We start from the raw sequence: 69,357 nt of genomic DNA, 5'->3' as shown, positions 1-69,357 counted from the left end.
TCATATAACAAATATTATATTATATTTGTTATAATATTGGTATCTTAATTAATTATCAATCATATCACAAATAGTATATTATACTTGTTATAATATTGGTTCAGATCTAATTAAATTCAATCTAAAATTTGAAATTTTTTTCATTTGATATATATACATAATATGTATAAAATAAAATTTTAAAATAAAAAAACTAATATAATATTTTATACATATGTACATTAAATAAAATAGCATGTATTTGTAATAGAAGATGAAATTGACACAGCCACAGCCACCACCCCCCTCACTCCATTTCCCACTAAGTGCACTTTCTCCACTCACAGTCACTCACCCCCTCAACTCCTTCCTCTCTCTCTATATAAGCGCAATCTATTTGTAACTTTCAACCTCCTCCAAAACCCTTGATGCTCTCCACTGTTCTCCCCGTTCACAGACCATGGATGCACTCTACTTTTTCTATGCATTCCTCTTCTTCCTTCTCCCTTCAATCCCATCCGTCTTCTCCGACTCCGGCACCGTCGGTGTAAACTACGGCCGCCTCGGGAACGACCTTCCATCACCGCCGCAAGTAGTGCAACTCCTTAAAGCGCAAGGTATCACCAAGGTGAAGCTTTACGACACTGATTCCACCGTTTTATCTGCCCTCTCGGGTTCCGGGATCTCCGTCGTCGTCGCGCTTCCTAACAATCAGCTCTCCTCCGCCGCCGCCAGCCAGTCATTTACTGACTCCTGGATCCAATCGAATATCCTTCCTTACCACCCCAACACCCTCGTCGAAGCCATCGCTGTTGGGAACGAAGTGTTTGTTGACCCCCAAAACACCACATCCTTCCTTGTTCCCGCCATGAAAAACGTTTACGCATCTCTGGTCAAATACGACGTCGCGTCCTCCATTAAAGTCACCTCCCCTGTAGCCCTCAGTGCTCTACAGACATCCTACCCTTCGTCCTCCGGTTCTTTCAAATCGGACCTCGTCGAACCGGTTATCACACCAATGCTGAATTTCCTCAAACAAACCGGATCGTACCTCATGGTGAATGCCTACCCCTTCTTCGCCTATTCTGCTAATACAGATAAGATTTCGTTAGACTACGCCTTGTTACGTAACAACTCCGGCAACGTCGATCCCAACAACGGGCTTGTTTACAAGAGCTTGTTCGATGCCCAAATCGACGCCGTATTTGCAGCAATGAATGCATTAGGATTCAACGACGTGAAAATTGTGGTTTCCGAAACTGGGTGGCCGTCGAAGGGCGACGAGAATGAGGTCGGGGCAAGTGAAGCGAATGCGGCGGCGTATAACGGAAACTTGGTCCGCCGAGTGCTTACCGGCGGTGGAACCCCTCTACGGCGCAACGAGCCTCTGAACGTCTATTTATTCGCTCTCTTCAACGAAAACGAAAAGCCCGGGCCCACTTCGGAGAGAAACTACGGGCTCTTCTACCCAAACGAGCAGAAAGTGTACAACATCCCACTCACGGCGGAGGGTCTCGCCGGTTCCCCCAGCATGATGAATGGAAGCAAGAGCCAGGTGGTGGCGCAGCCACCCAGCAGCGTGGGACAGACGTGGTGCGTGGCGAACGCGGGAGCCGGGGAGGAGAAACTGCAACAGGCGCTGGACTATGCTTGTGGAGAGGGAGGGGCGGACTGCGGTGCGATTCAGCCTGGAGCGACGTGCTACGATCCGAACACGGTGGAGGCCCACGCATCGTATGCGTTCAACAGCTACTACCAGAGAAATGCTCGGGGGAGTGGGACCTGCGACTTCGCCGGCGCTGCCTATGTCGTCACTCAATCTCCTAGTAAGTTTTTACCATTTACCTCAGACTAATTTTTTTAACAAATAATAATGAACAAATAAATATAATTACACTTATCACGTAACTATCAATTCAATCGATTTATATTAGATACTTTTTTTTATAATATTGAACAATATATTAATTCAACTTTAAATTGAGTGATATAATAATATATAATTATTGCTTGTTTGAAAAATAAGGATTACTTTGCGTAAATCATATGGTAATCTCAATAATCTTGATTATTAGGGTGTATTAATTATGAAAAAGCGTGTTTTGGTTGAGCTAATTTGATTAATCTTATAGAGTAAGCAAATGGTGGTTTTGATTTTGCAGAGTTTGGTAGCTGTGAATTCCCGACGTGGGGTAATTGAGGGTAGAGATTGTTTGGTGGGATTTGGCAGTTAAAGTTTGTTATTCCTGATTGTATATGTTAATTTATGTGGAGGAGGTGAGGTTCACCTCATATTGATTGGGTTTAGATAGTTTGAGTAACCATCCACCTCCTACTCTCATTTCACTTTCTATATATTACTATATACGTCTCCATCATTTCAATATTTAATTTATTAAATTAAAATAAAATGACTAATCCATCCAGATTGATAAACTAAATTAAGTTAAGAGGATGGTCATCTTACGAGCCAATATTGCAAAATCAATCCTACAATATAGGATCATAGGGAGTATTATGTTCATTTCAATATCACAGGAGGATAAATTACTATTCACCCTCTATATATATATATATATATTATGATAAGATTCACTTTGTTATTCAATACTTTAATATTTCCAAATCAATTAGTATGTTAGAAAAATTAAAAGAAGCAAGAAAATTATTATAAAATTAAATTATATACTCACATTCACATTTGGTGAACTTGAGAGCCACAATCGTATCATCGAGTAAGACTTCATTGGTTTTCCGAATTTTTTTTTTTTTTAATTGTATATTTTGTCAATCAAATATAATTATTATAATAAATGAATAGTATAGATAGATCATTGTTTCTTTCAAAAGATTGATAGGAATTTGAGGAAGAAGAGACTGACGTATTCCTGTTGGGGTTTTCTTCTCCTTGTCTCTTGCCTGTTTTTATAATTCGGTGTAATTTCATCCCAATTAATTTTTTCATTAAATAATTTTTCATTCTCTCATTAATTTTAGAAATGAGGTTAGTTTTGCAATTCAGTTAAAATTTGTATTTGTATAATTAATTATGAAATTTTATATATATATTTTTAAATAAAAATATATAATAATTCATTATTTTAGGGATAGTTACGTTCCACGCTCTCGAGATTTGATGTAATTACATGTACACTTCAGGTGTTTTGAAAAACTATTTCAGTATTCTTAAGATTTGCTTATGTCCAATAAATGTGTATCTTTGTTAATCAAAATTCATGAATTTGTTGATAATAATGAAAAAATAATTAATTAAAAATTAATATTTACTCTCAATTGACTTATTGCAAGTCGAATAATTTTTTTCAATAACGATAAAAATATACTTTCGTACATGCATTAACATGTGAAAATAATAAGAGTAATTTGATCAAAAAAATTTATTTGGCCTGCAATAAATCAGTAATAGGTCATGGGGTTAATATGGATTTCTAAGTTTTTTTCCCGTTAATATCAACAAATTTATTAAATTTTGACCAATTGAGGAATATATTTGTTAGAGAGAAATAAATTTCAAGGATACCAAATATAATTTTTTAAATTATATAATTTATGTGTAATTACATCAAAATTTAATAATAAAAGTGTAATTAGCCCATTTATTTATAATAAATTATAAAATCGACGAGTCAAATTTATATTAAATCTAATGCGGTAACAATCCAGCACTGATGATCCGACCCATCTAATTTTGGACATTATAGATGATCCATACCCAAATGTGATTTGTGGGTCTGGGAGAAAAAGGGTTTGGGTCAATGTGTCATTGCAGTTGAAAGTAGAACCCAGTGTTAGTTATCAAGCCCATTTTGAATATTCCTTTTGACTAGCCCTGATCGTGGGCTGCTCAAGGGGACGTTGAACCCGACCCAGGATCCAACACCGGGTGATTGAATCTGTTATACTCTTATTATATTATAATATGCAGGGATAATTACATCATATTGTTTTAAAATTTAATATAATTATATATAAATTTATTTTAATTTAAAAAATTACATTCAGTATCCCTAACCTTTTTTTCCATCTAATAAATTAATCTTCTGTTAGTCAAAATTTATCAAAGTTGTTAAAATTAGCAAAACGATTTTAAAAAAATTTATATTTATTTTGGTTAACTTAGTAATAACTTTTATCTTCACACGCTAATGCATATAAAGAGGTGCATGCTCACATAATAAGTAACCTATCATGCTTTTGAACTCCTCCCAATTATGGCTAGAAACGGAATCAAACTATTCGATATTTAATTGAGAACAATCGACAAATATCTTTTTGAATTTTCTTTGTTAAATATATCAAATTAAATTAGAACAAAACTTTTTGTTTGAGAATTTTTCAAGCTTGACTCGAGTTCAATTCAATTAGTGATAAAAATAATAAAATATACTTAAAAATATTAAATTATCTAAAATTGATTCATATTCGCACTAATTAAAACTCATTTCTGCTCAATTAAAATAATAACAAAAAATAAAATATAAACATAATTTTTTAAACTCGAACCCAACTGGATTAATCATTCCCAACCCTACTTCCAATCCACAAAATATATGAAGAATGTGAAAAGCTAAAGCGCGTTTATCTTAATTCTATAAACGTGCTACCTACCGATACAAAGTCTAATCGCATTTATCAATAGCGTGGTAGAGTGGGGCCAATCAGCATTAGACAGCTGGAATGCTCTTTGTTTTATGTGCTGTTTGGTTCGAGCATAATTTGTGGTGTTTGTTCAACATTCCCACCGCCGTGCCGGCGTGCCCAACTGCCGATTATGCGCGAACACCGGACGGCGGTTATACCAAAATCCGCTTCCACCCAAACATGCCCTCTCCCTCAAATAATAAGTTACTAGAGCATACTCAATGCATGTCCGTAGTTTAAGAGTTTGTTACTTTTATTCATTTAATTATATAAAAGAAAAGATAAAGTAAAATAATTATCTGATCATAATTCATATGTTTAAAATTAATAAAATTAATTTTAAATGTGCATGTGTAAAAAAAAGTGTATTGAGGGTATTTTGGTTAATTTTTGTCAACTAAATGTCTGTGAATAATGTAAAAATTGTTTAACAGAATAAAAAATTAATAACGGGTCAAAATCAATTAGATGAACTAATTTTAAACATATATAAATAAAAGGGTTATCTGCACTTAGATCCCCATAAATATATCTAATTACACTCTTCGTTTACAACTGAACCCATTTCGTTAGAGTTTGGATAGAAATGGTTACATCAGCAAAAAATTACATAAATTTTCATTTTACCCTTCAATTAATACTATCATGTAATAGTACTTAAAAGGGAAAGTATATAATGATGTTAACCTCACTCTAAATGTATATTTATTACGTTTCTCCCTTCACAAGTACAAAAATATACATTAAATGTTAAATGAAGGAAAAAATTAAAAATTTATGTAATTTTTTTTAGTTAACGTAAGAGTTTTCTGTCCAAACTCTAACGGAAGTGTTTTAACGAAGAGGGTGTAAGTGTAATTTCATATCTCCTTCGACGAAAAATATAATTTATATTTTTAAAGGGAATTTAATTGGAATTAATTTTAAATAAAAATGCTATTAATAAATGCAATTAGTTAAAGTTATTGATGGAGGAAAGAAATCAAGTTAAATAAGGTAAGAATGACATTTTCAAAAAGGAAAGTCCAAGTCAAACTTACCAAATTTATGTGGAACAACGAATTATTAGAATACCCCAGCCAATAAATTGTAGCCACGTAATAAGGAGTAGGTGAAGGTTAAAGTAGTATTTTACCCATACCTACTCTAAATAGCATACATTTGTATTAGTATAAATACCCCATCATTTTTTCAATTAAAGGGAAAGAAATCATTTGTAAGGATTCTAGTGTGAAGTGTGTTGAGTCGCACCCTAATAATACACATTTAATCGATATCGCTTTTTTAGGACATCAATAATAAATTTGTGGTAGAAACTCATACAGTTGTGGGCATTTTAAGGATTTCTCTCTTATTAAGTTATATAAATAAAAAATCATGAGTAATTTTCATTTCTTTTTGTTTTTTTTAAGACAACTGTAGAGTTAGGTAGACGATATCACAATGAAAATAATCCTTTAGCCAATGTATATATGTTGGTGGAAGAGTCATTTTCTGTCTGATGTGAATGTTATGTTGGTCAACACTTTGTCACTACTCTTACCACCAATTTATAGTCTCTAAAGCCCATTTTAATGATCAGCGTCAACACTAAAATTGAGGTCCTATGAATAAGTTTTAAAGTTATAAGTTCGATTTTCATCGGATGTTTGTGTATTTATTTCACTTTATGAGTCATTATAATTTATTTATCATTGTTAGTCATATTGAGTATTATTCGGTATATCAAGATGAATTATTGCAAATTATTGGGTAAATTACATTTTGCCATCCAAATTATGCTCGTTTTTTGCATTTTGTTATTCGAAAAAAATTTTCGTGTCAACTTACCATCTCAACTTTGCGAAATTTGCACTTTGCCGTATACGATCGGTATTTTGTTGATTTTTCTACTAGAAAAATAACACATGTTGTGCATATGTGAAAAATATCACATCACATAACCTTTAAATATCACATGTGCACTGCATTGTGATTTTTTTCCGACCAAACACTTGATTGAAAAACAATTATAAGTAGCAAATGCAAACTTTCATAATTAAAATCAAAATCGCTTAAATTTTATTATAATTGAAAAAGAAAATGATAAGTCTGAAATTCATAACAGTTTGAGGAATAATTCATATGAGATTTTTATACGAAAAATATCTTATAAGATCTAAAAATAAGATATTAGAAGTTTATAAATTTTTTAAAAAGAAGTACGGAATTGCAAATTTATTTATGAGATCTTAACAAATTCATTTAAAATTATAAATTTGTTATTACTAACATCTTATAACTCTACAACCGTATTCTATTCAAATTATTTAAAATATATAAAATATTTTTTTTATAGTATGTGATTCATTACACCATTCAATATATTTAAATTTAAAAATAGATTTAGTACATTAAAAATTAAAATCAACAAATGCATTCAAGCAAAAATAAAAATAATTATTGTAGAAATAGACGCACATCCACATTTACGGTACTAAAATTCACGCATTTTATGTATTTGGTTTCGTAGTAACTAAAAAAATAATATTTGGAAAAATATTGACATGGTATTTCTTTTAATTGATTTTATCAAAATATCTAAATAAAAGAGAACGGAGTTGCATATAAAAATAACAAAATTTAGTCCCGAATACGCAAATTGGTATTTACATTGCGAATTACACTAAAATTATAAGACGAGAAAATAATAATAAATATAGCCCCTTTTGTATGCTCTAAAAAAATAAATAATTAAATAAAGGGATAATTATACTCCCATTCTATGAGATTTGGTGTAATTACACGTAAATTTTATGTGATTTGGAAATTTACGTCTAACACCTCTGAGGTTTGCTTTATCTAAAAAAATAAATAAATATTGATATTATTCTCGATCGACTCATTACTGAGTTATTGTAGATCAAATAAAAATTTTTCTAACTAAACTGTATTTATAACTGGTGAAAATATACCTTCTTTCATGCATTAATGCGTGAAGACGTACGAGGTAATTTGATCATAAAAATATTTATTTAATCTATAATAAATCAGTAATAAGTTAATCAGAGGTAAAAATAGATTTATTTCCACTTTTTTTGTCAATATCACAAATTCCGTGAACTTTGACTAACGGAGGGACTTATTTGATATACTAAAACAAATTTCAGGAGTGCTAGATGTAATTTTTCAAACCACAATAAATTTACATGTAATTACAAACCTCGGGAGAGGGGTGTAATTATCCCATAAATAAATGGAAAAGAAATCCGTGATATGGTCTTAAAGGAATAACTGAGGGCATATTCCTTCAAAAGTAGAAAATTCGATTTATGGAAATATTTTATTCAGATTAGATCTGATCGAATTAAATTAATCACATAACAAGTATGATATACTTATCATATTATTGACCACTTTATTCAAATTTACACAAACATTTCGGCTCTTATATTATTATTTTTGAAACAAATCAAGATTCGAGCTTTTCACATTTCGGTGAATTGACTCGTCCTTACCTGAATCGAGTCTAAATATATCTGGACTTATAATGATCACTCAATTTATTTTTTAAGATGTTGTTCACGTGAAAATAAACTAACCTAATAATATTAGTCAATAATAAGTGTACGTATATTTGCTACTCGTATATTTTTATGCTGATTTTATATACATACTTTTAAATAATAAAATAAATAATATATGTACATATAATATAACGTTTACTATTCGTCTCGTATTTTTTTAATTATGATATTTATTATGTAATTGATGTATAATTAAAAAAAGAAAAAATTGAGCAAGAATTCAAAAATCCAGAGTCAGATAGCCCCCTTTTTTGGCATGTCGGCAGTACTTAGTATTTTCAAACTTATTAGTTTTATTTTAAAACAAAAAGTGGATTTCTATTAAACATATATTCTTATTTGAAATAATAATAATAAAATAATGATGATAATAATAGAATGCTTGATTAATTTATTTCAGAACTTATAAGAAGTTAAATAATATTTAAAAAGTAACATTCTGAATAAAAATGAATTAGTCCTGTTAAAATTTTACCCGTAAATCGCGACGTCTTAGTTTCTTTCATCAAAATTTATAAGCTCGTAACATCTTATATTTTGAACTTATAAGTTTTATGTCATAAAATATTTAGAAAATACTTTATAACATCTAATAAATTCTAAAAAAAAATTACAAAACAATGTATGGAACCTGAGAAAAAAAAATCGTTAGGCTTACTGGGTGGTCTCCATCTAAAACCCTCCGACACTTAAGATAAAATGTTTAGAACTGAAATTTTTAATGTTAGAGTATTGTAGTAAAAATATGCCTTATCATAAATGAGGCATCATCTCCAAATGCATCAACTTGTCTGGTCTACGTGGCATTATCTCCAAATTGGCGTGGTAAGATAATATACGATCTTGATTTTGAGATCTAATAACCCCACCAGAGACATGGGTGCCGATCCTATAGCACAGTCAGTATTTCTCCAAGAAAAGGAGGATATTTGTTTCCTTGTACGGATAAATTATATTATATCCGTATCAAAGTTAATATCCATACATAATGTGAGAGACTCGAGTCGATAACCTTCTGATTATAGGATCTCAATTTTACTAATTAAAATAATCCCAATTAACGTAAATTTAACAATATTTTGAACATAGAAAAAATTCCAAAACTTTAATGGTATTTCAAAGACGTGAAATTTAAATTCTGACAGAGTATGTATTGGTATTGGCATTGCATTAACTGCCCCTAACGGCAAATTATCTACCGGCGTGTACAGAGTTGTTGCTGCGGTTGCCGTTTCACGTAAATAATGAAGCACCGAAAACGACACATCCAAACAGTCCTCTGACCCAAAATACCACCACCATTAATACCAAAGAATCCGAGGATGTTTCAGTCTTTTTACATGCACTGACAAATCAAAATAGACCAAAATCCTTCAATCCAAGGACTCCACCCGGTTGGCTTGTGGGGGCATGTCACGTGAGAATATCAATAAACCAATCACCCCCCTCCCCCCACAATTTATAAGATAAAACATTTATAAAATTTGCATAATTATGATACTCATCGTTGTTTAGAAAATTAAAAATACTCATTTTAAATTAAAAATAATTATATAATCCTTCGACGATGAAGTTGACGTTATTATTTTACTCTTACTAATTTTTTTTAAAAAAAAGAAATATTTTGGAAAATATAGAAAAAATTGAGGATGGGGGAAATGAATAATGGGTAAAGCATATTAGTATATAAAAATATCTCTGAAAATTCTAAAATATATAGAATTATAATTCATAATTTAAAAGGGTATTTTTGTCAGTTTGGGATAAAAATCGAATGAAAATCTAACGGAGGCTAACGAAATGTGCTCGTTGTTAGACGAATGTTAAAATCAGGGGGTTATCTGTAATTTTTCAAAAAATGATAAGATGTTTATAATTATGATAAACTTTAGGGAATGTGATTGTAATTCATTCATAATATTAAATGATTATCCTTTCTAACGTGTTAAAATTTTAAATTAAGATAAAAGTTGTAAATAACTTTATACCCACTTGCATTATTGATAAAAATATGAATATTAAAATAATTTTTCTCAAACATTCCAATTATTTTATTTTTTCCGCACTTAAGTCTTATTTTTAAATGCTTCTAATTTTCACTATTGTTTAACTTACAATATTTCTACAAATGATTCCCTCTATAAAATAAAAGTTATTACAAACAACTCGTAAGTTGTAAGTAAGATTTAGGAGATGTTTATATCGATATTCTATGAAGTTTAGTATAATTACATATAGTGATATAAATTTTTTATAGTTTGAAAAAATACATATAATAATTATTATATTTATTTTTGTCTGACAAATAGATCTTCCCGTTTATGTTTATCCAGAATACCTTTGTACTAATTCTCAAAATCAAATGTGATTTACGTGAAATTTCACCAAACTTCGAGGGACGACGGTATGATAATCCCAAGATTTAAACTTAGGAAATGGAGGGTCGGGATTATTTATAAGATGGATCCAATAGAGCCACGGTTCATATAAGAGATGATGCAATGTTGATCAATCTGAAGAAAAACACGCGAATTCTTGGATATTTTGGCAGTTTCAACGAGGTTTAGGGACTTTCTGGTCTTTTCAAGTTGTTTAATGGTGGACCTCTGCATCAATTACTTATAAAAAAAAAAAAGAAAATGGAAAAATAGGAAAAAAGAAATAACGCTCGCCTCCCAACCTCTCTCTTTATTTTTTTTTTTTCCTCACACACAACACACAGTAGAGGAAAAAAGGAAAAATAGATAATCTCATCTCTCTGTGGCGTTGTTTGTTCCTTTGTACATATGTCTTCTCACCCATTTCAGATTTCTCTTTCTTCTTTTTTCTCTCTCTAAATCATTTCTTCTCCGGGGGAGTAAAGTAGAGTAATTCATCGTTTTCAATTTTTGGTTTTTTTATTTTTCTTTGATTTTTGGTGGTTCATCTTTTAATTTGGACCATGCGGAGAGGCAGAGCAGCGGCCAGGCAGGTGGCGGCGGCGGTTCACGGCGGGGAAGGTAATGGATCTGGGGAATCGAAGGAGATCAGATTCCGGGGTGTGAGGAAGAGGCCGTGGGGAAGGTATGCGGCGGAGATCAGGGACCCTTGGAAGAAGACTCGTGTCTGGCTCGGCACCTTTGACTCGGCTGAAGAGGCTGCTCGGGCCTACGACACCGCCGCGCGCTCGCTGCGTGGTCCGAAGGCGAAGACGAACTTCCCTTTGACTCCAAGCGGCAACGTGTTCCACGATTTCAACCCTCAAAACCCTAATCAACCACAAATCAACAATAACCCTAACGATCCCTTCATGGATTCCCGGTATTACCCTCAGGACCAAGATATAATTGCGCAGCAGAGGCCGACCTCTAGCGGCATGAGCAGTACCGTGGAGTCGTTTAGTGGGCCGCGGCCGCCGCCGCCGCCACCGCTTGTTCAGCAGCAGAGGAGGCATCCGCGGTCGCCGCCGGTAGTTCCGGATGATTGTCGCAGCGACTGTGACTCCTCTTCTTCCGTGGTTGATGATACCGAGTGTGACATCGCCTCATCCTCTTGTAAAAAACCCCTTCCTTTTGATCTTAACATGCTACCACCGGTGGACGCCGCCGCTGACTTGGACGAGCTCGCTTGCACGGCGCTCCGGCTCTGAGGTGTTTTCCACGTCCGATGATAATGATGAACTTATCATTTGGAAGAAATCCACCCATTTGGTTAAATTACTCAATTTTCCTTTTCTTTTTACCTTTTTTTGGTTTTATTTTGCGGAAAATCGAAAACAAAAAAAAGAGAAAGAATGCTCATAGACAGGGTGAAGACTGAGGTGTCATTAAAACTAAGAGTCTGTCTTCTATGAGTGTGTTGTTTGAAAAGAATTTACTTTCTTAAATTTATAACTTTAATGTTATCGATAATAGAAGATATTCTGATTGATCTTTAAGCGAGTTACGTGTTGTTTGTGACCATTTGATGATGTGCTCCATAATCGATACGCAGTCCACTGTGTTAGGCAACAATTGAAGCAGTGAAGTAGCTGGAGTTCTGATATATTCTCTTACTTGATGTCTTGGGGCTTTGATCATATTGTTCGATATGTGATTTGTCTTCATGTAAACATTTAAAACATTATCTATACTAATGATGCTTCTGTATATTTAATTTAAATGTTTGAATTTAAAGAGTACATCTACTTGTCTAGTTTACTTCAAATGCCATAGCTACTGATTTGAAATGATCTATTTGAAATTTAGGATATATTGTTAGCTCATTTAGTCATTTGTACCGTTCGGCAATTCTGTTTAGTTGCACCATTGTCAGATTGTGGTTTACTCTTGGTAGGTTTCGTGTCTGAGGGTTGCTCGACAACAAGTGGGTATGATTTTCATGAAATGAAAGTGTTCCTTGGTCTGTGTTGTTTTCATTCTCACAAATCCATGCTCATTAAACTTACAGTTCTTAGTTTTGTCATTCAACCTTATCTTTGTTGAAAATCACTGCATATAGGTTTATGCATAAATCTCCGTCAACCAAAGTGGTGATGATTTACTTTGATTGTGCTGTTATGTGTCTTTACATCCTTAAGTTCTTCCTGTAGATCACCATGTGTGCTTTCTATGTGTTTCCTGAACCTCTTCACCCAAGCGCTACGGAAAGATTATTAGAGTGCAGTGGTTTACTAGTCTATTAGCTTTGTGCTTACGAAAACCAATTGAATTTGGACTCTATGCTTACCTGCTGCAGTGAAAGTTTGAAGTCCTGGGCTCCTTTTAAGATAGTACATTGAGAATTAAGATGTGAATTTATTTCTTATTGTTTTTTTTCCAGTATTTTTTGCTTTTTCTCCTGCATTCTAAATGTTAATTACATGCAATTTGCAATATCAGGTTTCTTTCCCAATTCTCTGTGGGTTGTGCTCTTTAAGCTATTTTAATTTTCAGTTACAATGTTACTTGCGCATGCTCTGGAAGGGGAGTTTGTACAAGAAATTTCCTATTAGAGTGTAGAAAATATTTCATATAATTTTTAACCAGTCGATGGTTTGTTATACTGCTCTATTGTATTTCTTGTGATCTGTTGTCTGGTTCTACTGTTTCTTTCTATCTATTTCAGTCGTGTACCGAGCAATATTTTACGCCAATATATATTGGTTCTAATGTTTGAAGCTTGTGAAGGATTTCGTTTATTAACTGCTGGCTTTTGGGTAAAGGAAGTTTTCCCTATCTGTTCGTCTTTCCACTGATCTGCAACAATATTTTACTTCTTCTTGCCTTTCCTATTTTTATGCTTTTTCCATTTCTTTTACAGTAATTTTTTTTCTTCTTTCAGTTGCAGAGAGGGAAGAATGTGGTTGGTGTTAATATATAGTTATTGTTTTTGATCATTTTCTGCATCTTTAAACCTGTAGCAGTCGCGGAATATGAGTCATCACAATTTACTATTCTTAGTAGTCTGGAAATGTATTTGGTTATTGCAGCAGCAGTGCAGCTGCAGCAAGGTCTCCATGGATCTGGTAATAAGTTTGTCCTCCAGTATTCTGCATATCAATATGTTCCCAAGTAATTCCAGTACGGATGTTTCTGGACTTGACATTCATATCCTATCTAGGCACTGGAATTGGATTCTCCTCCAAATCCCACTTTCCATATGCAATAAATTCTGAACTGGAAGCATGGTATGATGGATTGATGTTGTATGTTGAGTTTCGCTTCCAAGTTGGGCTGTCTTGTTTCTTTCCTTTCTGGAAGTCCGTATTATAGTTGTTTGTTGGATCCTGAAGATTTTCTTTCAAGAACTCCATGAGTTGTTGCATTCTGAAAACAACCTGTCCATCGAATTAAACTGTTTAAACTTCTGGCATGTTTGTTTCTTCAGAACAAGCATTTCTGCCTTCGTTGCTTACATGCCCTTTTCCTTCTTCCTGTATGTTCAACAGTTTTTAACTTTGGTTCTCTCCCTTTCCCTTTAAAAACTGCAATGCTAGTTGTTAGTGTTGATGATAACAGGAAACATACCCTGCAAAAGAAACGAAAAACATAGAAATCAACCATGTTCGAACAGGGTTAACATAATACTTAAGATAGAATTGTTTAGGGAAGTCAATTTCTGGAGATATATAAAGCCTGTGTTTTGATTGTGATCATAATTCATGCCTGCAGGTAGCCATGTCTTTTGTACATGGACATTTCTTTGTGGAACTTTCCCTTTTCCCTGGTATGCTTTTATGCAAGTGTGTTGGACCCACACCTGTTGAATTCTTCATCAACAGTGGAAAGCTGCTACAGTCTAAAGTTACCCCTTCTTTACTAATTTTATTATTTTTCCCCTTTTCTTTTTCAATTTTTACCCCATGTCATATTTACAACGGGACTGTTTAGCGATAAAGTAAATTTTGACTGCTGCGAATATATCTTTTGCTTCAGTAAAAATGGTTCTGTTTACTGTAAAAAAGCTGGCGTATACACTAGAACAGGTCCATCACAACCCAATCTAATTGGGCTTGTCTGGATTGTTCAGCCTAGAAATTGGGCCGAAAGTTAGGGGCCTGGGGTTGTCCTAACTCCTATCGAAATCATACTCTTCACAAAGTATGCAGCTACCGTGGAGGGGCGTTTGCAATTGTTTCTGTGTGGAATCCTTTTTCTTTCTTGTTTTAGGTCATTTGGGTGTGTATGTGTGGTGGATATAAGAAAACCACTGATAGAATGTAAAGAAAGTTTGTACCTTAGATTCCACCAAAAATCTTGAATTATCATAAAAAGAAGTGTCTGGAAATTTCTTAGTTAGAAAAAGAGAAGGTGGTGGTGGGTGGGTAGGTATATAGGCAACAATCTTGGATCCACCTATACCTTCTTCTCCCTTCCTCCTTTATTATTTAAAATTAAAATTAAAGTTAAAGGTGTGGTAGCACAACCCATGTTCTCCACAACACTACACATTAGAATGTAGCTGCTCCACTCTTCACAACATGTTCTCCTTTTCATCTATTTCTGTAGTTGGACCAAAATCCTAATATTTGAAAAAATATTAAAAACATAAATTATCTAGGGATTAATATTGATCAAAATCAAATTAAAAGTGTAATTTACCTTTATTTAACCAAAAACCCAGCTAGACATCTCATTTCATTGCGCTTCCCCCAATATTTATATACATCTTTTGTGATTTTTTATTTTAATTTTGTTGCGAAATAAATATCTAATTAAATAATTTTGCAGTTCAAAGTTGTTCGACTTTGCAGCCGCTCAATAATGATATGAATTCGGTTACTTCTGTGTCCAAAGCGATACATTAAAAAGAGTTAATTTAAGATCGAAAGTCTTTGAAAATAAAAAATAAAAAAAAGTATAAAATATTAATATTGATGTGTTTAATAACACAACTTAATATCGAAAATTTTATCAGTAAATTTCAAAATTTGGTGCGTATCGAAATGATAAAAATCAGTTTAGTTTAAGAATTTCAAAAACAGAAACCGTAAATCAAAAATACTATGGTCAGTAATAACTTAATAAATATTTATTTTAAGTGATTACAAACTCCACTCTAAAGTATGAAATTTACATGATACAAAATTAAAAATAAACTAACAACGAAATTTTAATATATATATCCGATATCTAATATTTATTAAATGTTGAAATATTTTGTTTCACTTAATATAAATTTATTATAATTGATTTATTTTTTTTAAATAAAAATAATAAATATTATTAATTGAAATAAATTGATTACAATAATTCATACTGGATATTCAATATCTAACAAACCATTACAACAATCATACTATCAATAATATCAAATACACTAAATCAAACCGACCACCTACTGTTCAGTAGAAACAATACACCTACTATTCAGTAGAATTAACAAAATCTCACGCATAAGGCAGGATCGAACCTATGACCTCTAACCTCATGGGGTCTCAATTTCGCCTACTAAATTAGGTGTCATAGACTATAATATTAAATTGTTATAATATAAATTTATAGACCGGATTGATATTAATTTAATTAAATATTGACCGACCAACACGTGTCAATATGGGCTGCATTGAAATCCTGGGCACGTAAATTGGTTGTTGGTGTTACACCAGGCGGAAAATCAATGGCTACACACACTTTTGATTCTCTCTACTTCACCAAAATTTAATTGTGTGGTTGACAAAAATCTACGGTAGGTATCTGTTTATTGCAAAATTTATTTTTTTGAATTTTTTTTTATTTAAAATAAACTTCAGTCAAATTAACATTAACATATAATAAAGAATTAATCATACTTAAATCTCCTATGAAAATACAAATTCATATTTTTACCCAAATAAGTTTTGAAATTACACTTACACTCCTTCTGAAAATTTATTGTTGACACATAATTTACTCTCGTTAGTATTTTGATAAAAATATTGATATTAGCAAAGAAATTACATTAATTTTTTATTTTGCCCCTGACCATCTAATATTTCTGTTTATGTTTCTGTACTTGTAATAAATATAATAGATGTATATATATGGAGTAATGATGACATCATTAGATTTTTTTTCAACTTATAGGTACAAAATTATATATAATATTAAATAAGGTGTAAAAAAAAAAACTTTATATAGTCTAAGTGTAATTAACTTTATAATGTGGGGGTAATCTTCTAAAGTTTGTAAACTGGTCAAATGCCCCCAACATTTCAATTGATTACGAAACATGTCATGATTCGAGATTTTTTATCCGGGTCGTTCCGATTCAGACATGACTATGTATAAACTTATGATGATTATATGGTTTATCCTTAATATGTGATTCATGTGAAAACTACAGTTAAAAAGATTTATAAACATGAGCTTTCCGTGCCCCTGAAATACAACTTTCATTATGGACATATTTTGTACAACTTTAAGTATTTCCCATTTACGATCTTACTAACTTAAGCATCGAAGGATTATAATCAAGGTTTCTCGGTATAGTTCTTACCATTATTTTCCCTTGTTATGTCTACCAAAAGGGATCTAATACGTAAATTAATTTAAGAATAATCTACGCACATCAGCAACGGTTCAGTTTATCTTAACAGTCCCCACAGATTGTGGGCACTTATAAATGTCTTTACAAATTATTCATTAGTACAGTTGTTGCATTAGTAGATGAATTCAAACACACAATCTCTCTAAATAGACGAAACATATCTTCATTAACGGCGTTGACGTATCTTAATTAAAAAAATTGATTGATCCTAAGATGAGTACAATAACATTTATATAATGTAATAATTAAGACAATAAAAAACTAATGAGGACAAAAAACTTGTGAAAGAAATATTTGAAAAGTCAAAGGGCCAATGAATGTTTCACAAGCAACCCACCTCTCTACCATCAAACAATCACCTTTTTTCCCCCCTTGGCTTGGGACAGTTGAGATGGGTACAAACGTCAAACGATGTCGTGTTAGCTGAATTATTTAATCAATATACTTAAATGATAGGAACATATATATATATATATTAGATGATGAATTGTTTGATTACAAAAAATTAGGGCATCGCATCTGATCATGTGGGAGTGCTGTATTGGCAGGTTGGCCACTTTCTGTAATTGAACGTCTAACTGTACACGTTTCGCAGCGTACGGTCCCACCACCGCACGCCATTCCTAATCTAAAATTTAAAATTTTTGAATAAGTTAGTTATATCTCTGTCATTAATCGCCAGTTATGAGTGTGGAAGACCTTTCTTTTTTATATACTATAGATAATTTAATAGATAAAATTACAATAAATTTATATGAAGTTTGACGCAATTATAAATATTTTGTAATTAGTTAAAAATTTATCAATATCCTTAAATTTTAGCGACTGTCTAATAGCTAAATCAATTACAAAAATGTACTTTTATAGCACAAAATCGGACAACTCCTTTTTATGAAACTGAAGTCAAAATGGATAATATATCGCTACAAGATTGGCTGGACTAAAACCGCCCATAACAAAAATGTGAGGCTAATTAGAAGTCAGAGCGATAATATTTCATAATATTGATTGAATCGCAAGTCACATTAATCTTATTTTATGTAAATTTTAAATTAAAAAAATGTTAATTATTTCAATACTTACACCCTTTTATCTACATAACTCTAAGTCCGGATTAATGGATTCAAAAGTATAGAATTTAAATCCCTAATAATATTCAAATCTGTTTCTTTAATTTCAAATTAGAAATAATATGAATCATACAAACTTCACTTTGAATTATAGATATTTTTTTAAAAAAGCATTTAGCTATTATTGCACCTGCATTAAACTTGTGAAACACTTCCTTTTCTTGCAATTAAGGTGTTTGGTAAATGTCATAATTTCTTTATAAATTAGTAATTCTTTATAAAGCCATAATATGTGACGATACTATGATACACGATAACGAGGATTAAATCGAGATTGTACTCATTTTAGAAAACTTTCGAATCAAAAAAAGTTGTTGGTAAATACGTGCCCTATGTGGGTTTATATGTATTTTTTTTTTTACAATTCTAAGTTCTTAAATAAGAAATCCATCGCCTCACTGCTGCGCTCCGTCTCTATGCGTATATAATAAATAATTTTTCATATTTTAAAATATATTATGAATAAATTAAAATACATAAACCAACAAATCATATTTAAAAAAGAACAAATAAATTAAAAAAATTCAAGATTATTATCGACACAATAAAAAATTTGGGTACAGTGGTGTTACAAATCGCTGTTTACGAACGAAAGTGATTAATTTATTTTTTTATTTTTTTTAAGCTTAGGGGTCGGGTTGTTTTTTTTATTTTATATATATATATATATATATATCAAAGTCCAACTAATAAATTTAGTATATTTGATGATTAATGTTTGATTTGAAAAGAATGATAAATCATATATGGTAAGTGCAATATAATATTTATAATCTGATCGACTCGACCTAACTGATTGGGATAAAAATATATATGTGATATGTTGTACATTTACATACCAATTACGTGAGTTGATATACACTAAAAAAAAAGTAATAAATTATATAATAAATGCAATACCTCTTATAACATAACCAATTTAATAAAATCAAATCGGATTCGAATAAAAATTTCTAAATATGTTTCGTCTATTGAACAATCAATTATAATTATATTATGAATTTTATCAATATCAAATATGTATAACTAGTTAACAATTATTCAGCCGAATCTGTTCATTAGCCCCTTATATTCACTTTTCTTCCCTTTTGTAGCCCATCATTTCTCAAATATACCATAATAGTCCCCCATATTTTAAATTGATGTCATTATGGTCTCGGCCGTTAAATTTAACAAAATCTAATTAAAGTGGATGGAATATTACACTAACGAGGGGTAAAAAAGAGTCAATTATTTTTTATTAAAAATATCTTGTTATAACGAACAAAAAATACAAATATTAATAAAACAACTAATTATTTAAAAAGAAAATCAAATGCAATAAATATATTTTACGTCTAGGCATCAAAATGCAAAATATATAACAAAAACATTTGCATGAATCTCAATCAACCTAATCTTTTCGTTATCATAACTGATTGATTTTTCATTTTTTTTTGGAGTTGATGATATTTTTTAATTATTGGTAAATTATTATAATACATGAATATTTTCAATTTTACCTTCCATTTATGCTATATTCCATTCAATTTAATTTGATTTCGTTAAAACTTAACGGTTAGGAACCACAGTGACATCTTTTTAAAAGATAAAAGAGTATTACGGTGCGTGATGATGGACTAAAGTGGGCCGAAAAGTAAAACTGAGGGACTAATGAAGGAATTTGGCCTAATTATTATCACAATATATCAACAACTACTATTACAATGGATCAAATTCACATATTGGTGGATTCAAATTCATGACCTTCTCATCATAGAGTCTCAATTTCGTCAAATAAACCAGACTTATTCACCAAAATTTTGATATATATTTACAAATATGGTAAATTATAAAGGACTCTTTTGAGATTTGTCATAATTACTCTTTGTTTTTTAAAAAAATTACAAGTACTTCTCCGAAATTAACGTGCGTCTAACAGATATCCGCTATAACGGATTGTCACACAGAATACTTATTACGTTTATTAATTTTAAATATATATTTATATTTATATTAGGATAATTTTTTTTTAAAAATATGGTATAATTTACGCTTATAAACACTCATACACACCCGAATGTAAAAGAATTTTCCCGACAGGTCCCCCTATTCTTAGAGTTATTTCAGGCAAGGAACCCGATTCCTCGCTTCCAAACAAATGATCTCATTCTCTCCCCCTTCTGCCACTTTCCGCCATCCCATTCGCCTCTCCTCTCCCAAGAAATCGACAAAAAGCAGTAGAATTTCACGCTATATAAGCCTTCAGTCCACGCCAATTCACTCACTTGATTCACACCCACAACGCAGACGTCTCTCTGTATTCACAGTTCCTCTCCTCTTCCCGTGATCCTCGGTTTCTTTTGGTTATGGCGGATGAGAAGGCAGCTCTGCTGAATCCCGGCAAGAACCGGGCCTTCGCGCGCTCCGTGTCCCACGCGCAGGACGAGCTGCAGGGGTTCCGGACTTGGCTCAAGTGGCTCTGCGTCGACCAGTCCAACCACTGGACCGCCGCTCTCTCATGGTTTGTCTTTGTGGGCCTCGCGATTATTGTCCCCGCGCTCTCCCACTTCGTGCTCGCCTGCGCCGACTGCGACAGCCTCCACAACAGGCCTTATGACGCCGTCGCGCAGCTGTCGCTCAGCGGCGTCGCCGCACTTTCTTTCATTTGTTTGTCGGGGTTTGTGAGGAAGTATGGGCTCAGGAGATTCTTGTTCTTCGATAAGCTCTGTGATGAGAGCGAGACTGTAAGGAAGGGGTACACCAAACAGTTCAATGTGAGTTTCTTCTTCCTTCTACGGCTTTCGTTTCGTTTCCTCTGTGTTGTTGAGTTGTTTTGTGTTTGGTTCTTTGATTTTGATGAGGAAATTGTGTTTCATTTTTTTGAACTTTTCATCTTCATTTTCATTTCATTTTTTTCCCACTAAAATCTGAAGCCAAAGCGTCTTGGAATTATTATCATTGTTGAATCACAATTTCATTCAGAAGTTTAAGCTGATAAAACTGGGAATTATCCAATATTTAATATTTTTAACATGTTGAATATTTATGATAATTGGGTGGATGATTCTTGATCTTGTCATTCATAATGAGAAGTCAAATTCTTGATGCTTTTACAGCCTGCAAGACAGCAGAACTTGTTCCTTGTTTCCTAATTTATGGACTAATTTTTTCCCAACATCCAGAGATCAATGAAGCTCTTATTCATATTCGTGCTGCCCTGTTTTGCTGCCGAGAGTGCGTATAAAATATGGTGGTACAGCTCCGGGGGGACGCGAATTCCGTTCTTGGGCAATGTCATTGTGAGCAACACAGTAGCATGCATCCTCGAGCTGTGCTCATGGTTCTATCGAACCGTGGTCTTTTTCCTAGTCTGCATTCTGTTTCGCCTCATCTGTTACCTTCAGATTCTCCGTCTCCAAGACTTTGCTCAGGTCTTTCAGGTCGATTCAGATGTTGAATCCGTTTTGAGGGAGCACCTCAGAATCAGAAGACATTTGCGAATAATCAGCCATCGTTACAGATCATTCATATTGTTGGCTTTGATTTTCATCACTGCAAGTCAGTTTGCGTCCCTTCTCATGACCACACGGTCAAGTGCTGATGTCAATATATACCATACCGGAGAGCTAGCGGTATGCAGATTTGTATTATTCATTTCACCTATTCTAGTAATTTGCTGGCTATTTAGTTTCTTACATTTGTTTTGCTCAAGCCATGGTAAAAAGAAAAACAGACTTAAATATGATAATAGATGTTTTGATAAACGGATAATTTGCTGCTATTCTGATTGAAGAAAGATCTTAGCAACTGATGCAAGATCTGTTTTTCATATCAGAGTAGAAGCAAGTAAGTCAGAATCATTTCTTGAACTTCTCCCATCACCATATCTTGATTCCTCAAGATCACCTCTGCGGTTGCTGAAAAAACTTGCATTTTCATACACAGGTTTGCTCCCTCAGCCTTCTAGCCGGGCTGCTAATTTTACTACGAAGTGCAACGAGAATCACCCACAAAGCACAAGCCGTCACATGCCTTGCAGCCAAGTGGCATGTGTGTGCTACAATTGACTCGTTCGATACAGCTGAAACCGAGACTCCAGTTGCTCGGGTATCTGACGAGCAAATATTCACCGGGAGTTCTGATGGATCATCTGATCTAGACGATGTGGGAGATGAAGAAGATGAACTCGACAATTCCAAGTTCCTTCCAGCATATGCCTTCAGCACAATCTCATTTCAGAAAAGACAAGCCTTGGGTGAGTTGGATCCTTCTGTACTAGAAACAACTTGCTAACTGCATTCACATGTACATGTCTAACTGTGGTCTTGTTGTGTTGCAGTAACATACTTTGAGAACAATAGAGCCGGGATTACGATATACGGGTTCATGCTGGACCGAACTTCTCTGCACACAATATTTGGGATAGAGTTGTCCCTGGTGCTATGGCTGCTCGGAAAGACAGTAGGCATTTCTTGAACAAACGAGCAACGGGCGCGAATCGATGCTATAGTCGATGATCGGTTGGTGAAATCCTCCATTGTCAGACATAGATGGTTTCCGAGTTGCAAATTTGTGCAGAGATCATGGAGAAGACTGTGTGTGAGCATGGAGAGAGTGGAGGAAATGTATTCTTTCATTTCTTTTTGTATCATCCCTTTGTATTGATGTATATGTCTTTTCTCTCATTCCCCTTTTACCGACTCATGTATTGCTTCTTAAGGTATGATCAAGAACCATACCGTAATGGTTCTTGATGTGATTATTAAACAAGTCGAGTTCAAATCAGTTTTTTTTGTTTTTTTTTAATGAAGAGTTCAAATCAATTATAAAAAACAAAACGTGAATGGAGTTTCATTGAAGTGAAACATATAAAAAGTACTCATAATAAAGCAGTGGAACACATTGAAAGTCTAATTTGAATAAATCAAATTTAAATTAATTATACGATCAATGGGCAAAATGGGCTATGATTATATTTTTACCATATAAGATAGTGATTAATAGCAGTACAGTAAGTTGTAATGGTAGTATAATTTACCTTACTAAAATTCTATTTTAGCTCAGCACATGGGCAGCAGCTATGGATAGGACATGCTAAAATCTAGACAAAATGAATATTTAAAAAATCATTGTCCGATTATGGTCTCATGATCGATAATTTGATGAATTAAGTTATTCAACTTAAACAATAATTAGGCACGTCCTTCTTACAAATTGGGCCCATTATATGGAGTAATTAGAGTTGTGTTTTTATTTAAAATAAAATGCTTATTTAGCCGAATTATATAAAAAAAAAAAAAGTATAAGAGGGCGTAGGATATGAATAGTAGGAAGTGGGTTGGCGGCATGTTTTGTGGCTATTTCTCAAATGAATATGAAGCATTAATGATTAATGGAAGGCGATTCCCAGTGGTGGAGAAACCACTGATGGGACTGCCAAATCGGAGTAGGAGCTTTTCCATATGCAATCCCACATCCTTCCCATGCAATCATATAACGACGATTCGCGTAACATATAACACCCCCCAAATCTGCCCGAGAATCATGTCATGATGCTAGAACAGTAATAAATAGCTAAGAGAATTTCACAGGACATCCAGAAATCCAGCCATGAATGATTTCATGGAAATTCGGTGCTCCCAGGAGCATCAGAAGATCTATCAGACTTGGTTTGCGTTTGTCGATTCAGGTTGGTACAGATATAGCTAAAAAATTGTGTTGTTTGTGCTCAATTTTAGTTATTTGATTGTGGTTTCGTGATGCGATCAGATGGAGATGGCCGTCTCACGGCGAACGATGCTTCCAAGTTCTTTTCCATGTCCAACTTGCCTCGTCCGGATCTCAAACAGGTTTTGTTTTTCTGTTTTTTTTGTTTTGTTTTTCTTTTGGTTTTGGTTTTTGCCTTATTTGGTAATGCGGGTAAAATGTGATTTCCGGTGCTTTTGGAAAATGCAGCACCTTTCTGTTTTCGGATTTCGATAAATTTTGAATTGTTTATGGTGTTTATTTGTATGAAAGAGAATCTGACATGATTATTTTGAATACTGACGGTTGAAATGTTGGTGACATGTTAAGTATGCAGCCTGGAGATAATGTTGCGTTTCTGTAGAATTGTTTCACTTTTTGCTCGACATATAATTTATCATTCTGACGGATTGCTGCCACTGTTGAAAGAGCATGTGGCAGAATCATACTTTTGTGCTCCTCTCAATGATAAATCAGTCCAATTGTTATGTCTTAGCTTGCTTATGTTCAAATGTTCTTGAAACTGAATTGAGGGCTTTCATTTATTTGGATATCATATATTTCTTGTGTTAGTTTTTCCTTATGTTCTGAATGTCATTTTGGTTTTTCATCTGTTTCCACAAGATGTGGGCAATTGCAGATTCAAAACGGCAAGGATTTCTTGAATTTAAAGAATTCGTTTTAGCAATGCAGGTTCTGATCTTTCCTTCTTTGTTGTACTGAAAACACTTTCAATATTATCATACTGACCTCTCTTAGCATTTGGATATGTAGTTAGTCTCTTTGGCGCAAGCTGGGCATACTCTCACCAGAGATATTTTAAACACTGAAGGTAAGAAGTGGAGCATCAGATTCTTCTGCTTCTCAAGTTTTCGTGTTGCTCGTCATCAGGTCATGTCAAATTACTGTTTTGATTCTGAGGTATTGACTTGGTATGGAAACAGTTTCTTACATTGTATGATCTGCAGTTGACTTTGAAAACTTGCCACCTCCAACCATGGAAGGTCTTGATAAACTCCTTGCTGTGAGTTTGCTGTTCTCCATACTTGCATTGAACTTTAAATGCTAATTCTGTTAACGTTTTTATCCTTGTATGCAGAAGAAAAAGCGTCTAAGTGAACCTGAGAATGGTAAGATGGATGATGTTGTATGCACTAGAACATTGGTAGTTAATTTTTTAGGCTGACTTTTGGCAATTCAGGCAGTCAAAGACAATCTTCATCCTCAGTTAATTTGTTTCATTCTTCAAAATCTTCAAAGGTAATCTGACATATCGCATCTTCTATCCGGATTGTTATCCAGTAAATTTCAAGTCACATGCTTTGGGTTGTTTAGATCCAAATAATTGAATTTTTGCGCTTCTCTATAAGAAATTTCTGTTTTCTTCTAATCTTTTGGCTCCTAGACTGATGTTTCTCCCCATTGACGCTGTTAGATGTCTGGGGCCTCTGTCACTTCGATAATTGATGGGTTGAAGAGACTTTATATGAAGAAGCTGAAGCCCCTGGAAGATACCTATCAGTTTAATAATTTTGTTTCCCCCTCATTGGTAAGCATTCCATCCACCTTCATTTTCTGCAATGTGCAATGAATACCCAAACAGTTTTGATTCTATGTTGCTTTTGGGACATATATTGATTTTTTAGCTGGCATGAAATATGCCTTTTGGTTGACTCTTTCTGTTAATGCATTCTATGATGTAAGACGAATAGCGACTTTGATGCCAAACCAATGGTGATGCTGCTGGGGCAGTACTCCACTGGGAAGACAACATTTATCAAACATTTGCTGGGAACTACTTATCCAGGTAATTTGCAGCTTCCTCTGTGAGCATTTGCACTCCATTTTCTTTTTCATTTTCTGGTTCATTTATAATTCTTTTTCTTCTCTTTTTGTCATAGGAGCTCACATTGGACCTGAGCCCACCACAGATAGATTTGTTGTAGTGATGGTACGTTTTTGTTATGTCTTGTCTCTAGACTATTTTTTTTGGTTTAAGTTACAGAAGAAGTTGTGTATGGCTCTACCATTGTGTCTCTCATGCTATATTTTGCTAATTCATACCACTCTATATCTTTTACCTTACCAATTGTTTTTCTCCTCACGGCACTTAATGTACCCAGCTCTGTCCTTTCTATGAACATCTAATTCAGCTTCCGATGCCTTTGCTTGTGTAGAAATTGCAGTTTAAGCTTGGCTACTCCTTTACATATTTTTTCAATTTTTATTTTTCCTCGGTGCTTATTAGCATATTGTTTCATACAGAATGGAGCTGATGAGAGAAGTGTTCCGGGGAACACCGTTGCTGTTCAAGCAGATATGCCATTCAACGGGCTGACAACATTTGGGACTGCATTTTTGTCAAAATTTGAGTGCTCACAATTGCCACATCCTGTGAGTAGATACAATCTTTGTTTTTCAGTTGTTCTTCTTCTTCCCCCCCCCCCCCCCCCCCTCTAGAGAAAGAAGAGAAGATACTAAACTGCTTATCCGTTTTTTTTTTAATGCTCGAAGCTGCTGGAGAATATTACATTTGTGGACACTCCTGGAGTTTTATCAGGAGAAAAACAACGGACACAGAGAAGCTATGACTTTACTGGTGTAACATCTTGGTTTGCCTCGAAGTGTGATCTCATTCTGCTTCTGTTCGATCCTCACAAGCTTGACATTAGTGATGAATTTAAACGAGTTATTGAATCTCTACGTGGTCATGACGACAAAATACGTGTGGTTTTGAACAAGGCCGACCAAATTGATACACAGCAAGTACGTGTTAATAGAGACCTTTTACACCTCATTTTAGGCCTTTGTCCTCCAAATGTCGTTGCAGAACTTCATAGTCTCTAATGACTTGATCCTACTGGTCATCCTCTCACTGCAGCTTATGCGGGTGTATGGAGCCTTGATGTGGTCCCTGGGGAAAGTGCTAAATACTCCTGAGGTTATGCGTGTTTATATTGGGTAAACTTCCGCATTTTTATATTGATTGCATGATCCTTTTATAGTTGAAAATTTCCTTCTGATATAATTTTACCTGAAAACCGTATCTCTCACTCCAAAGTAAACTATACCTGCTAGTGTGGTGTACATTTCATTTTCAATTTCACTTGTTCATGTGTTCTTTACAGTTCCTTTAACGACAAGCCTATACGTGAGGGTGTTGGCGGTCCTATGGGTAAAGAGCTTTTCGAAAAAGAACAGGAGGATCTTCTGAGTGATTTGAAAGACATACCGAAGAAGGCTTGTGATCGTCGTGTGAGTATGGTTCATCAAAGCGCATACATGCACATCTACATGTGTATATATAACAGTATCTTGCATATTGGCATATGAAGCATGGTAAGAGATGTTCCTATATATATTTCGCAGATAAATGAATTTGTCAAACGTGCGAGGGCGGCTAAGATACATGCCTACATCATCGGTCATCTGAGAAATGAGATGCCTACAATGATAGGCAAAGCTAAGACACAGAAAAGACTCATCGATGATCTTGGTGATGAATTCGCAAAGGTATGGACTTTCTCCCTCCCTCGTCTCCTCTCTCCCTCTCAGTGTGCGTTCTTGCATGCAGACACTTAATTCTCCTCACATCAAATTTCAGGTCCAGAGAGAACACCATCTACCAGCTGGTGACTTCCCTGACGTCGAACACTTTAGAGAGCTTCTGAGTGGATACAGTATAGATAGGTTCGAGAGGTTGAAACCAAAGATGATACAATCTGTTGATGACATGCTCGCACACGACATCCCTCAACTTCTCCAGAAATTCCGCAACCCTTACGACTAGTGATGCAAACGCTGTTTTCAGAACTTCTTCAAAGTCAGAAACTTTGCCTTCTACCTCAAGATTGCACTGCAGTGGAAATATACAGCGCCTGTGTCCGTTGTCATATGTACATATATATATTGTGAACTTGAAGGAAAATTCTTAGACAAATCAGATTTCGTCGTACCAAAGCCATTTGATCACTTTTGTCTACAAGTAATTGTATTTGTCATATGATTGATTCATGTCCGAATTGATTTAGTACCAAATTAGTGGGCTGGATCTAATATGAGTTTAAATGTATGCGCAAAAGTAGATGGGATAGGAGATGGGTCGGTTGGAGTATGATTGGAATCAATATAAAAAAGATTATTTTTTTTAGTAGAATTTTGAATTGCCATCATTTTTGTATTCTAATTTTTAGCAAGTTATTCTTGTAGTTCTAATATTAAATTTAATATGGATTATTAGACTTTAATATTTAAATCTTTCAAAATTACCCATCAAATGAAACAAAAAAAAAAGGTGTTCAATTTATGGTGAATCTACTTAACTAAACTTTTAACCAAAAAACTTTAAATAATGTATGTGATTTTTTTTCTTATATATAATAGAAATCTTGTAGTCAATTTGATTTTGATTCTTAAATGGATTAATTTGCCATACCATATCAAATATTAAAACTACTATCTTATATATATATTTTTATTATGTACACATTCTTATATCTTTCACATTTTTATATTATTTTTTGTTATTCACTTATCGAAAATAAAATAAATAAATGATAATATAATTGTGATTTATAGCATTTAATTAACTATTTTTATTTTTCATAACAACTTTAATTTACTAGAATATCAAACGAAAGTATTAAAAAAGAAAAACTTAATAAGTACCAGGCTGGATTGAAGTCGATTTGTTATTTACTATGACATTTAGCCGTACATTATTTTTTCTTTCCCGTTGATCCAATTTTACTCAATAACACCCCTAAATAATGATTTAATAGTTACCAGAAACTAAGGTTTATCATGGCCTTTTTTTTTTATAAAGTCAAATAAAAATATTATATTAGAATCTTCCTTCACTTTCATAATATTATTAAGATTCCTATTTAAATGGTTAATAAAAATAAATATGATGATTAAAAATTATATAGAATCTATGATTTAGTTGGACTTAATAAAACACGAACCACTCAAATCCCATCGAACACGTGATTTTACTAACATTTTATCAATTATATTATAACGTTTAAAAAATATATTTGAGTGACTAATAGAAAATAAACATACCCATTTAATATCCATTTTAATTCATATAGGAACCATAATCCAAGTTTGAATGAATGGATCCGAATTTGAGTGAAGAATTTGGAGACATGATTTCATATTAAAAAATTTTGAAATGTACCATTATTTAATGAAACATAATTTAAATTTAGAGGTTGCGATTTGAAATCCTTTAAAACTAAAATTATCTAAATAAATCCATAAAATTTGAGATCATAACTTCAAATTTTTCGATTCAAATATAACTTAAATAGATTTAGCTAATGCAACATACGTTGAATCCAAATTAAAATGCTTTTAAACTCAATCCAACTCAACATAAAATTAATTGAGTTGAATTCAATCATGGATTTCAATTAGGGATGTACAGTTTGGTTCCCGATACTGAAAATTTGGTATATCAGTACCGTACCAAATATTGAATATTTTTTGTAAAAAAGATATGTATATATACATTATTAAATATCATTTTATTAAAAAAGACTAAATTTTATTATTTCAATTAGTATAGCAATTAATTAATAAGTATTAACTAAAAAGATTAAAAACTAACAACTATTTTTTTAAGTAAGAGCGATGAAATATTATTAATTGAAACAAATTGATTACAATCATTTCTGTCAGATATTAATATCTAATAAATTATTATAATAATTATACTCTGATCAATAATATCAAATATACTAAATCTAACAAACACCTACTATTGCAATAGAAACAACATCCCACGTATAAGACGGAACTCGAACTCATAACCTCAAAAATTATAGGGCCTCAATTTCACCAACTACATTAGGTTTTATTGGCCAAAAAAAAAATAATGAACTATTTTAATAACTAATAAGTGTTTCAATCCATATTTCAGCTCTACATCGTAATATCATTGACTAATAAGTAAATTCCAGGATATAAAAAACGTAGTTAGAAAAAAAGGAGGGCTCAGATGCACTGCACTTGTTCGTCCAGAGAGATCCGACGGTTGTGGGTAACCCAATATCCACAGTCGAGCGCATTGGGTTCGTCACAGCTCCTCTGCACCAGCCGGGAATCGAACCCGGGTCTGTACCGTGGCAGGGTACTATTCTACCACTAGACCACTGGTGCTTGTTGAATTTCAATAAGGTACTTTCCACTCATCATCATAGGAAACAAGTGTATCTATGATAGCCATCTCTTTATCATAACATTTAAGTTAAAATACAACAGACTCCCTTCAAATTTGTATAATCATTAATATTATCTTGCTATTTTGAGAATTTCAAATATTTCTTGAAATTAATAGTTGTTTAACAAGTATCACGACGATCGTTAATTCTAACAGGTTTTTTCAATAGAGTATTTGTAATTATGACAAATATTAGGAATCTATTTTAGTTTATCCTAATATTTAAAATAATTCACGCCAATAACCTAAAAGTTAAGTCTAATTACAAAAATCTATCATGCTCTTTGAATACTTACTCTGAAAATTCATTAGGAACTAAAATTTACACGAGCACTTTTAAAAGAAAATTACATCTACAATCCCCTAGACAAAGTTTTACGAACTAAAACTTGATTCGTAGTGTTCTTTGAAATTAGCCAGGGCGGCACATTATCTTTATGTAAGTATAATTAATTGTATTTCATGCTTAAAAATATATTATAAAAATAAAATATAAATCAATACATAATATTTTATAAAAAAATAATAAAATAAAATAAATAAAAAAATTAATATTACAGTGTTATAAATCGTGTTTTATATAAGTGAATAAAAAGGCTTTTTTGTGTATAAAGAACAATAATAGTAGCAACTCTCTTTTTGATAAAAAGAAAGCAAAATGCATCCCCACCGCAACCGAAATAAAGAGCTTCTGGACGCTTCTAAACCCCCATTCGCACCCAAAAATCTGAGGAAGAAGACGTTAATACCCTGCTGATTACTGCATGCGGTGGATGTTGCGACACCGTATTTACGTTGTGTCCGTAGGGTTAATCAAGTCAATCACAAGTCCATTCCCGTATTTCTTCCTCCCCAAGTCCCAAAATCCCTCCTAAAACCCTGAAATCTTCGCTGTTCAGATTTAGCCCTTCCGATAAATTCCATATACCCATTCGTCGGAGCCATGTCCCTGAGCAGAATCACGACTCGGTTCTCCAGGACCGTGTTGTCTCAGTGTCGCAATTCGCTGCTCTTCTCTGGTCGCCATGAGAATTACCACTTTTACTCTTTTCCACGAGGGCCGGTTGATAAGGTACTGTTTTCGTTTTCAGGATTAGGGTTTTCCTGGGTTGTCGCCCCTTTGCTTGGTACTTGTGTTTTTCTTATTTGATCGATGGGGTCTTGGATACTTTTGGTGTTTTTATGAGTCGTGGTGGTGATTTCACTTTTCCTCTTTGAAATGATTTCTAAGCTGAATCGAGTATGGGTTTGGATTTATGTACTATCTTGTGTTTATTTGTCTCTACTCTTTATGTATTAGTTTGCTTTCTGCATGAGATTTTCAGTACCTTCTATTTTGGTATTGGTTTCCTTTTTTCTGCCTTTCATTCCAGTCAAAACCCTTGTTGATTATTCTTTTATGCGTGGTGTAATTTCATTAATTATTTTGCTGTTAAGATGGTTCATTGCCTAGAGATTAGGATATGAACCTCTTAGATTCAGAAGAAGCTATTCTGTCCCAAATGATCAACTTTCTGGGTTCCCTGAAGTATTTTCCGGATGATGTGGTGAATTTTGGGTTTAGTTGTCTAAGATGGCATGGAAATAGTAAAATCGATTCACATAGGCTTGCAGCAAGTTGTTCCATTCTTCTACAAGATCCATGCTAATATCGTAAAGAGACCAGTAGAGATGCCAAGTTAGTTCAGGAAATTTCTGTTCATGGAGTTTATATTCATACGTCTTGATTTTATTTTTGCAATGTCATGATTTTCTATTCTACATGTAAGAAAATATATGGCACAATGCTTATTTGAACTTTTAAATGTCTATGGACACCTTCAACATGCCAGTTTATTGGATACAGGCTATGCTATAGCTTTGACATCGATTGGGACCATCAGTTTGCAGAACTGACTGGTTGGCATTGAAGTATGTAAACTAATAGAACTATCCTGGGGATATTGGAGGATACTTTTCTGGGAGAAATATCTGATTTATGCTTGAATGGGTTGTACAGACAGCTAGTGCTGCATGTTTTGCTCTCGCCTGCTGCTTTTATGTAGTGTATATGACCAGAAATTAGTAGTATCAAGGAGATATGCTCTTTTCCATTTCAGGTGGTATCTGGTCAGGTGTCATGGCTACATCATTCAGCCATAAACTCGTCAGCCTTTCAGTGGTTTGGATTCTCGTCATCTGCATCTCCACAGCCCAATGAGAAGGAGACAGCTCAATCTGCAAATGAACCGGAAATTAAGGGTGATAATGAAGCTGCTGGTGATGCTCCTCACCAAACAGAAGCATCGGACAAAGAAGCTGCTGCTACTCCTCAGCAAACAGAAACATCAGTTTCTGATGGAAAAACTGAATCAGGTTCTGCTAGGGGGCCTCACCCTAACACGTCTGGGACTGTCAAAAGGAGAAGAGGTACTAAACGAGTTGCATTTTCTGATTCAGATTCAGATGCAGAGAGTGATCTTTCAAGAGATGATCTGGTGAAGCTTGTGGCTGAGAAGGAACAACTTCTGGCAACGAAGCAAGAAGAGCTTGAGACAATGAAGGATAAAGTCCTGAGGACTTTTGCAGAGATGGAGAATGTGAAGGAGCGTACTAGACGTGAGTCTGAAAATGCAAAGAAGTTTGCCATTCAGGTTTGTGGATTTGTTTTTCTATTTACTTAACATGTCTGGAGGACCATGAGCTTCTGATTATTTTTCCTTGGCCTATTCTAGGAAATTCAATTAATTATTTATTTGGCATATGATGCAGAATTTTGCAAAAAGCCTTTTGGATGTGGCAGATAACCTGGGTAGGGCTTCTTCTGCTGCAAAAGAGAGTTTTTCAAAAATTGATGCATCAAAAGATACGACAGGAGCTGTTCAACAACTTAAAACACTCCTGGAAGGTGTTGAAATGACTGAAAAGCAATTGATAGAGGTATATTGTACTCTTTCTCTGATATTGTTTTGTCTGTCTGCTTTTGACCAAATACTTGCACTAGTTGTTTTAGTGATTTTTTTGCTTAAGGTTATTTTGCAAGACAGTAGGCTTTGCCTCAGTTTCTTGTGTCATACCTGCAAATCTTGGCTACAATTACTAATTGTTGGTGTTGGACTTTGTGTTATGTAATTAACTTTTATTTATAGCTGATTTCTGTTATATTAAATATTTGCTGAATTGAAACAAGAATACAGGAACTGATTGTGAATCATGAGACTATTTGGAAACTAGAGCTATCGATCAGTTGTAGAAGTGTAGTAATTTATGAGGAAATAACTGAAAACAGTGACGATCAGGGTCTTCTGCCAAAATGCTTAGATTGTCTGAAAGTAACTGGTATAGTGGGCAAGTATTCGTCTGCTGCTTAGAGTATCTGATAGTAATTGGCAGTAGTGGGCACTTGTTTGTCACCTTCAAATACTTATAGAATTTGTCCAGTGTGGAGTCTGTGATGCATCCGGAGCTGCAGATATAGATTGATAACTGATGCACCTAAATTTTGTGATTTACAGGTATTTAGAAAGTTTGGACTGGAGAAATACAACCCTGTAGATGAAGAATTTGATCCGAACAGGCATAATGCAGTGTTCCAAGTACCAGACGCTTCAAAACCAGCTGATCGTGTTGCAGTTGTTCTGAAGGTATCCCAAGCTGCATGTGCCAACTTTCTTTAGCATTTATTGCAGCAGAATACCTATTATAACTTCTACATTGTTGTAATCTTATATACAGACTGACAAATCCTGTATGTAATTGCCTCTGTGTTCCTTCTCAGGCTGGATACATGCTGCACGACCGAGTCATAAGGCCTGCTGAAGTCGGTGTAACAGTGGCAGTGAACAAAGACGAAGCCGGGCAAGGATCCGAGGCCTGAGGGGAGAACATTGCACAACAATGACTCACGTGCAACGTCCAAGTGCTTAACTCGTCAAACTGTATCTTGTTCGGATCAGCTTCATGCATCATTCCCATTGCCGACAATAGAAACTATAGGCTACTTTTACCTTTTCATCCGTTTTATTGTTGGTTGTTCTTGCGGATCTTTTCTACGAGATTCATGGCAATGAAAATTTTGGGTGACCGAGAGCAGAAATTGAAGAGGTTGATTCTTGTTGCATCTCTATGGCCCCCTCCAAAGTGTTTGTACTAATAAAAGGTTGCATATCGCCCCAAATTCAATGATATATCTGGTTTGGTATATCCCCAAAGATTTTGGGACAGTACCCAACTTAATTCTATGCGCATGCTGAGGCTCATTATTAGGAATGAAGAATTACTAATTTTTCTTTAGGGTATATTATAATAGATGCTTTTAGATCTGTCGAAATTATAAATATTATTTTTTTATTTAAAAATTTTTAAATATTATTTAGAATTAATAGTTGTTTAATAAATTTTTTTTATAATTAACTATTAGGAGGGGTATTTATTATATGATCGATAATTTTAGAGAGAATTTATAATTTTTTTAATTGTTATAATGAATTATTTACGATTATGATAAATTTTAAGACAATCTGTTACGAATTACCCGCTTATTTATGTGAGTCCTATGTTTTCCTTTTTTAATGTCTAACAAAAAATCATATGAATTGTTTTAAAATAAAAATTTCAGAGGTGATCAACCTTCGCTTGAAAAGTAAAACGACGACGTCGATCCTGAATAAATTATAGAAATATCTTATCCTCAGCAGTTAACAGAAACATAATCCATTTTTCTCAGAGTCACACAGCTGCTCCAAGTCCAACAATGGAGGCCCGCGCTACTTCACCTGCCCACACATTCTTCAAATTCAACCCCTCTTCTTCCTTCTCGCCTTTCCCATCTTCTCTCTCGTTTCTCAATGTGTATCTCCTCAAGCCCATCAAGACCCCGTTACTTCATTGTTCCCGCCAATTCTCTCCTTCCAAGTGCCCAACTCGCGGGGCGAAGTTGACCCGCTTTGTAGCATCGGCAGCTCCGGCGACTGCTGATGACGTTGTTGCCGAGAAGCTTCCCGCTGATATTCAAGTTACAGAGACGCCAGAGCCCAATTCTAGAGTCGGTTTCCTTTTCTTCTTTCTCTTGTTAACTGAATTTTAGAGAGTTTTCCTCGTCTTGTTCTGTAACTGCTGGCTGGATAAGTGGGACGTTCCTCTTGGTTTCGTGGGCTGTAATATCCTCGTTTAATACTTAAGTCCACCTTTTTTCCTTGGCGTTTTGACACCAATACGCACATTTTTCCTTGGCGTCGACAAGTGTCTTGAACTCTGTTTGATTAGTCGAAGTTTCTGAGGGTTTCGCGTTTAGCATGTTTTGGTCTGGTTTGATGTCGTGAATAGTAAACTTATTTCTTTGTGCAGGTGAGGTTGAGTGTGGAGGTACCTGCTGCTGTATGCGATGATTGTTACAGAACAGTCATCAAGGAGTTCACCAAACGATCAAAGGTACGTCCGACCCAATACTTTGATCGAGATTCTATTTTCATCATTATCATTGTTGCAAATGTGCTACACTTTAGTTATTTGTGTTCCAGTGATGTACTTAGGGAAATCTATAAGTACCTCTGTCTTGGAAAAAGAGCAGCCAGTCACAGAATTCCTAATTTCTTTCCAGTTTGGCATACTTGTGGTCCGTGTGTTTTCTTTTCTTTTTCGCAACTGAAAAATCCTGTTGCATTGATGATATTAAAAGATGTCTTGTCTGTAATTACGAATTTTCATTTTAGGTTCCTTTTTTCTGCTTTCTTCTTGGTGTTCCCATTTTACTGCTATTCACAAGTGATTTACTAAATGGGGCAAATAACTAGCTTATCTTTGTCTACAACCCCGTTAATTAATTATCTTTGTATTGACTCTACAGGTCCCTGGCTTTCGTCCTGGGAAGAATGTGCCAGAGAGTATTCTTATTGGTTATGTGGGGAAGGAAAATGTTAAGAAAGCTACCATTGAGTCTATCTTGAAGAGAACACTTCCTCATGCCATGTCTTCGGTTCGCCTTTATAGTCTTTATGTGTTTACGGAACATCTCTTTCAACCTACTACTCCATTTGTTTGAGTGAAGAGATTTACTTTGAGTTGAGATACATTTTAACCTTCCTTTACTGGTGTGATCCATGTGCTGCAATCATACCTCACTCATCATAAATTATGAGAATTCTATTATGTGAACTGATTTCAATGCTTGTGACTTCATAGGTAAGTGGAAGAGCCTTGGAAGATTCACTTCACATTATCACCAAATTCCCAGAGATGGAAAGCACTTATTCTTCTATGAAATCACTGAGGTTTGTTTCCAGACTTCCTCTAAACAAACAACTATACATCAAGAACTAGCATAAACTGTATGCTTTGGCCATCTAAATAGTTTATCCATCTACCACAGAAAAAAAGTTGTAAAGTTCTGCTTATTGCTTTTCATTTATTAGAGGATGTGGCTATATATGACTTCTTTTTTTATTATATTAAATTTGTTGATATGAAATCTTTTTTGTTTTGTTTTGGGGGAGGGGGTGGGGTTAAGGATAAAGAGGCGTTGCATGTGGTGGTCTATAGTTTTATTTTAAATTCATTTTAATATATGTTTACAAACATACTAGTAAGAAATTGTGTCTCATCGCTCATGGCTGGAATTCTTAAACCTGATCTCGTTGTTTAGATATGATGTTATTGTTGATGTGGTACCTGAAGTCAAATGGATTCCTGAAGATGGCTACAAGAATTTGAAAATTGTGGTTGAGATTGACAAGGAAATAGATGCCCAGACTGCAGCTGAACAAGAATTAAGACGTCGTCAGAAGGCCCTTGGTGCTCTGAGAATCGTAACTGACAGAGGGCTTCAGGTAATCAAACTAGGCACATCTCTAGTTGATATCTCCCTCATATTCCAAGCATCTAAGGCACTTTGTTAGAAGATCAAGTAGAATGAATATTCTATCAATCACATTTGACTGAAATACTGCTTTTACTCTGTTGCTAAAACACAATTAAATAGAGGAACAATGCCTTTTGCTTTTAGGTCAAATTAATTTCAAGATTAAAACTTCTGCAGGTAGGTGATGTTGCTATTCTTGATATATCAGCTACAACGATTGAGCAAGATGAATCTGCTGCTCAAAGCATACCATCAGCGGAGAGTAAAGGTTTGTGTGCAACTCTAATATTGTCCCTTACGAGTCAGTCATTCTGATTTATCTTATCCTGGCTAACATAAGTCCTTTCCCTTTTCTTTCTTTATTTCTTTCTAATAGTTTCTAGGGCCTTCACATTCAAGTAATGGAAAAATTAGGAAGAGAACAGGATAAGTTGGTTTATATGGACATACATGTTTGCGACAGCATCTGTCGTACCTCTTCTGAACGCCTTAAAGTTAAACATAAAGATGGATCATGTTTTGTCTTGTCATGTTATTCTTACCTTAACTTAATGGGTATGCGACAAGTGAATGATATGATTCGAGATCGCACACTTTTTGTACCATCTCATATCTGCATAAACTACTAAGAAGAAATGTACATAGTTTAGTGTATTACTTTCTACTTAATTATTCTCCTAGAGGTGTACACAAAGTTGGGTCATGTGACAAATATGAAGATTGGGACAAATTTCTGTTGACACTTGATTAAAGGCTAAAAATAGCTTTTTCTTTGTTCTTTTCTTTTTTGTTTTTGCAGGGTTTCAATTCGACACGGAAGATGGAGATAAAGTCCTTCCAGATTTTCTCGACTCAATTATTGGGATAAAACGTGGTGAAACTAAGTCTTTTCCATATGTATTTCCTGATTCATGGAAACAAGAAGATCTTCGTGGAGTTCGCGCTCAATTCACGGTTAGTTAATTTATTAAATTAAAAGAAATTAATCTCAATTGTTACACTAAGATGTGCGCTCACACGTACATACGAGCATGATGAACCTCTTGAGCTAACTTGCTGCTTGTTCTTTTCCCACTATATTTTTGTCTTCCTATTTCAAAAAGGTTATTAGCTTTTCCCTAAAATAAAACAAAGAAAACCATTTGGTTAAAGGACTATAATCCTTGCCTGTCAGTGGCATCTGATGCTTGATATGAGTTACTTATAAAAACTAGTTTAAACGCTATTAACTCTTATAAATTATTATTCCTCAATCAATACTCCCAACTTGGAGTTCTTGATATCAATATCAACTTAAACCATGTTATTGTTTATGACAATATTTCATAGCATTTAGGTGCTTTAGTTTAGATGCTGATTATTCTGTACATTTAATCTTTATGCCTATCTTTCTAGGTGGATTGCATGGAACTGTTCTACCGAGATTTACCTGAACTGAATGACTCTATTGCTGATAAGATACTATCTGGATGCAGCACCATTGAGGAGGCAAGTTGTTAAACATGTATTTTACCATGATAATGAGTTAATGGTGATTGCTGAGCTTACCCTGCAGCACAAAAATCTCAGTGGAGGTTTACCATCTCTAATTTTCAGGTGAAGGAAACATTGCTGCAAAAGTTTCTTGAAGTGGAGCAAACTGCCAAAGAACAAGCTACAGATAATGCTATCTTGGACCAGCTACACAAAGTATTCTCTATTTAATCTCTTTGGACATTAACAGCCAGTTGAGACTTTTGATGAAATTGAGCCTTTTGTCTTTCTTTCTCCTCCTTGCTTTTTTTCAAAAAAAAAAAAAAGAAAATGCCAAGACATTCACCATACTAGTATAGAACTAATGATATTCTGTTTCCAATCTGTGCTTGGTAGCGATGTCATCTGCTGAGAGCAGTTATATTACCATTACTTGAGTTCTTTATCATAAGTAAAGGTACACTTTTGATTATATGTCCTTAATCTTGATACATCATCTCATACTTCTCAGATGGTTGAAGTTGATATTCCTCCATCTTTGTTTGAGGACCAAGGAAGACAGCTTTATGGAGCCCAACTCTTGCAAATTCAGGTAACACTTGCATTAGCATTTCCTTCATGGGATAATCTTCTCTTATTGTTGATTATCAAGTCAGCTGCATTTTAATCTGTAGAGACTCATGCTTCAATTTTGTTTATTAGGCAAATATGAAACTTAACGAACAGCAGCTGGCATCTTTGTCTAGTCCCAAGGCTGTAAAGGAGTATCTGGAAAATCAGAAAGAAAATATAACAAATATTATAAAGCAGAACCTAGCTGTTGGGGACATATTCAAACGTGAAAATCTGCAGGTATAAACTTTTCCTCTTTATGCACTCTCATCATGTGTGCAGTTTTTGTCAACTATTGGATAGGAGATTGAATCTCAAATAGATATGATGTGTGTTACATGATATAGAACATTTACTCAGATGCCTACTATCTGTGAGTTAAAAATGTTTCCATTTCCACCACTATACAAGAACTATGCTTGAATTTCCTCAAAATTTTCTTTCAAATTGCAAGTGGATCGGTCTGCTTAGACGCACATGGGCATGGATATGCTGGTAGAAAGTGCCCATCTACTTTATCATGATTGTTAATTTCTTCATATTTCAAGTTGATTCAGATAGCCTTTCCAAAAATTTAGTTGCTTGCTATCCAGGTAGCACAAGCCACTGGCACGTAAAGAAGAGAGATATTACCATGAACTATGTTGTGCTCCCTGGTTGATTAGATCGCTATCATAGTAGGATTGTAAGGAAAAAACATCATCATAGAGCAATAATTTTGCAAAGAACTTTGGCCCTCATCTATTTTGTACCAGTTTCCCAAATGAGCAATACATACATACATAATGTGCTTCAATGTGCAGATTTTAACGGATGAGCTGGTGAAGGAGGTGAACAATTCAATATCTGAATTTAAGCGCCACAACCAAGAATATGATGAGGGGCGAGTCAAAGAACAGGTTATTAACTTAAAATAAATTAGTAATTCAACTGCTAATAAACATCAATCTCGTAGTCTGTAGCTTATATCAAACACGTTGATGAGCGGAGAAGTACATCATTTTCTTGCTATCAAATTGCTGAAAGAAATCTGTACTTGCATTGATGTTGCTCAGGTAGAAGAGGTACTTGAGGGAGCCAAAGTGCTGGAATGGCTTCGAGAACGAGCAGATATCCAGTATATAACAAAATGAGGAATACATGTGTGATACCATTTCATCAAGCAGGCTGCCTCATTGGCTGCCTCCCAAGTAAAACCATGTTTCTCCACCGCTGTCCAGATAAATGAGTCCCGATGTTAACTGAGGAGAAGTGTGTGAAGATGGCAGGGTGGTACGAAGTATCAAATCTTGAAAGGAGAGAAGAAACCAAGCTCTTTAGGCATACAAAGCTTTAATGGGAAGGCGTGAGTATGTCTGTGTAACTGGGATTCTGCTGTGTATGACAATAGTTGAGCTCTCTAGACCAATTATCATTTGCTTCTACTATTAATGTATACCATTATTGAATCTTGAATATTATGAAATAATGTTTTTCATGCAACCTTATGCAGCATACACATAATAATTAAATATATATAGTTTTTGAATGGTGATGATACCTAAGCAATGAATGCCATAAAATCTCCTCATCAAGAATACAATACAATATCTCTATCAGATGCCTCCATGCCTAAATATCTTCATCCCATCCTTAGTATCCCTCACCCTCCTCCATCTTTTATTTAATTAATAATTAGTGGCTGAAATATACTCCATGTAATTTTTATTTAATTAGAATATAAGAGAAGAAAAATAAAATAATAACTTACATGATTCCAATCACCAAGTCTTTAATTTCTCATCTATATGCTGCAGTCAAACAACACTTGACGGGTGGTGGACCCTCAAATAACCCCTAAAACACGGGGCCAGAATCCACACACCAAAGCGGCGTCGTTTATCTGCCAGGATTGGGGGGTGGGGCCCACACCCACAACATTTCATTTTCTCCCTCCTCTGCAATATCTTTTTCCTCTGATTCCCAGTCCTTTCAGTTTCCACTCTCACTCACTTATTAGTCCTTTCGGACACACCCTCCCACACTCTCACGCACAAAATAACTCGTAGATCTGGCCCCGAATCCACCGAAAATCGGTCCGTATTTGCGATCCTGTAAGAATATATTTGGATTGCAGCTTTTTCTCTGAGATTTTTGTTGACAATGTGAGAATGTGGTGTCTGCTGCTGAGTGCAAGTGTTGTGGTAGTTGGTTCGTCCGGATATTTTGTTTGATTTGGTAGCACTAGTTCGCTTGCTCTGGAAATGTTGTTCGATGTTAACACTTTTTTGTGGTGAATGTGATGTGTGGTTGTGGATTTATGTACCTTTGTGTAATGTTTGGGTGTGTGTGTGCGTGTTTACTCGTTCGAGGGTTTTCTGTTAGGTGCTGTCCTTGAAAAATGTGACTGGTAGTCTCTTTCTTTGTTTGATTGGGTGTAGAGAAGTTCAAGTACATTTTGTGGGTTCAAGTGGAAGTAGGGATTTTAGTTGGAATCTTGCAAGGATCTGGAGTTTATTATGCCTGTTTTTTTGTATAAGTTTTGATTATGTTTCTCAAACTGGTAAGTAAGAGTGAGAAGGCATCCTTAGTCTTGCTTTATCGAATTCTCTGGTTGATGCATTTTATAGCTAAGGGTACTGTCTGAGTAAATGAGTTTGACTTCTTTGTGTTGACTCTGCGTATTTCATGGAAAAATACAAGATAACATGACCTTCGTAGTGATTGCCACCAATTATGCGACAGGGTTTCCTGGGTCAAAGTGCATCTGTTTTGTTATATGTCTCATGGAGAAATACTGAAGTTTGAACGTTTCTCAGGTTTATTTTGAGCCACAGTGGAAATGGCAGCTGTAGAAGCTGAAAATCCTCATCTTGGACAAATTACGTGTGGGTCTTTACTGCAGCAGTTGCAGGTAATCCATTCTTCAATACTACCGCAGCTTCCCGCTCATGCTCTCTGTTTTCAGTTACTCTAAATCTCTGCTGTACTAACTGCAACTAATCTTTGTTCTTAATGCAGCAAATCTGGGATGAAGTTGGTGAAACTGATGAGGAACGGGACAAAATGCTTCTTCAGTTGGAGCAAGAGTGCTTGGATGTATACAAGAGAAAAGTTGACCATGCTGTGAAGTCCAGGGCACACCTCCTTCAGACATTGGCGGATGCTAGAGTTGAACTTACCAACCTCCTATCAGCCCTTGGAGAGAAGACCTATGTCGGAATTGTTAGTAATTATCCCTGCTGGCTATGCATTTTGTAAAAACTGTGGAATTTTTAATCACTCTTGGAACAGTTTGCATCAATAGCATTGGGGTAAAATAAGACTAGCTTAAGTTATCTGGTAAATTGTCCCTTGTTCTGCTTTGTTTCTTTGCAGCCTGAGAAGACATCAGGAACAATAAAGGAACAGCTTGCAGCTATAGCTCCTGCACTGGAAAAACTTTGGAAACAGAAGGATGACAGGGTAAAAGAGTTCTCTGATATACAATCTCAAATACAGAAGATATGTGCAGAAATTGCTGGAACTAGTGAGCCAGTGGAGAGTCCTGTAGTCGATGAGTCAGATCTATCAACAAAGAAATTAGATGAATTTCATGCTCAGCTCCAAGACCTTCAGAAAGAAAAGGCAAGGCCTTTCACTTACCATAAATCAGTTATTAGATGCTGCCACGCATATTCTCTTAGCAGGAAATCTTCATGGTTTGTTTTCTTTATTTTGCAGAGTGAGAGGTTGCACAAGGTTCTTGAATTTGTGAGCACTGTACATGATCTTTGTGCTGTTCTTGGCATGGACTTTCTTATGACAGTCACAGAAGTACATCCAAGCCTAAATGACTCTCGTGGTGTTCAGTCAAAAAGCATAAGCAATGATACATTAGCAAGATTGGCTAATACTGTTTTAGCACTGAAGGAAGATAAGAAGAAGAGATTGCAAAAGGTAATGAGTCCAGTGACATGAGCTCGGATCTGATTTGCAGGAGAACTTTATGCAGATGATCTTGCCAGCATAATTTGTTACCTGAAAAGTGTATCATCACCGATTGATGGATACTAGAATCTACAGCTCTTTCTCATATACCTCACGTACTCTTACATTTATTAGAACTTTTCTCACCATACAAATGATTTTGTTTTCTTTCCTCCTGTTAACAGTCGTCATTGGATCTTATAGTACCTCGCAGTTATACTTTACTTTAAAAATATAATGTCTACAAAGTTCTGATTTCCATCAATGTATTTATGATATTCTAGGCTGATTATATGCTGCAAATTTCTCTGGCTAGTTCACAGTAGGTTGGCCTTTTCAACTCTGAGCACTTGATCGCAGTTCTGTTTTATTTGTTAACAAACATCATTTGAGAAGTTTCTCATTTATGATTAAAGAACTGTTATCATAGTTATAACTTTCTCTTTTCGGAATTTGCATAATTTTGCTTCCCTATTTAAAAATATCTTCTTTAGCCCAAGTATATTATATATGAGGATTAACTTTATTTTCTGACTGATTCTCACTCTCTACAGCTTCAAGAATTGGCAACTCAGCTAATTGACCTCTGGAATTTGATGGACACACCCACAGAAGAGCGCAGCCTTTCTGGTCATGTTACTTGTAATATTTCAGCTTCAGTGGATGAAGTTACTGTACCTGGGGCTCTTGCTTTGGACGTTATTGAACAGGTACCTGCAATTCTTCACTCTGTAAAACTTAATTTGCACACAAAATTACAATCAACCAGTGATTTAATCAATCTTCTATTTTAAAGGCTGAAGTGGAAGTCGAGAGGCTTGATCAACTAAAAGCTAGCAGAATGAAGGAAATTGCCTTTAAGAAGCAAGCTGAGCTCGAAGAGATATTTGCTCATGCTCACATAGAGATTGATACTGAGGCTGCCAGAGAAAAAATTTTGTCGATTATTGATTCAGGGAATTTCGAGCCTGTAGAGTTATTGGCTGACATGGATAATCAGATAGTAAAAGCAAAAGAGGAGGCTGTGAGCAGGAAGGATATATTGGATAAGGTTGAGAAATGGATGTCTGCTTGTGAAGAAGAAAGCTGGCTTGAAGACTACAACAGGGTAATTTCTTTTGAGACGCTTCTCCTTTCCCTCTTTGCTTTATTCACATACTTGCATTGGTCTAAGTCTTGTCTGCATATGAGCAAAGCTCGACAATTCAGAAGTTTCTTTTACAAATTTTCCGACAAATAATGATTCATTTTCTACTTCTGTTTTTATGATTCCTAACTTATGCTTTTATTTTGCTGAAGTTCTCGAGTTGGTATGTTTGATTTGGTGACATAAATAAAATGTGATAAGGTCCTCTGCCTCCATAACTTTCCTGTCAATTATGCCAACAGTATGACCTTTGATTCCTGCAACCTTTGTCTTTCATATTGTGACTGGATACTGGATTAGAAATGTCTCCTATCACTATAGAGCCCTTCTAGCAACCATAGAGCTTTGACAGTCCCACCTTCTTGCTTGTAATTAAGAATATGATCTCTTCTAGCACTTGATTAACTGGAACAATTTTTTAATTGGTTAAACAGGATGAGAACAGGTATAATGCTAGCAGAGGTGCGCATTTGAATCTAAAGCGGGCAGAAAAGGCAAGAATCTTGGTCAATAAAATTCCAGGTACTTTTTATGAGATATCTTACAGCTACCATAACATTCTAGTATTATATTCCTTGTACAAATTGTCCAGAAGACCGATGACATTTGCACCTCTTTCTAGTGAAAAATTAACTAAAATGGTACCATCCTACAGATAAGGGGTATATTACTTGTTTCTTTCTTGCAGCTCTTGTTGATAGTTTAGTTGCCAAAACTCGTGCTTGGGAGCAAGATCGGGGGGTAACATTCACTTACGATGGCGTTCCTCTACTCGCTATGCTAGATGAGTACGTAATGCTCAGACATGACAGGGAAGAGGAGAAAAAGAGGTTGAGGGTAAGTCTAATCAATCTCCTTTACTTTCTACTTTCGTTCTTGCTGACAGCCATTTATTGGAACCGAATTGCTCTCATCGTAATTTAGAGTTCTACTCATGATCTTTACAGGACCAAAAGAAGTTGCACGAACAGCTGAATAAAGAACCGGATTCCCCGTTTGGTTCAACACCAAGTCCGGCCCGACAGCCGAGTACCAAGAAGGTGGTCGGCCCACGAGCCAACGGAGGTGCCAATGGAAGTACCAGCAGACGGCTCTCTCTTAACGCTCATCAGAATGGTTCGCGGTCTGTAAATAAAGATGGGAGGAGAGACAGCAGACCAGGTGCTCCAGTGAACTATGTCGCGATGTCGAAAGAGGACGCAGCATCGCACGTTTCTGGGACCGAACCTCTTCCAAACACACCCTGAAACCAAGATCTTGATTCGTCCCTATAATTAGGTGATAACTTTTGTTGTAGAGTAGTGGTAGTAGGAAGGAGATTTGTTTGATAAGGGGGTTATTTCAGGGTAGAGACTGTATCAGATGTTTTGTCTTTCATATTGAGGTTAACGAGAAGCTCTTTCAATTATTTCAGAATTTTAAAAACTATTAAAATATTTTGTAATTTATATTGGGTAAATTATAATAACTTCACTTGGGATTTGACATAATTACATTGTTTGAAAAATTATAAAATACTCCATGATATTTGCTAAAATTATGTAACCCTTGGATGAAAAGTATGAAATTGTTAACTTTGTCCTTATTGTACTTTTTTTTTTAAAAAAAAATTATAAAATAAAAAATTGAATTGGATGGATAAATTTTTTAAAAAAAATTATAAAAATTATTCACTTAGTTCATAAAAAAATAATTTTATTTTAAAAATAAATATTTTTTTAATTTTTAATCTACAAGTGTATTTTGATTAGTTCATCATAAAAAATGTATGAATACTTAATTGATTGGGCTAATTGTTAGACGGTCGTTAAAATTAAGGAGTATTAATAATTTTTTAAATAACGAGAGGGTATTTATAATTATTTAAAATCTAAAGAAAGATCGTTCTAATTTATCCTTTTATACATACTACGTATAAATTGACAATAACATAATACTTGGAATTATTTAGCTTTATAACTAAGTGTATTAAATAAGATTTACAATGCATGTCATTATAAGTTAAGAGTACTTTCATTTGCAACTTGTCTTGGAATGTTTTTTAAACATTCCAAGACAAGTCGGAAATTTGATTTGGAATTTTTGGTTTACTATATTAGTTTGTATTTAAATGTATGGAATGATATAATAATTTTAATTTATTTAAAAAAAATATTTTTCAAACTCTCTTTTTAGTAAATTAATTATAATTATATTATAAATTTCAATCATCAATAAATTATTATTATTAAGTAATAATTATTATAACAGTATATCAGCAATTATTATTAAAGTGGACTATTACCTGTATATTAATAAAATTCAAATTTGTTGGTTTCATCGATAAAGCTAAACCTCATATAAAATCTTTATGAAAGTTGAGATTAAAATTCTAAAGTACTTAATTAAATTTTGTGACAATTATTTATATCCTCTAATTATAGTTTATTTACAAAAATTATTCATATATCTTTTGTAATTACTAAATAATCTCTTTGTAGTAAAAAAATATAATTAATTTATGTAATATTGTTAACGTTTTTAAAAAGTAATTATGTAATTTTAAAAAGTATGAATGATTTACATAATTGATATTGACTTTTTTGGCAGACGTATTTGTGATTTTTTAAAAAATAGAAGTGATTTATGTAAATAAATTTTTTAAAATTCAAATCTATAGCGATATGGATATTTAATATAATACTTACTATTAAGACGTTCAAAACTTAAAAGAGGAAAAGAAAGGAGTGCAACAGATTGGGGACAACCGACGTCGTATGTCAGTGACGAAGCCATTCCCACTGCTCTCTCTCTCCAACAGTGATGACGACCGAGAATGAGCCGGCGAAGCTGCTTCTCCCTTACCTTCAGCGTGCCGATGAGTTGCAGAAGCACGAACCGCTCGTCGCCTACTACTGTAACTTCTTCATTTCTCTCCTTGTCCCTTCTTTCTTCATCAATCAAACCCTAAAATTTGCGATATGGACCTGGATCGTTTGTACATAATCTGATCGAGGAGAAGGTATTCTGGAATTTTTGATTCATGATTGTTGAACAGGTAGATTGTACGCGATGGAACGAGGGTTGATTATTCCTCAGAAGGAGCGTACCAAGACTACTAACGCCCTCCTGGTTTCTCTCATGAACCAGCTTGAAAAGGTCTTTTGATGCTCTTTTTTTTTTAATGATTATAATAATTCCAGTCTTAGCGACGTGTTCTTTGTTTTGTGTTGAGGAATTTTAAGTGGGTTATGAGGGTTAAATGTTGGGTGTTTGCTGCCTACGGATGTGATTTCTATTGTTAGGACGTTCTTTTACTGTCTATTTTTACAGTATTTTTGGTTCAAAATATTTTGCTTGTATCGATTGGTTTGGGAAGCTGTATATAACCTAATTCAATGATATTGTTTATATCTTGGTGCAGTATCCACCAATCTCTATAGTAATAATTATCAGAGTTGTTGATGGTGTCTGAATGTTGTGGCCATAGTAGTTAATGGCGCACGGCGCATAATGGCGCCAAGAGCTCCTGGAGCCATGGCGCATGGCGCACAGCGCGGCGCGCGCCTTTTCGAAGGTTGGCGCAAATATAACAAATAATCTATATATTTATATAATTAGTATTAAATGCGATATATATATAATATTTATATTGTATTTATCTAAACAATAGTTACTTCATCATCTTTAAGTATGCTGCATGCAGTTTTGAGTTTCATGATTTTTGGCAAAAATCTACTATAAATATCAACATCAACATAAACATACAATAAAATACTGTAATTAATTTAGAAAAAAGTCATGTGAAGTGTGAACAGCAGCGGCAGGACAAGATGCTTATAAGTTATATGGAAGAGAAGAAGAGAACTAGAGAAGAAGTAAGAAGAAGATGTGTTGAGAACTGAAGAGAACTGAAGAGCATGTGAGAACTGAAGAGTCAAGAAAGAATGAAGAGTCAAATTCCTTTTTTTAATTAGGGTTTACCTTTTCTTTTTTAATTTCATGGGCCTGGGCGAGCTGCAGCCTAGCCAGCAGCCCGCTGCCCAGGCCCCTTCAGATGGCGCGCGCCTGGGCAATGCCGAAATGGCGCCCAGGCGCGCGCTACGGCGACGCCATATAGAAGGGCGTCGCCATGGACGCCGTATGGCGCGAGGGCTGCGCCTCTCGCGCCATGCGCCATGGCGCGCGCCATAGCGCGCTATTAACTACACTGGTTGTGGCGTGCTTATATATGATGATGCATCTGGAATGTCAATTGCAGGATGCTTTCCCTTTGTGGCTTATGTTCTGTACCTTGCCTTGTAGGATAAGAAGTCGTTGAAGCTGGGCCCTGATGATAATCTACACGTGGAAGGTTTCGCCCTGAATGTCTTTACAAAGGCAGACAAGCAAGATAGAGCAGGGCGAGCAGATTTGTATGTAACTCCCATGTGTCTCATTAATGACTCTTAGCTGGGTGATATTTTTCTCATCTTGTCATGTGAAAGACTATTCTCGTAACCAGGGAGTTTGGATAGACTACATGGATAAATATTCAATATGCTAGGCAGTCCGAGGTTTTCTGCTTAGATATTTTTATGCTCATTTACACTTATTCACTGCTGGTTAGAGCAACTTTTGAAAGCCTTGGGCATCTGACTCAGTGCGTCTGTGTGATCCAAGAAACCTTATTCCTAGAATTTCGATATTATGACCACTATAGTTGGACACATGCATGCGAAGTGAAAGAAGCTTTTAGTATGCGCCCTAATTGATAATTATCATCTGATGGTTACAGGAATACTGCAAAAACTTTTTACGCCGCGAGCATTTTCTTTGAAATCCTAAATCAGTTTGGTGAACTTCAGCCTGATGTAAGTCTCTTACGGGTTTTCTGAAATACCTATGATGGTTACAGGCCTTTCATAGTTTTTGGGTTGCTAGCATGAACATTTCTCTCACATCTTATCTTTCTTTCTGTGTACCTTTTATTCAACCGGTCCCTCATTTGGTTATAAAAATAATTTTCCCCTGTTACAGCTTGAGCAAAAACAGAAGTATGCAGCATGGAAAGCAGCAGATATAAGGAAAGCTTTGAAAGAAGGGAGGAAGCCTCTTCCAGGTCCTCCTGGTGGTGATATTGATATGTCAGTGTCATCAAGTACATCCAAGGGTGAATATGTATGTTAGTTGCACCTTGGAGTTTCTCTCTCAATTCTTTTTGCTTTTTGTGCGGGGAGAAAGTAAGCTTGTTAATACTCTAATTGGGGAAAGTCTAAATAAAGCTGAAGTTGTCATGTGCAAATTATATAAATTCTTTGTTTATTTTATTTTTTTTCTTTTTCCTGTTTAATTGGAGATGAAGATGCTAGCACTTTTGCCCTCATTTTCTTCTTATCTGGTGCACTTTCTTTCTATAAATATTAATGGGTTTGAGCAAGTTGGTTCTTGCGACTTTGATGAATATGGTATCTCCATTGGAGATAGATTTCATCATGACACTGTCTCAGGAATTTACTGTTTCGAATGTTATCTTTGCAGGATCTTGAACCAAGCAACAGCAATTTCGTGACCGGCGCTGAACCAGGCAGAGGAGATCCATCAGCAACAATTCCACCAGATTCAGATTCATCACCTCAGCCATATGATAAAGTTAATTTGCAGCATTCTACGAATATCTTGCCACAACCTTCAAATAGTATGCCTTCACCTCCTTCAAATATTTCAACTCCGCATCATTATTCAACCGATGATTACCCATCTGACACTTTCCATCAACCACCTCCATCCAACAACTCTGAACATACCATTTATCCTCAGTCTTATCACCAGCAACCATACCAAACAGAACCTCAGCAGCACTTTCCCCAACACTACACTTCTCAAAATGTACCCTCATACTCGTACCCGAATTTCCAGTCTTACCCCAGTTTTACTGAGAGTAGCCTTCCTACTGCTCCATCTCATTACCCTTCTTATTATCAAGGCCCTGATGCTTCCTATTCCAACCTGCCACCTGCTGACCCGGCCACCTACCCGTCAAGTGCTCAATACAATTCTATTTCCAGGAATGGGAGTTTTTCAGAGGCTTCACCAACTACTACTACACCAAACTACGAGTATGACAGCAGCTATCAGCCTCCACCAGAGCAAATTTCGGAAGCACACAAGGCTGCTAGGTTTGCAGTTGGCGCTCTTGCATTTGATGATGTTTCTGTTGCAGTCGACTTCCTTAAGAAATCACTGGAATTGTTAACAAAGCCTTCAGCTGGCAACTGAATAAATCCAATGCAAATTTTTCACTAGATGATGCTTTACATGAGTCAAGGAATCAAATATAACTGGAATTGTAATCGATGCGGTACTATGGAACTTGAGTGTCTGTTCCTCAATTCCAAGATGACTCCGGTTATTTGGTAGTCTCATGTGCTTGCAGTCTATGAACCTCTCAATGTATTACATGCTGCTAGATGTTCGGATGTAGTATTTCTATTAAAATGGCATATAGCTATTTCCTTACATTCACATTTCCATTCGATGATCACATGAATTGATCCAGCCCGAGCACTATCTTGTGCCTTTGCAGCCTTTCTGCAATTTCCAGCAAGCCTATTCAAACACTTCGCACCCATTCCCTACCAGGCTTGCTCATCACAATGGCAACTCACCCAGGTTCAAATTCAACATTTCAATCACACCGCATGTCTTATACTAACTATATAATTAATTTAAGTCAGAACAGACTTAATTTGAATTAAAATTTCCTGTTAGATACCCCGGGGTTGACCAGCTAATTTCTACCCATAAAAAGAAAGAAAACAAAAAGTTAATTTTACAAATATAATAGAATATGGATTCACATAGGACGGAATGCCACCTCACCTGCATGGATAAACCCCTTTATTTATCCGAGGAGGATCAGCCAAGAATCTGAAATTGTCTTGTGGTTCGAAGTTTCTATTTCCACTCTTCAGAAACTCCTAAGCAGACATCTTGTGGTACAAAGTTTCTATTTTCCTAGACAGACATCCTTGTGATGCATGAGAATGCGAAGATACCGTTTTGATTGGAACCAAGTTGGACGATTTATGCAAAGACAAAACGAAATGTATCTTTGAGAAAGAAAATACAAACACTGAATCTAACTTCGGCGGTAATAACAATGCTTAACTAGGTTTAATTACTAGATTCAAAGTAATCTCCACTGCCCATTAACTGACAATCCATACATTCCTCAGAAAATTCGTCCAGCTAGAGAGAGAACCCGCCTAACATCTCTCTTTATAATCTTTTCAACCACATTTATCCATATTCTACTGACTCTGATTCTTGCTTCAGGATTCCCTGATACTAAAGAAGAGAAATGGGCTCAAATTTCTGTTGTCTCCTGAAAACAGACAGCCCCATCAGATCACCGAAACGGAAATCAGACAACAAAAAAAGTAGATGGACAGAATCAGCAATGAAATTCATAAACCCGAAAAGCTTATTGACTGCCATGAAAACAAGAAAGCCACAGCTCCATCGACTGGAAGATTTGAAGCACGAGATGGTGGTGTGCAATTACACCAGTAAGATGTTGACGTTGGAGGATTTCATTATCTCATCTCCAGGTTTCAACAAGACAGATTGCGGTGGCAGTGAACATCTGTATGTGCCCAAACAATCTTCCAGGAGAATTCATCCATCATTTCCTGGAGACAGCAAAGAAGGGGCTTTGCCTACAAGTTTGTCTACGGAGATTTTGATGGAAACTGAAGGCGGAAATGGCCGGTTGTTAAGTTCATCATTCAGTAGAACTAAAAGTGAGAAACTGAAGAAGAAAGTAAGGTTCAGATCACCCGAAGTTGCTGATGTATTCATGCTGGATTCACCAGTGATATATGCAAGTGTTGAAATGGAAGTTTCATGAGGAAGAAATGAATGTGTATTGAACTTGGACTGATTTTCAATGGTGGTGTATAAACTTTCTCATGCTGAGAAAAATTTGTGTCGGATCATAATAATGCTCCAGTAGATCTACTGCAGGGTCCCTTGTATCGTCAGTTTACTTCAATTTCCTGCATATTCTACCTGTGAAACTCTACTGAAAACCATCCGGATTAGCTTTCTACATGATAGTTTCTGAAAAGTTCAATTTCATGACAACATTTTGTATGAAAGTTATGTACATTATTGCAAATGTCATATGAAAAAATGTCTTTTATTCGAGTTGTTAAAAAAAATTGGATGTTACCATGGTTCAATCCCCTGGTCCTTATCTACCTAACCAATGAACTAATACAGACTACAAATAAAGCTACATATTGTACAGAGCTGAATTAGAACACCCCTGCTTCACTGCAACTACATCAACAAGCTACCTGTTAACAAACAATTGTTCTGTTACAATCAATCGCCAACTCGAAGAGGAAAGTTAAAATGAATGCAAATAGATAGCCATTGGCAAAAAACTTAGAAAATTTTCCATGTCATTGATATGCATATATCATGTACCTGATTAGAATGAGCGGAAGGGCAGCACACATATTCTTCAGACCTATGATATGCCTAGGAAATTTAACAGGAAATATCACGAAACAGCCCTTTCGATTCGTCGAAAATCCAGCTGCAAAAATATGTATATGGACATGAATAGTGGATAGACGAAGTTAATAAACTGGGGGAAATAAGCACACATCAGAGAGCACAATATAATTCAGTCCTTAAATATACTAAAAGGATATACTATTACAAATTATTGTCAATTGCAACTATAAATATGGATCCTCATATCCTGTCATTTTTCCTAAAAGTTTCGGAAGTTTTTAACTGGTCTTCTGATATCTTAGGATATACCATCACAACAGTCAAATCAGAGCAGACAGTATGATGGCACAAATGTATATAATCAATGACACAAGATTGATTAAGCAATTGTAACGCACTGCTAATGGCAAGGGTGAAATGACAAGCATGGGTGCCTCAAGTGAATATGCAGACAGATTAAATTGTGGCACATAGTGGGAATTGGAATCAATTATAAGACAAATCTGTGAGCTGGGAAGTAGGATGCATAAAGCAGTAGACGCACTTGCACAGATAAAGTGGAGGCAAGAGGTCATCCTGCTGTGCCCCTGAACGACATCTCTTTTCAGTCTCTTCAGCAAACTTTTTTGCAGGAAGGACATCACATGGGCTTTGAATTAATCCAGCCATCACTGTTCTACCACAATTAGACTCATAAACCTGTAAAAGGGTATAGACAAACACAGGTGAATAAACAGCATTTCACCTTGAAAGCCAATCACAAATAAATTAATTAAAGATGGTACGGATCATAGAACTCGTGACATGATATCGCTCTTTCCAGTAGTCCTGTTTTATGGTTGAGAGATGGATGTTGGATATGATTAAGTATTTCATATCTTTCATACTTCTCCGGGAAGCCGCCAAGTAATTAGAAAACCCATGTACAAGAGTAACTTTACTAGGATATAATCAAGATAACAAATCCGTGAAAGAACAACTCAAAAGTGGCACGAGTTCTAAATGAGATGGAATGTATCTTTCAACTAGTTTTGCACTTTATAAACCAAGAAAAATATCTCAGCGGCAATAGGTGTAGACAAAGCACAACTCCTACAACATACTTCACGTCTAAGATGGAGATTACCATTTCAAAAGAAATGCATAGATAAATTTTCAAATTAAACACCACTAGCAAGCAACTTTCCCAGTTCTAGCCAATAATCATCAAATCTTCCATCAAGTTTCCATTAACTTTATGTGAACACAAGTTTGATAACTGATGTGCAAAACTCTGTACAATATACAGTAGCATAAACTTCTGCTCATATTTCTTATTTCATAGATTGAAACACAGACAGTAAAAGCTATGCCATTTCAGTTCGAAGTGTTGATTGTTATCCTTAAAAATGATCAATGATTTTGCTGTGATTCCTTAAATCTTTTGACCATTGTAACTTCACTGAATACAAAAGTTTCATAAGTACAAAGCAGAGCATTAATATTGAGGTTTCCGGATATGGTAATTGATCCATCTCTTTATCAGGTGTATAAAGTGACACAGGAGGCTCCACAACCCACATAAACTTAGTGATCAATTATGCTTGGACCATGTCACATATTTCTAAGTTCGTACAACATTGCATCGAGGAAATAGACTCATTAATATGATCAAAATTCACCTCACTGCTTTCCAGGAGACATGGACGGCCAACAGCCTCTGGCAAATCACCAGGAAAGTAACACCGTTTTACTGTTACCCACTTCTTTGAAGTATGGTTATCCTCCCACATAGCCTGCAGGAAGGAAGCAACATCCATTACACCAAACTCAGCACAAATTATTGTTTCTACAAACAGCTGCAAAAACTAGGGGCACACAGTTCCTCAAGTAAATGGCACACTCATGTCTGCTCAAGGCACTGTAGTCAAGCTAAGTACACAGAACAGATGGTAACAGTGGCTGGAAATATGAAAACCAAACATGAACATATGATCAACCACAATAAAGTGATGACACAATAATACCATGCATTGGCAAGTCAGGATGGAAAAGAAAGATTAATGAGAGTGTACTTAGCTACAGCAAGGCAGTAGGCACTAACCTCCAAGTTCAACATTTAGAACCAATAACAAAGAATGGAAACCTGATTATTCAAATGAAATATTTATCATATATCACAAACATACATTAAGTAGACAAAGTTTTTCCATTGGATTTGTGGAAAGCATTTAATGACAAATAGTCTCTCAATGTGTAACCAAGAAGTTGGAAATGAAACTAACCCATGAATTGTTAAATCGACAAACATTGCTTACCTGAAGCTTTGAAGGTATAAGTTTGTCATTGTCAAAGTGAATAAGAACATGATCCATAACTTTATAAACATGTCCATTGATGCTGCATGAGGTGTAATAGATTTTCTCATCCAACGCTTGAACTGGGTCACCAACCCAATTGACAGCATGTAAACCATCTGAGGGAGACATGCCCTGGCTCATAAACCCAGAACTAGAAACAATTTCTGAAGAATTATCACGCACCGCCTCTCCCTCCTTCAGTAGGTTTGGCTTATGGTTTAAATTCTCATCACCATGAGATTCTTGCGGATCCCTAACCATATCATCATTTTCTAGAGATTGCTGTAATGTATTTGCTTCACCATTTTGCATTTTCACAGACTTTCCAGACATATCAGGAACCATCTCTATCATTGCAGGGAGATTTGGTTTTAATTCTACCTTTTTGTCATTACAAATTTCATCAGGCGTTGAGTTCACAGATGGAACAGAAGCAGAACTGGAGGTTTTCATCATATTATCTGGGCATCCTTTTGAAGGTACTTTATCATTTATCTCAACCCTACTTGAGATAATATCAGTCGGTTGCATTCCTTTAGCATCTTCTCTCTTTGACCCAGATATCTGATGGCTAAAATTATTTTCCACAGCTCCAGTAGGAACATTTTGCATTGAGGTGTTCGCATTGACTGTCCCTTTTGGCTGCCCAACCTTCTCTTCTGAAGCACCAATTTTTTCACTTGAAGTGGATGGAACAACTGCTGAATTTGGAAACAACTTTGATGTGTTCATGTTTCTCAAGACACGACCATATTTAGGAGGCAGGGGTTTCCCATTGCTTAAAGACAAGCACTTTCCACAATGCCACTCCCCTCTTGGAACTCCTTTCTGGTTAGTAGTCTGGAGGCACTTCAAGTGATACCCTTTCTCACAACCATCGCAAATGAGTACACTACCTATCTCACTTATAGTAGACATGCACATCTGACAAGTCAAAGCCTTATGCATATAATCCCTAGAAGGTGGAATCCAAGTGTGTTGGTCAGAAACCTTGGGTTGCAGTAATTTCTGAACGATCCTACCAACATCAGCATGGATATTTCCTATAGAAGCCTGCATATGATTAGCGCCACGTGCAGGTAGTCCAGCTGGCTTCGGAGAAATAACTGTCTGAGGCATCATTTGAGAGGCCAATCCAGATTTAACATCACCAATTCCCTCTACTTTAAGGGAAATATTAGCAGGCACCTTATTATCTAATCCAATCGTGGCTGATGAAACAGATGGAGGTCGCACTGACCAGGTTGGAGTCCTCACAGATGAATTAACAGAGTAATTTGCTGCATGAGGAAAGATTCCATAAAGTTGCATGCTAAGGCATGAAACATTAGAAGAATAATATAGTTGCAGCTTGGTACGACAATTCCTCAAGTGAAATGCTATGGCAAAACTAACACTCAAGAAGATAACATCCTCTCAATAAATTCCCACGAGATAAGTATATTTACTCAGTTATGCAATTAGAAATGAAAAAAGTCCTATAAGACAAACTTTAATGATAACAGCTGGCCCAAAGAATACATAGCTGTCAGAGGTGTTGGTAGTTATTGTCAATTTTGAACCAAATCTAAACTTTTAGCACAAGGCAGATATTTAGCCATAATCTACAACTAAAAGCAAGATTTTGTGTTACCTTGATCTGATCTCAGATTTGGCCTGTCAACTCTTGGCAGTGATGCTGAACCCAAATGGCCCAAGGGCAAAGCACTGGAGACCACTGGTCTTATATCATTTGTAGGAAGCTGATATGGCAAAGATGTAGAATTTACTGTGGTACTACGGAGAGAAGGTGAAGCAGATTGGAAATTTCCAGAAGATATAGGCATGTGACCTGATTTATCTGACTGAGATGTTTGAACTTGATGTAATACACTATGACTTTCAACTGTTTTACCAGAATTCCCTTGCAGACGTTGAGATGAATGTGGAGTAGATGGTAGTGAAAAATCTTCTGCTTTTTCCATCTAAAGCAGAGAACAGGAGAAAAATTAGGTGTCGGGATAAACAATTTTTAGTTAGTAGCACGCAATCAGCTAAAGCAAGAAAAGCAGTCAATTTCGATGTCTCATTCCAAAATAATCAATAAATTAATAAACTAAACTTTCTAAGAGAAAAGCTACAGGCTGGAAAAAAATATTTAACTCATTGACGTAATTGACTAACCAATCAACAGCAAAGAGAAAAGATTGAATGAGTTGGCAGACAAGTAATTGGCATAGTTTAGGCGCAAACTCTGAGATGATAAATTACAGGAAAGGTAGCCAGCAAAATGCAACACCATACGTGTCTATTGCATGGGAAAAAGGTAAAAGTAAACAAATAAATGGTGTTTCACAAATTTAAGGCACAAGCAAAACATGACAACACACATGCAAGGTATTAAATCATCTTATTGCAAATTTCAATGACATATCTTTTGCATTAACTCTTTTCTTTTTCATGAACTTTATTGCTTCAGCATAAAGACCCTTGGTACATGTAAATGGTGTACATAACAAAGAAAGAAATCCCTAATAATGTGCATAGTATTGAAAAGATGACCTAATATTTAGATACAAAGTTTCTCAAGCAACTTAATTAATGCTCACTTCAGTTTATGTTCTCGTGATACTGTACATTGGAGCTATAACTGATTTATTGTAAACAATCTGTTTGATCTACTCTATTACAACTGCTGCTTAACTTAAAACATCTAATAGTGCACACAGGTGAAATTCTAAAGCAGCTGCCGAAGGGGCCAATGTGACCAACTGTAGGACAGTGTACCAGGCAATGTATAATAAGTGTGTAAGCAAATAAGTGGTTCAATTTTGGCACCTATTCAGATTTTTGAACTTGGACGCATCATATTGGCTATTGAAATCACTGGGATAGAGCACTAATTTTTTAAACAACGACATTTGGTAGAAGATCCTGCAACTTTCAACCCTGAATAACGAAATCAACAGATTTTGGCGCTATCCAACTACCACTGGCTTTTCCTTCAAATTTCCTAAATTGACCCCAGTAAAGCCAATGCTGGAAAGGAAATAATTACTGTAAATTCCATGTCGCATTCAATAACATTCCAACTCGCATTCCAATACTTCAGCTACAAAATTACGAGATTCAACCAAACTTTTATCAGAACACAATAATGTTGTTCATTCAATAGGTGAGAAACACGTCCAAATAGTCCTTAAAACGTCATCTCTCTCCAACCGATCGCTCAACTAGACCTTCACATCTAAGCAACCAAATTCTAGCCAATATTCTCAACTCAATCTTTGTGAATATACACAACATGAGCAAAAAAAAAAAAAAATCAGGATTACAACGAGTAAAGCAAACCAAAGAACCAAGCCGAAAAAATCAAGACATCGCGAGAACAAACCTTCCTTTTCGAGACAAGCAACTTCTGAGCAATGGACATTTTAGGAGGGCGAAACCCTAGCCTCTGTTCTTTCAACATACTCAACCCCAAATCCTCAATCACACCCCCAAAAGCATCCCTCGGGAACACATCCTTGGGCGCAAAACCCTCACAAACCTTAACCAACCTACTCCGCGCCTCCGCCATCAAGTCCTTCTCCGCGTCAGTGGGGGCCCTTCCTCCCCTCATCTTCCCCATCGCTGCCAACACCAACACCATCTCCGCCACCCTCCTCACATCCCCATTCACCCCTCCCTTAATCCTCTTGTTCGAAGCCTCCTTCAACACATAACAGTCCTCAATTGATCGCCGCTTCTGCGCCGCAACGCCCTCCGATTCCGCCTCAGCCGAACCAATCAGCAGCGTCGACTCCATCGAAGGCTCTAAACCTCCATGGACATCGCCGTATCAAGAGGGGAATCCAACAACACCTGCAGAGAGGAGAGAGACGCGAATCCATAATAATAAGAGTAGGAGAGAGAGGAGTGGAGGGAAAAAAGAGAGAGGGAATGAAATCTGAAAAAAGAAAAAGAAAAAAACTTGGAATGAAAGAAAGAAATAATTGAAAAACCTGTTTTGGCGCGTAATTATTTAGAGAGTAGAAGAGGGGTTTGAGGTTTGCGAGTATAAACCGTATATAAGTGATGGTCGGGGGGGTAGGGGTAGGGGAAAACTTGAGCAGGGTAAGAGGGGAGCGAGAGAGAGAGAGAATTTGGGATTTTGATACATAGCTCTTTCGTTTTCTCTTGGGCTCATAATATCACATGCGCTTATGTACTCGGCACGAGGGTTGCACGCGCTACACTTGTGTTTGGCTTTTTACAAATTTGCCCTCCATAATATGCACTTATTATGTGTATTATTTGTTTTTTTTATGTAAATATAAGTTAGAATGAGATTCTCGTGAGGTTTGATATAATTATAAATACTTTATTATTTTTTAAAAAATTATGAATATCTCTTGATATTTGATAAAATTATATAATTTTTTAATAGTACCTAAAATTATAATTTTTTTCCTTCTTGTACTTTCTTCATTTGAAAAAAATAAAAAATTATAAAAATCAAATAAGGTTCCATAAGAAAAAAAAAGTTATGACTTATAGTAATATCACTCCCCTCTCCTGAGATTAAATATAATTATACGTAAATTTTATATGGTTTGAAATTTTACATTTAGTATCATTGATGGTTGCTTTCGTCTTATAAGTACGTCAATTTGTTCGTAAAAATTCACTAAATTTGTTTATATTAACAAAAGAAGTCTTAATATAAATTGATTTTTAACCTCATCTGACTTTTTGTAAGTCAAAAAAATATTTTGTGACTAAACTATCTTATAACATTAAAAATATACCTCCTCACGTGCATTAACATGCGAAAATGCATAAAGATAATTTAATCATAAAAAGATTCATTTAACCTGTAATAAATTAATAACAAATCAATCTAGAGTAACTATAAATTTTTATTCAATTTTTTTATTAATATTATCAAATTTATTGTAATTAAACTAACAGACGAACTTGTTTGTAGACAGAAACAAACCTTAAAAGTACTGAATGTAATTTCAAACAACAAAAAATTTACATACAGTTACATTAAATCTTTACCTCAAAAGATGGCAGGATAATTATCCCCAAAATTTATGATTTCTAGTAATATCTCAAGGCCCATATTTTTGAAGTTGTCGGTGGAGGATTTTCCGCTTAGGCCAGAACCAAATGTTACAGTGCATTATATTCATCAAAGAAAGAAAAACATACGTCTAACTACAAGAATAATACGAATACATGAATACTGGTCTAACTACAAGAATAATACGAATACATGAATACTTTTTTCTTTTTTTGGATACACAAATACATGAATTATACAGTGGTGCATACGGATACAAATAGTATAGGAAAAGAGGTCACAAGTAATCCCCCTGATGTGGGAGAGTGATTCTATAAACATCTTAAACATGCTACATCCTCAGTGGTGGCGGGGCCGGCGGCCGCGGCGGCAGTAGTCTCATGAATTGAGCTACTCTTATGTTGCCAATACATCCAGAATTCGACTCACGACTAGGCAGCGACCAGACGAGTCTCTGCAGAGGATTCGGGCAATATGGAGCTCACAACCACTGAAATCTAGGAGCTTACATATGGAAAGACGGGGATTCAGTCGACAGCAACTAGACGAGATTAAACTGTTTGACAGGGGCCACATCACTGCATATCACAATCCAAGATTCTGTGCAGAGGATGTGAGCATCTTGAAGCCCATAACCATGGAAAACTGGAATCTGAAATCCTTCACTGAGTTTCAAGTTTACGTATGGCAAGACCACAGTCCTCAATGTGGTGGACATTAACATCTGCAAATACCGGTAACATGATACATAAATACCACCCAAGGTATAAGAAGAAAAACTTAAAGCAAATACGGTCTTGGGAGCAGCGTAAAAGTCGAGGTTTCGAGCCTGGCACAACGTCTGCCATTCAAGGTGATTGGTTTATGTTTAACTTTCTTATGAACTTATGTGCATGTTATTTGTGCTTGCTGCACAATATATTTCATTGTAGTAGCAATATAAAGAGAGAAGAATTAGGCAATGCATTAACAATGAAAATCACAGCAGATTTATAAGACGAGCAATTGCAGGAATAAACGGCAGACAAATGGCTTATTTTCTACTTCCTTTAGTTATTATTATCGTAAGTGAGCTTATATTCAAGATACATGTCATGAATGAATTTTAGAGGCAGGGTGGTTTCCTGGTTGTAAAAACAATTCATAGAATTGGAAAGATTGGAACAAGTACCTGGACTAGATTCATGTGCAAGTCACCAATTTTGCTCCACTTAAGCGACATACTGATGTCGTTTAATTTCACATAACCAGTAAGAGCGTTCCCTTTAATTCCCGGGGACACAGAAGCACTAATCACCTGCAGCGACCAAATTTGTTACTTCCATCCAGACAGAATTAGATCACACAAGACAGATACTCAGAACTGAAGATTTCAGAAGGTTTAAAGTAGTGTAGAAGACTAGATAATTGGCTTTCCCAATGTGCATATATACCATGTAGTTACCTAATATGTTCAACGTTCTATCAACATAGTTCAGAGTTGATAGACAAATGAAAGGATCTTTATCATCCGAGTATTGCCGTTCTCTCTCAAGTATCAATTATCTAACATATTTATGTGATGTCAAACAAGGTTGAAGTTTCCATTCCTTATACCTTTCCCCTTCTTTCAGCAAATGCATGCAAATGATCAACTTAAATGAACACAAGTTTGAAAATGTGCATCAATTGAGGTTCATTAGTTTTCAACTTCGATAATTGCAGAGCAGAACATGCAAAGGCACCCAATTTCAGTAATCATGATAAGCGTAAATATTTCGGGGGACTAGAAACTGCAGCAAGTACAAGGAGAAAAAAGTGCAATGACCTGATAGCCAGATAATCCGAAACCAGAGTGGAAGCTTACCGTGGAAATGCAAGCAACTGGTATTACTTCCTCCACATCCAAAACATCAATCACCACATCTAAGGGAATTTTTGCCTTAATCTGCTGTTTCTCAACATTTAAGATTGGTGGTGAAGATACAGAAAGATTCAGATTCATGTCGTGATTGGGGTACATCTTGTACAACTGTGGAATAATAAACCTCCAACCAGCTGTGTTCAAGAGAGATTGATCTGGTACTTTATCAACAATCCAGTGCATCTTGTTTGCCTGGTACAAAAACCAACTGTTACTATGCAATAATACGAGATAACTCTATCGCAATTTAAGCAAACCATGATGTTGGCAATAGGATTAACTAGTAATATATATCAACTGGCTTAAGATTTGACTGAAGCAAGCCTATTCTCCCATTTTTTCCAGAAAATGTTAACTAATGACTAATGAAATTAAGTGCTCACCTCAAAGTAAACTGATGATGCTGACTTTATCACATTTTCTTGTAATGAGAATTTTACCATCTTATCTGCTTCCTTGCAGGAAAATGAAGCTTGTAGTAACCTATGGTAGTGGCGGGAAAGTGCAGCTTCATGCTTGGCAGTGAATAACCCATTGACTTCAAGGTCAAGTGATGACTCACTGAACTCTGGGTCATCCACAAATGTAACATTCAGTTCAGCGATATTAGTTACCGGTACTTCTTTTGGAAGCGATTGCAATACTGAGTCAAGCTTTATAATGGCTTCTTTTATTTTCTTAGAAACAGCATTTTCAACAGCAGAACCAATTTTGCCCTCAAAAGCATCAATTAACCTGAAAACAGAAAAAATGACTTAATTGCATGTCTATTGGAAAAAAGACTATAATAAAGGGAAGAGTAGTAATAGAGATTTGAAGAATCATCTAAGCACACAGAAAAGGCAGAGGCAGCAAAAGAATCCTGTAGGCTCACTAGTGAAATTTAACCCATATATGATAAATAGTTCGACATACAATTTTGTGATACCTACTTTGTTGCACAAATCTTTAAATGAAAATCCATGAGTTTGGAAGGAGTTGCGAGATTTTGGGATGATAAGCAATTTATTTAATTGTTATTGTGGAGTTCCATGCTTTTGACAACGTGTGATGTACTATCAATCAAGAAGGGAGACCAGGGAAATAAGCAAAGGCAACAGAAAGCCATCTCTTCTTAAGAATAGCAGCAGGATATGACTCACAGCAAGATAAGAGAGAAAACCCCCAAAGCAAAGAGTAGTGATTGCACTTTAGATTACCGGACTTCATAATTAAAAGAAGCATCACAATGGTTTTAGAGGTAGTCCCAAGTATAAATTCAGACTGAACCAACAAATAAGCAAGCAGCTTCATCGGAATCAATTTCATTTGATGAAATGCTTTAAATATGTTCTGGTGTTCAGTCGACCTTTGAATATAGCGAAAGCCACTTATAAATCTAGAGGAGTTATATTATTAAAGCATGCCATACAAATAGCCACTGCATGGTATGATGCCAATGCAAGATAAATTGCCAGAAACTTAATATTTTTCAAAATGTGGGACCTAGGTCCTAAAGTTCAGGGCAACCTATTAGTGTTCAGCAAATATATAGACAGCGGAAATATTCTTCCGTCGCAGATTATAACAGGTAAAAGGTGTTGATATATTACAACTCTAATGCCCATAAAGCAAATTCCTATAAAAGAGAAAGATACATCTATTCACATCATTCTTATGCTATCCAGATTTAGTGGATAATTTTAACAATCGTAGATACCAATAAATAATCCACAGTCCTCAAACAGAAAAAGAGAACAACATGAGAAAAGATACCCTTGATAAAGCCACGATGCTCCTCCATCCAACTTTATAGAGATATCGTTCACGTTGCACTCACATTCCAAGAGAGACAACTTTAGAGAGCCATTTAGCATCTTTAAACTGAGTGAAAGGCCAACTTCAAGTCCTTCAACCTTATAAAAAGCAAAATTTATCAATTCATCTTGGTGCATAATATGTCTGGTATGATTGCATAACTTGACAAGGAAAAGACCTAATACTTTTCTACTCTTGCTAACGGAATTGAGGCTTCACATCTAGGGCGCAGCGGCTAAAATGTTGGACCCACTTGATTGGACATTGAAGACATAAATCATAGATGTGTAAGAACTAAGAAGGTAGAAGATATGACTCGAACAAGGAGTTCCTAGACTACAATCATGCTAACTGTGAAATTATCGACTCCTACTCTACTAAACTTTTAACAGATTAGATAGAGATCCTTCTCCTTTGTTTTCATGCGTGTTCTCGCTGCATAAAACAAATTCCATGTGATGAGTAATCTTAGCTTTTTTGCATCATCGCCAACAAATAACTTCCGAGGAACCTTGCATAAGTGTGAAGAAGGAAAACACAAATTCCATGAACTTGCTAGCAATGCGAATTGATCGAAACGGAAAGCTCCCATATCATCTTGCATTGAATTAATGAACCGTAGGCTCGTCAAACAAAACATACACCAATTCTCATTCCCCAACATGAAATCAAATAGTTAGACTTTTTCAAGAATTCAAACCGTGCAATGACTATTAACTTCTCTAACTTAATATCTAAATTCATTCAAGCATCACCAGCTCACGTGCTACATTTCCTCATATCAAATACAATAAACGGCAACATCATTTAACACAATCAGACAGTAGAACGCGCAACAATCAGCCAACAAGCAAAATTCTCACTGAGGTATACCAGACAACAAACTAAAGCTTCAAATCATGTACATTTCCAACAAATTGAATAGCATCAAATTTAGCAAGTACCTGAACAGTAGCATTCCCCTTATCAGAGACTGCAATGGGAACTAACCAAGTACTGTACGAATACTTCCATTTCATAGTCAAATTCGCGGTGGCTCCAGAAACATCAATAACTATCCCGCTATCTCCAGTCTTCACAGTAGATGAAGTCACATGAATTCTTTCAATAACAATATTGGAAAGCACCATCTGAACGCTGCCCACAACTGGGATTTTCACAGACTTCTCAATCTTGGGCAGCTCAAGTGGGACTAACGAAGACTCCGCCTTTTCTATCAGCAAGTCCTTGAGAAAATCAAGACCCTCGTTTGATATTTCCGCCGTTATGTGCCCTTCTTCACGGGATTGAACACGATCACACGAAAAGGCAAACAAAAGGAGAATCAAGAAATGGAAAATTGAGCTCGCCATGGAATGATTGAAGATAAACCCAGGTAAGAATTGAAGTTTCTGAATCAAACTGGAGGCATATTTCCAATCATTGAAGGCTTTGAGTGGATTGGAAGCGTACAGTGGTATATTCTTGGAATCGTTTTCTCTGATGAGGGGTTTGAAATCTGGAAGCAACAAGTTAAATGCTTGAACAGAAGGCAGCAATCATCCGTAAAATTGAATATAATTGTAAATAGAATGAACAGAGGGTAGCTGAAGTTTCGGTATATGGAGTTCTCTGATTTACACGGTGGATTTTGTCTTTCCTTAATGTTCTCTCCAGTTGTTGATTGCTTGTCCAGTGATTATTATTTAATGGAATATAATTTGAAATTTAATAATTAATAGTTTTATGTGTATTTTTGTTTATAAACACATGATAATTTACTTCAAAATAATTATGGAATTGGAGAATTTCATTCATATTTCAATGAAATATAATTAACTTACAAAAATAAATCCCCTCTCCTATAATTAAAAAAAATATTTACATTATAATCTATATTATTTATTAAGAGAAAATGTTTAATTTATTTTTTTATAGCTTCATATTTTTCCACTATCATATGATAGTCTTTTTTTTTTAATATCTTTTGTTTCACTACTCTTTTATAATTCTATTATTATTAAATAATAAATATTTTATTTTAAATAATATTAAAGCATTTTGCGCACACACCCACATTGTAAAGTTAATAACATAATTTATTTTTATTCAATTTTTTTATTATAATTATCTATACTATTATAAAGAGAACGAAACTTATAAATACAAAAGGATGGTTTTTATACCACATATAAAGTGTCAATTTTTTATTTAATTTGACTAAAACATGTATTAATAATTAATGCATTAAAAAAAATTATCAAATAGTTTTTGCGTGTAACTTTGTAAAACAATGAAAAATTTTAAATATAAAGAAACGATTATGAGTTTCAATAAAATGAAAGCATTACTAAATATTATGCGCGCGAGTCGTGCGTGCCACCGTATCTATTATTATATTTATAGCCTATTATAAAGGGAAAAGGGTTTATAAACTCAAGATACTTTTCAACTTTCCAACTCATATTAAATTAACAACTCAATCAAGTTTCTTTAGAAAAATAATTATATGTAATTACATGTACTGAAAAATTAATTTTATTTCCATTTTATTTAAATTTATTGTTAATTGAAATTGAAATAACATACTAGTATTTATTTTGTAGGTATATATAGCCATCATTACCAATATAACATATATTTACAAATTAAGTGTCAATTTTTATTTAATTTGAGTAAAATATATATTGATAACTAATGAATTAAAAAAATATGAGACAGTTATGTAGGTGAGGTTGTAAAGCAATGTCAAATTTTAATATAAAGGAACAAATTATGAATTTTAATAAAATAAAAGTATTACTAAATATGTATACACGCAGGTATTATATGCCATCGCATCTAGTATTATATATATATATGTATATGCAAATATCGAGTGTGCTTTATCTTTAGTAGATATAATTTATTGTGGTATATAATATTTTAAACAAACGATTTTAAAAAATAAAAAATTACTTTTGAAAAATTTTCATATGAAAAGAAGCACAACGGTAGAGGTTGGTATCATGTGAATATAAATATGAAAGAAGACTATAATTTGGCCTTGTAGTGGCATTTCTGGTCAAGACTCCGGCTTGCGAGATGGACTTCCAGATCACAAGAAGCGTAGGCGACGACGGAAATGTCGATTAGTAACCGCAGTTTCCCCGGAAGTTTGACGTTAGACTGCAAAGGCAACATGCCGGATGACGTCGGAGTAGAAATTCGAGTCGGAGAGCAGGCGATCCGCCATTTGTTGGAAAAATAATAGGTTTCAAGTAATCGAAACAATGTTTTGAAATATTTCAATCGGATTTAGAAATCAAAAGCAATAAAGCCACGTTGGAACAGATAACATAAAGCGATCAGAAACGCTATTTACGACAAGAAATTTAAATAGAAAACTTACAACGAGAATTGTATCGTAACAATTCTCAGTCCAATTTGAAGTCGTTAATTTTTAACTGAATCGCAGAATAACTGCTTGCCTTGAAGAAAATATACGCCCCGTATCAGCAGTGCACCAGGTTCAACGTAATTTCTCCCAGGATAAGACGGTTACAGTTCTTCGGTTTTAGCACTATACCAAAGAACACCTCGAACAACACTCAAAAACTTATTGAAACAAGAGACTCAAATCTTGAAACAAAATATAGAAGCCAAAAGAGAGAGTTTGAGAGAACTCAAAATGAGAGCTTGTTGTTTTGGTGTGTCTCAAATGAAGAATGGACAAGCCTATATATAGGCTTCCAAAAAATTCAGCCATAAGAAGGACATAATGGCAATAATTTCCCCACATGAAACCGTCCAAAATGAAATGAAGTAGCAGTAAAATTTTGTGGCAGTTTTTCCATCTCAATCAAATGCAGAGTAAACCAAATTGAAAGTGAATTAATGTTGTTGCTGTTACAAATTGCTGTTTCAGATATGTGTGTTTTCATCTTTTGAAATTTCAAATTCAACAATCCCCCACAAACTCATAGATTTGAACTCAAGTTTCCATGACTTGCTTTCAACAATGGTACCTTCCGGTTTGAACCACTGTCTAAGTTATCTAACGTCAGTTGTCACCAGGTCAAATGGAACTAAGCCTTGAATTTAAGCCTGTGAGTGTGACAACGTCTGTCAGTAACAACAAGCCACCAGCTATGTGTTGATCTTTAGGGTTAACACTTAGGCCATGTGTCCTGATCCTGTTCATGAATGCTTTCAGGAATAATCCAATCCTTAGTTGCGGCCAAAGAACGACATTCATTTAGTTGGGCGTCTCCAGGGATGCACTGCTAGCATCTCGTCTTATAAGACTTGACCCCATTCAGAGTTAGACTCTTACTATACTTGCAGTAGCAACACCTTCCAGAATTTCAGGGGACAGACTCCAGATACAAAGTATCAGTCTATTTGGTGCTCCGACATACCCTTACGACTTGTTGATACCACATTGAACCTTCTTTGTGGGATCTCCACTCAAAAGGTTGGGTTGCCGTCGTAGATATATCACTGATGGGTTTTCAGTCCCATCCCCAATCTGGACTTATGAACTTGTGACAGATTCAATCCTTTCGTCAAAGGATCAGCCACATTGTCCTTTGTTCCCACAAAGTCAATGTCTATTACTCTGTCTCACACTAATGCCCTTATAGACTTCAGTCTAACTTGGATGTGTCGTTTGGTCTTTTGATTGTATTTACGACTCCTCACCTTTGCTATTGTGGTTTGGCTATCACAATGTACATCAATCGGTGAAAGAGGCTGACTTACAATGGGAAGTTGTGATAACAACCCAAATAGCCATTCTGCCTCGGTACCAGTCGTATTTAACGCACATAACTCGGCTTCAAACGTAGACCGGGTTATCAAAGTCTGTTTTGCAGACTTCCAAGAGACTGCGTCCCCACCTAAGGTAAAAACATATCCTGAGCACCCATTACTCCCGGAGTTTTTGGCTATCCAGCTAGCATCACCATATCCCTCAAGAACAACAGGGAATCTGCCATAATGTATGGCTAGTGACACCGAGCCCTTTAAGTACCTTAGTACTCTATCCAAAGCACCCCAATGAGTTTTGTCAGGACAACTAGTGTATCTAGCCAGCTTAGAGACAGAAAATGATATATCTGGTCTCGTGCCATTTGCCAGATACTGTAAGCTCCCAATAATTTGGGAATACCTTAGCTGTGCAACCGGAACACCACTTTCATTTTTGAATAAAGCTACAGAAGGATCATATGGTGTTTTAGCAATTCTACTGTTTTGATAACCAAATTTCTCAATTATCTTCTCAACATAATGAGATTGAGAAATGGTTATCCCATCAGTGGACCGAGTCAACTTGATACCAAGAATCACATTAGCCTCACCCATATCCTTCATTTCAAACTTGTTTTTCAAAAATGACTTGGTTTCGGTAATAATATCTAGACATGATCCTATTAACAGAATATCATCCACATACAGGCATAAAATTATCATTTTATCTCCTTCAACCTTGCAGTATATACATTTATCATTCTCATTTACAGTG

At 35.2% G+C, this 69,357-nt stretch overlaps 10 protein-coding genes and 1 non-coding gene across 13 annotated transcripts; 8 read left to right on the top strand and 3 right to left on the bottom strand.

Annotated features, from left to right (window-relative positions):
* LOC105176664 (glucan endo-1,3-beta-glucosidase 13) lies at positions 315-2,365 on the top strand. The gene is made up of 2 exons (XM_011099538.2): positions 315-1,805; positions 2,142-2,365. Exons 1-2 carry the CDS (start codon positions 440-442, stop codon positions 2,177-2,179), a joined length of 1,404 nt encoding a protein of 467 aa, XP_011097840.1. The 5' UTR covers positions 315-439; the 3' UTR covers positions 2,180-2,365.
* Positions 10,919-12,131, top strand: LOC105176663 (ethylene-responsive transcription factor 3-like). Its single transcript, XM_011099537.2, has one exon. The coding sequence runs from the start codon at positions 11,149-11,151 to the stop codon at positions 11,833-11,835; it is 687 nt and encodes a 228-aa protein (XP_011097839.1). The 5' UTR covers positions 10,919-11,148; the 3' UTR covers positions 11,836-12,131.
* Positions 20,399-23,092, top strand: LOC105176662. The gene is made up of 4 exons (XM_011099536.2): positions 20,399-21,081; positions 21,490-21,939; positions 22,253-22,562; positions 22,647-23,092. The coding sequence occupies exons 1-4, from the start codon at positions 20,674-20,676 to the stop codon at positions 22,781-22,783; spliced, it is 1,305 nt and encodes a 434-aa protein (XP_011097838.1). The 5' UTR covers positions 20,399-20,673; the 3' UTR covers positions 22,784-23,092.
* Positions 23,654-28,208, top strand: LOC105176661 (EH domain-containing protein 1). Its single transcript, XM_011099533.2, has 16 exons — positions 23,654-23,996; positions 24,077-24,156; positions 24,677-24,745; positions 24,827-24,884; positions 25,021-25,076; positions 25,152-25,182; positions 25,254-25,312; positions 25,488-25,601; positions 25,757-25,859; positions 25,954-26,003; positions 26,318-26,446; positions 26,567-26,818; positions 26,934-27,013; positions 27,181-27,307; positions 27,422-27,565; positions 27,657-28,208. Exons 1-16 carry the CDS (start codon positions 23,918-23,920, stop codon positions 27,840-27,842), a joined length of 1,617 nt encoding a protein of 538 aa, XP_011097835.1. The 5' UTR covers positions 23,654-23,917; the 3' UTR covers positions 27,843-28,208.
* TRNAG-GCC lies at positions 30,150-30,220 on the bottom strand. The gene has a single exon. It is a non-coding gene; the product is annotated as a tRNA-Gly (tRNA).
* LOC105176660 (protein GrpE) lies at positions 30,966-34,490 on the top strand. 2 transcript variants are annotated; one of them, XM_011099532.2, is made up of 6 exons: positions 30,970-31,353; positions 32,381-32,636; positions 32,721-32,914; positions 33,033-33,200; positions 33,776-33,904; positions 34,039-34,490. In XM_011099532.2, exons 1-6 carry the CDS (start codon positions 31,225-31,227, stop codon positions 34,135-34,137), a joined length of 975 nt encoding a protein of 324 aa, XP_011097834.1. In that variant the 5' UTR covers positions 30,970-31,224; the 3' UTR covers positions 34,138-34,490. The 2 variants fall into 2 exon arrangements, with proteins under 2 accessions (XP_011097833.1, XP_011097834.1); XM_011099531.2 differs by having other exon boundaries at positions 30,966-31,353; positions 32,381-32,914.
* LOC105176658 (trigger factor-like protein TIG, Chloroplastic) lies at positions 34,955-40,683 on the top strand. The gene is made up of 13 exons (XM_011099530.2): positions 34,955-35,304; positions 35,607-35,690; positions 36,106-36,234; positions 36,441-36,529; positions 36,901-37,084; positions 37,294-37,384; positions 37,916-38,070; positions 38,512-38,604; positions 38,713-38,805; positions 39,101-39,181; positions 39,292-39,441; positions 40,005-40,100; positions 40,257-40,683. The coding sequence occupies exons 1-13, from the start codon at positions 35,014-35,016 to the stop codon at positions 40,332-40,334; spliced, it is 1,614 nt and encodes a 537-aa protein (XP_011097832.1). The 5' UTR covers positions 34,955-35,013; the 3' UTR covers positions 40,335-40,683.
* On the top strand, positions 41,125-45,721 carry LOC105176657 (65-kDa microtubule-associated protein 1). 2 transcript variants are annotated; one of them, XM_011099528.2, is made up of 10 exons: positions 41,125-41,276; positions 42,000-42,094; positions 42,202-42,405; positions 42,559-42,807; positions 42,904-43,119; positions 43,704-43,859; positions 43,946-44,257; positions 44,731-44,818; positions 44,985-45,133; positions 45,244-45,721. In XM_011099528.2, exons 2-10 carry the CDS (start codon positions 42,023-42,025, stop codon positions 45,541-45,543), a joined length of 1,746 nt encoding a protein of 581 aa, XP_011097830.1. In that variant the 5' UTR covers positions 41,125-41,276; positions 42,000-42,022; the 3' UTR covers positions 45,544-45,721. The 2 variants fall into 2 exon arrangements, with proteins under 2 accessions (XP_011097830.1, XP_011097829.1); XM_011099527.2 differs by having other exon boundaries at positions 41,147-41,294.
* Positions 47,002-50,757, top strand: LOC105176656 (protein HOMOLOG OF MAMMALIAN LYST-INTERACTING PROTEIN 5). The gene is made up of 6 exons (XM_011099526.2): positions 47,002-47,192; positions 47,334-47,434; positions 48,581-48,690; positions 49,053-49,128; positions 49,295-49,435; positions 49,796-50,757. The coding sequence occupies exons 1-6, from the start codon at positions 47,099-47,101 to the stop codon at positions 50,531-50,533; spliced, it is 1,260 nt and encodes a 419-aa protein (XP_011097828.1). The 5' UTR covers positions 47,002-47,098; the 3' UTR covers positions 50,534-50,757.
* Positions 52,444-59,266, bottom strand: LOC105176655. Its single transcript, XM_011099525.2, has 8 exons — positions 59,106-59,266; positions 58,496-58,965; positions 56,756-57,086; positions 55,081-56,402; positions 54,445-54,558; positions 53,328-53,482; positions 52,751-52,862; positions 52,444-52,617 (listed from the first exon to the last, which is right to left on the bottom strand). Exons 2-7 carry the CDS (start codon positions 58,907-58,909, stop codon positions 52,814-52,816), a joined length of 2,385 nt encoding a protein of 794 aa, XP_011097827.1. The 5' UTR covers positions 58,910-58,965; positions 59,106-59,266; the 3' UTR covers positions 52,444-52,617; positions 52,751-52,813.
* Positions 60,287-65,515, bottom strand: LOC105176654 (putative BPI/LBP family protein At1g04970). The gene is made up of 6 exons (XM_011099524.2): positions 64,817-65,515; positions 63,831-63,970; positions 62,459-62,810; positions 62,019-62,267; positions 61,344-61,469; positions 60,287-60,896 (listed from the first exon to the last, which is right to left on the bottom strand). The coding sequence occupies exons 1-6, from the start codon at positions 65,222-65,224 to the stop codon at positions 60,714-60,716; spliced, it is 1,458 nt and encodes a 485-aa protein (XP_011097826.1). The 5' UTR covers positions 65,225-65,515; the 3' UTR covers positions 60,287-60,713.

Source organism: Sesamum indicum, linkage group LG14 (genome assembly GCF_000512975.1).
Source record: "Sesamum indicum cultivar Zhongzhi No. 13 linkage group LG14, S_indicum_v1.0, whole genome shotgun sequence".
NCBI lineage: Eukaryota > Viridiplantae > Streptophyta > Magnoliopsida > Lamiales > Pedaliaceae > Sesamum > Sesamum indicum.
Note: the sequence above shows the minus strand (reverse complement) of the source record. Positions and strands in the feature narration are given on the sequence as shown.

Excerpts from the sequence above, each read along its gene's own strand:
- LOC105176655 (XM_011099525.2), bottom strand. The coding sequence starts at position 58,909 with ATGGAGTCGACGCTGCTGATTGGTTCGGCTGAGGCGGAATCGGAGGGC. Across the intron at positions 56,403-56,755 it reads AAATCTGAGATCAGATCAAG|CAAATTACTCTGTTAATTCA; the intron begins GTAACACAAAAT and ends TTCCTCATGCAG. Across the intron at positions 53,483-54,444 it reads GTCTCCTGGAAAGCAGTGAG|GTTTATGAGTCTAATTGTGG; the intron begins GTGAATTTTGAT and ends ACCCTTTTACAG.
- LOC105176658 (XM_011099530.2), top strand. The coding sequence starts at position 35,014 with ATGGAGGCCCGCGCTACTTCACCTGCCCACACATTCTTCAAATTCAAC. Across the intron at positions 35,305-35,606 it reads CGCCAGAGCCCAATTCTAGA|GTGAGGTTGAGTGTGGAGGT; the intron begins GTCGGTTTCCTT and ends TTCTTTGTGCAG. Across the intron at positions 40,101-40,256 it reads AGGGGCGAGTCAAAGAACAG|GTAGAAGAGGTACTTGAGGG; the intron begins GTTATTAACTTA and ends GATGTTGCTCAG.
- LOC105176661 (XM_011099533.2), top strand. The coding sequence starts at position 23,918 with ATGAATGATTTCATGGAAATTCGGTGCTCCCAGGAGCATCAGAAGATC. Across the intron at positions 23,997-24,076 it reads GTTTGCGTTTGTCGATTCAG|ATGGAGATGGCCGTCTCACG; the intron begins GTTGGTACAGAT and ends TGATGCGATCAG. Across the intron at positions 26,447-26,566 it reads GCTCACAATTGCCACATCCT|CTGCTGGAGAATATTACATT; the intron begins GTGAGTAGATAC and ends TAATGCTCGAAG.
- LOC105176662 (XM_011099536.2), top strand. The coding sequence starts at position 20,674 with ATGGCGGATGAGAAGGCAGCTCTGCTGAATCCCGGCAAGAACCGGGCC. Across the intron at positions 21,082-21,489 it reads GGTACACCAAACAGTTCAAT|AGATCAATGAAGCTCTTATT; the intron begins GTGAGTTTCTTC and ends CCCAACATCCAG. Across the intron at positions 21,940-22,252 it reads ACCATACCGGAGAGCTAGCG|GTTTGCTCCCTCAGCCTTCT; the intron begins GTATGCAGATTT and ends TTTCATACACAG.
- LOC105176660 (XM_011099531.2), top strand. The coding sequence starts at position 31,225 with ATGTCCCTGAGCAGAATCACGACTCGGTTCTCCAGGACCGTGTTGTCT. Across the intron at positions 32,915-33,032 it reads CAAAGAAGTTTGCCATTCAG|AATTTTGCAAAAAGCCTTTT; the intron begins GTTTGTGGATTT and ends CATATGATGCAG. Across the intron at positions 33,201-33,775 it reads CTGAAAAGCAATTGATAGAG|GTATTTAGAAAGTTTGGACT; the intron begins GTATATTGTACT and ends TGTGATTTACAG.
- LOC105176657 (XM_011099528.2), top strand. The coding sequence starts at position 42,023 with ATGGCAGCTGTAGAAGCTGAAAATCCTCATCTTGGACAAATTACGTGT. Across the intron at positions 43,860-43,945 it reads CTTTGGACGTTATTGAACAG|GCTGAAGTGGAAGTCGAGAG; the intron begins GTACCTGCAATT and ends TCTATTTTAAAG. Across the intron at positions 45,134-45,243 it reads AGGAGAAAAAGAGGTTGAGG|GACCAAAAGAAGTTGCACGA; the intron begins GTAAGTCTAATC and ends TGATCTTTACAG.
- LOC105176654 (XM_011099524.2), bottom strand. The coding sequence starts at position 65,224 with ATGGCGAGCTCAATTTTCCATTTCTTGATTCTCCTTTTGTTTGCCTTT. Across the intron at positions 63,971-64,816 it reads AGGGGAATGCTACTGTTCAG|GTTGAAGGACTTGAAGTTGG; the intron begins GTACTTGCTAAA and ends GCTTTTTATAAG. Across the intron at positions 60,897-61,343 it reads TGCACATGAATCTAGTCCAG|ATGTTAATGTCCACCACATT; the intron begins GTACTTGTTCCA and ends CGGTATTTGCAG.
- LOC105176664 (XM_011099538.2), top strand. The coding sequence starts at position 440 with ATGGATGCACTCTACTTTTTCTATGCATTCCTCTTCTTCCTTCTCCCT. Across the intron at positions 1,806-2,141 it reads TGTCGTCACTCAATCTCCTA|AGTTTGGTAGCTGTGAATTC; the intron begins GTAAGTTTTTAC and ends TTGATTTTGCAG.
- LOC105176656 (XM_011099526.2), top strand. The coding sequence starts at position 47,099 with ATGACGACCGAGAATGAGCCGGCGAAGCTGCTTCTCCCTTACCTTCAG. Across the intron at positions 47,435-48,580 it reads TCATGAACCAGCTTGAAAAG|GATAAGAAGTCGTTGAAGCT; the intron begins GTCTTTTGATGC and ends CTTGCCTTGTAG. Across the intron at positions 49,129-49,294 it reads TTGGTGAACTTCAGCCTGAT|CTTGAGCAAAAACAGAAGTA; the intron begins GTAAGTCTCTTA and ends CCCCTGTTACAG.
- LOC105176663 (XM_011099537.2), top strand. The coding sequence starts at position 11,149 with ATGCGGAGAGGCAGAGCAGCGGCCAGGCAGGTGGCGGCGGCGGTTCAC.